At 33.5% G+C, this 72,089-nt stretch overlaps 4 protein-coding genes and 1 long non-coding RNA gene across 6 annotated transcripts; 3 read left to right on the top strand and 2 right to left on the bottom strand.

Moving 5' to 3' along the window:
- The first annotated feature begins 17,714 nt into the window (after positions 1 to 17,714).
- On the top strand, positions 17,715 to 24,949 carry LOC129882790 (peptidyl-prolyl cis-trans isomerase CYP63). Its single transcript, XM_055957235.1, has 14 exons — positions 17,715 to 17,875; positions 19,550 to 19,642; positions 19,791 to 19,845; positions 21,286 to 21,374; positions 21,945 to 21,969; positions 22,078 to 22,116; positions 22,194 to 22,311; positions 22,456 to 22,616; positions 22,735 to 23,068; positions 23,159 to 23,268; positions 23,352 to 23,532; positions 23,646 to 24,005; positions 24,088 to 24,168; positions 24,366 to 24,949. The coding sequence occupies exons 2-14, from the start codon at positions 19,565 to 19,567 to the stop codon at positions 24,718 to 24,720; spliced, it is 1,986 nt and encodes a 661-aa protein (XP_055813210.1). The 5' UTR covers positions 17,715 to 17,875; positions 19,550 to 19,564; the 3' UTR covers positions 24,721 to 24,949.
- A 12,191-nt stretch (positions 24,950 to 37,140) lies between these two features.
- LOC129881735 (uncharacterized) lies at positions 37,141 to 41,380 on the top strand. 2 transcript variants are annotated; one of them, XR_008765685.1, is made up of 4 exons: positions 37,141 to 37,371; positions 38,671 to 38,810; positions 40,105 to 40,177; positions 41,359 to 41,380. It is a non-coding gene; the product is annotated as an uncharacterized LOC129881735 (long non-coding RNA). The 2 variants fall into 2 exon arrangements; XR_008765684.1 differs by lacking the exon at positions 41,359 to 41,380 and adding an exon at positions 40,949 to 41,343.
- Positions 41,381 to 42,938: 1,558 nt separating this feature from the next.
- Positions 42,939 to 45,959, bottom strand: LOC129882789 (2-methyl-6-phytyl-1,4-hydroquinone methyltransferase, chloroplastic-like). The gene is made up of 3 exons (XM_055957233.1): positions 45,138 to 45,959; positions 44,074 to 44,380; positions 42,939 to 43,305 (listed from the first exon to the last, which is right to left on the bottom strand). Exons 1-3 carry the CDS (start codon positions 45,692 to 45,694, stop codon positions 43,150 to 43,152), a joined length of 1,020 nt encoding a protein of 339 aa, XP_055813208.1. The 5' UTR covers positions 45,695 to 45,959; the 3' UTR covers positions 42,939 to 43,149.
- A 3,226-nt stretch (positions 45,960 to 49,185) lies between these two features.
- LOC129883645 (ammonium transporter 2 member 5-like) lies at positions 49,186 to 59,421 on the top strand. Its single transcript, XM_055958264.1, has 4 exons — positions 49,186 to 49,309; positions 50,085 to 50,560; positions 50,999 to 51,284; positions 58,880 to 59,421. Exons 1-4 carry the CDS (start codon positions 49,186 to 49,188, stop codon positions 59,419 to 59,421), a joined length of 1,428 nt encoding a protein of 475 aa, XP_055814239.1.
- Positions 59,422 to 60,019: 598 nt separating this feature from the next.
- LOC129881734 (beta-carotene isomerase D27, chloroplastic) lies at positions 60,020 to 66,566 on the bottom strand. The gene is made up of 7 exons (XM_055955843.1): positions 66,332 to 66,566; positions 65,761 to 65,900; positions 63,233 to 63,325; positions 61,840 to 61,901; positions 61,490 to 61,596; positions 60,409 to 60,501; positions 60,020 to 60,259 (listed from the first exon to the last, which is right to left on the bottom strand). Exons 1-7 carry the CDS (start codon positions 66,528 to 66,530, stop codon positions 60,186 to 60,188), a joined length of 768 nt encoding a protein of 255 aa, XP_055811818.1. The 5' UTR covers positions 66,531 to 66,566; the 3' UTR covers positions 60,020 to 60,185.
- Positions 66,567 to 72,089: the final 5,523 nt, after the last annotated feature.

Here is a 72,089-nt window from a genome sequence, read left to right as displayed (position 1 = left end):
TAGTACCTGTATAAGCCCCTTTGTAAGGATATTATGTAAAGAGTGAAGTTTTTCTAATAATATCAAATGAGATAAATGTTTATCTCACTCCTCTATCTCTTTGTGTCTATGATATTATCAAGGGCATGTTTTATCTTTATAACAAATAAGCTAGGATGCTGAAAATGAAATTAAAATTGAAATTGTTAAGAAAGATTGAGATATATGAAGGAAAAAAAAACATTTAAGTTTAAAAGGAGAATGTTCAAAACAGTAAACTTAAATGTTTGAGTGTCTAGATTCATGTCTTTTAGTTATCCTAGGTGCATGGTCTTTTGTATTATATATCTAGGTAATTTTTATTATATCAATGTGGTTAGATTAAGGGTATGTCTTTAGAACCTCCGCTTGTCACATCGAATTTAGAAATTCAGTCTTTTCATTAAAAAAAAAAAGATTTTAGCAATTCTCATCCATCGTATATTCAATTCATGAACAGAGAATTCATAAATAGACATGCTTGACACAAATTCTCTTGACTTGACATATGAACCATAAATTATTCTAATAAGACAATCCAATTAATCATTTTAGACTTTGTTGCTGTTTCATTGAATTCTGTCCATAGTGAAAATTTTAATGCATCAGACTGCGTCATTTCTATCGGCTCCGGCTAACTTCTACTTCGCTATCGATCACCCAGGAGACAATTGCTATTGCTTCTGATCATATCACCAATTGCATGCCCATTATTATTTAATTTGACTACACAGTGCACGTCCCTATCTGCTGGCATAATTTATTTGTCATTCTTCGAGGTTGAATACCAAAAGAGAAAAAGAAAGGTTGAAGTAATGAAGGAAAAAAGACAAGAAGATTTTTTTTAAAAAAAGTAAAGCATTTGCTACTATCACCTTTTTCTGCACGAATTCTTTGACGTGTAATTTTATTTACTCATAAGAACTAACAACTATATAGTGAAAACTTGGTAAAAAGGGATTCTATTGTGTCAGATGAGGCCAGTGAAACTATGAAGCATTAGACTCTATTTGGATTAATTTATTTTAGATATTTTTAAGTTAAAATAATATTTAAGTATTTTTATAGTATTTGAGTAAGATAAAAAAAAAATTAAGTATTTGTTGTTAAGTCAAAATTAAAGTTATAAATTAGGATTTCTAACTTATGATTTATGCTTTTAACACATAAATTATAAGTCCATCCAAACAAACTTTGGATATATTTATGAGAATTTTGACTTAGAATTTTAAATGGTCCAATAATGGTTATAGTCTATTGATATTAGTAACCCTAATAAATCTCAAATCAAAATCAAATCAATACTAATGCTAACAAAAAAAACCAACTCAACACTAAGAACGACAATAATATTGAATATTTGTTCTTTAGTTTTACATTGGTTTAGACAATTAATCAATTCACTACTAAAATAACTATTAAAAGAGACCTAAAAAGAGACTTCATGAGGTCTCTTTTATACCTAGAAAGAGGCCTCAACGGTAGGTCACTACAACGTAGGTGGCTTTTCTATAGAGACCTCGTGAGGTCCCCAAATAAAGACCTCATGAGGTCGTCAGTTTATTTTTCGGATTTTTCAAAAAGAGACCTCCGTGAGGTCGCTAATTTACTACTATTTATTTTTATTTTATTCTTAATAAAAGAGACCTCATGAGGTTACTATTGTTTATTTTTTTTATTTTTACACAATGAGATTTCATGAGGTCCCTATAATTTATTGTCACGACTCAATTCATCGGATCGTGCAGACACCTACTCTAACACCTACATAGGAGAATCCTCAACCCCCACTCGGTTATAACATGCGAAAAATAAACAAATCATGAATTAGCACCCTACCTTCCATTGCGTTTCAAGCTAACACTTATCTAATCATAACCTAGCTCTTCTATCACATAGAGGAGTTTGTGAAATACAGGTCACCACTAACTCTGTTTAGCTAGTCTACCACTTTTTCTCCAACACCCTGGCTCTTGAATATTCAGTAAACTACTTGTAAGACTGCATACATAAAAATGGTTTGGAGCTTCTTTATACTACATCCGTATTGGCCCGCTATAGCGGTCCCTAACCCGTTATAGCGACTTACATGGAATTAGAAATTCGACAATTATTCCTCGGATCCCCATTATCACACTCAACAATAGGACACAACATAATCAAACTCTAAGTCACCAAAATCCAACTTAATCAACTACTCTCCGCATGATCACACACAATTTCATACTTGATTATTTGAAGTACGAACAAATAGGCATAACATTGTAAAACAAATAATACACAATCACATCAGGAATATAGCATTATTCGGACTTTCGGTAACTTTAATCAATTTACACAATGAGCATGATTAATCACAATTTCCACAATCAATCTGGTTCTCTCATAGAATCCACACCCAAACTGTTAACAAACATGTACCGATATGGTACTCGATTCAACATAAATTTACACATCACAATTATAATCAAAATGAATAGGCACACACAGTTGCACAACCAAGTAATGCATTAATAGCATAGAATTTAATCACACGATGTCATTTCAATCATGTTCTTCCTTTTCCCCTAATCGTATAGTATACATGCAATACTAGTGAAGTAGTTATCAAACACATTTAACACAATCACAACCACAATGCAACAACCGCACTTGAATACACAAGTAATCAATAGGTTCATTGGATGAGATTATTAACATGAAGTTATACACATTCAACAATTATTCCTTGAGTATGTGTTACATAAGTAATTCATATGGACAGTCACATAAACACACACACATATACATATCCCTATGATTGCACATAGCCATAGACCACTATTGGACCCCCTTAAAGACACACTTTTGTTCTTAGGAATTACCAACTATTTCAGAAGGATTTATTCAAATTATCGATCAAGAACTAATCACCTACTCCTAGCCATCGAGAATTCATACCTACATAACCCATTCCTACTCTAGGAAACAATAACAATACATATATCTATCTAAACTATGTGCCTAGAGGTTAATGGTTTGAGGGCATGGACATATTATGAATTCCTTTATGTTCTTTCAGACTACAGTTCAATTTTCAGATTATTTTGTGAGCTAAAGCTTTTTGTAGTACAAATCAATGTTAGTAGAGGCTTGTTGTCATACTTAGTATGATTTACGCATTATTAGTTGTTATGCTCAGATTTTTCATTTGTTGAGATTGTCATTTTGAGACTTATTTTCTGTTTTTTGAATTACTTGGTTATGTTTCTTATTTTAGTATTATGCTTATGTCAAGTGGCTTGTTTAGGGTCTTTCGAGATCCTATTTTCCATGTCATATCTAGAAAAAAGTTTTGGCCATGACAGTAATATATTGTGTTTAGGTCAACTCCTTAAAAAAATATATGCATTTTTGGATTAGAGATTCAAGCAACAACTTAATTGTTAAAGTGCATATTGAAAAGAATAGATTGTTCATTTTGAATCTTAAGACCGTTGATGCAAAGTGTTTGAAGGCTAATGAGCAAGATAACTCATGGTGTTGGCTGATACGCTCAAACTTACACTCCAATTAAGAAGTATAAAGTGGTCTCTGTCAAATATAGAATTCAACTAGGTTGAGGCCGAATCCATAGAAAATGCAGAGAAAATAAGTCTACTAGCACTTAAATTCACTTGTAGTCACTATTTCCCAAAAGTAAGAATGTATAAAGTAAATTTGGGGTTTCAATTGTTTAATAAGTAACAATTATCAATATTCACAGCAATAGAGTGAAATAGACTTAAGGTTTAGCTAGGATTACGTTCCCCATGACTTGTAACTCAGTAGTCATCTCGTACTAGTAATATCATTTCAATGCATTGCATGCAAAATCTAGCAAGTTATGTACATTTAAACACCTTTCAGTCCTATTATATGAATTTTATTCTTTATCTTCCGATCTTCGAATGTGTATCTAACTAACTCTTACTTTTAATCTAAGAAAACTATCCCCTCATGAGCTCAAGTTCTTATATGAAGTTTTGTAGCTTCGAATCTCTGTTGTAGTTTTATTTTCCTAAACACTATCCCCTTCCCGAGAAAATAATGAATACAGGCAAATTTTAACGCGTGCACTCATTAAAAGGAAAACAAGATGAACAAAACTACAATGTATGCTAAACAATGAAAGAAAATCACCTATACATTTGCTTACTTCGTTATTCTGTCATGGTTCCCACAACCTTAGTTATGGGGTTTAGCTACTCATATTCATAAGTATGAATCAAGAATCGATGTAGAATTCATAAAACAAGACTTGCGTTTATATAATAATAAATCTTGAATCACAAGAACGAAGAATGAATCAAGAATGAGTGAAATGTTATATTGAACGTTTGATTTTTGAAAGTACCCAAAATTATGTTTCTCACAATGTTCACAACACTCAAAAATCAGTAAAATTAACTCTCATAAATCACGTAACTCATCTAAAATAAAATCAAAATGAGGTATTTATAGATTACAAAATCAAATCCTAAATCAACTAGAAAAATTTAAGTCGGCACATGTTTACGCCAGTCTTCACGGGGCCGTATTGATGTTCATCCCCCGTGGTCATGCTCTGTGGTGCCTGACTTAGCTCCACAACTATGTGGGACTCTGCTCCTTCACGAGCATTCTTCATGCTCTGTTGTCCTCTTCACGCCCCGTGATGGGGTCCATAGTTTTTTACTTGGACCTTTTCAAACCATTTTCAACATGCTTTTCACGACCCACTACCATAATTCGTGGTGAACTCCATGATCCGTCAAGGGTCCCATGGAGTTTTACTTGGACAAAAAGTAGCTCACATCTTTTCAGCAGCATATCAATTAACGGCCAGCTTTCATGGGTCGTATAAGGCTTCACGGTATGTGGGGGCACTCATGGTCCTCGACTGCAACAACTTCTCAGCAAAACTCAACAATAAGCCCAAAACTCATGCGCGACTAAATTTTCCTACAAAATGAATAAAATGCAATTCATATTTATAAACACTCATTTGAAACCCACACTAATTCACCATTTTTAGCGTCGAAAGTGTCGTAAATATGCGATACATCATTGGCACATACTAGTTGGGCACTTGAATTTTGAAGCGCTAAAATCAATGAAAGATAAGAACATGGTTGATGGGATTCCGTCAATCAATCATCCAAATCAATTGTGTGAAGTCTGTCTTCTTGAAAAATATGCAAGGAGGAATTTTTCTAAAGAGGCCACGTCAACAGCAACCAAGCTACTCCAGCTTGTACACATTGATGGTGTGGTCCAATCGATCCACTTTCTTTTGGTAAATATAAATACTTTTTGCTCTTTGTTGATGATTTCAGTAGAAAGACTTGAGTGTATTTCGTGAATCAAAAATTTAAAAAAATATTATTTCTTTTAAAGATTTCAAAGCACTTGTAGAAAAAGAAAGTGACTACGAAATAAACGCATTAAGGTCCGACAGAGGAGGCAAATTCACTTCAAAAATATTTAATAACTTTTGTCAATATCATGGAATTCGTCGTTCTCTAACTATACCTTACTTGCCCCAACAAAATAGAGTTGCAGAAAGAAAGAATAGAACAATTCTTAATATGGTTAGATGTATGTTGAAAGCTAAAAGTATGCCAAACTTTTTTATGGACCGAGGTTGTTTCTTATGCAGTTTATTTGAGAAACAGGTCTCCAATAAGAAATGTGACAGATCCAACGCCTCAAAAAGCATGGTGCCGAAAAAATCCAAGTGTCAACCACTTGAGAATCTTTGAGAGCATAGCCTACGCTCATGTTCCACATCAAGGGAGAGCTAAACTTGATGATTGAAGTGTCAAGTATGTGTTTGTTGGCTATGATGCGAGTTCAAAAGGCTATAATTTAGACAACCCAAATAATAATAAGGTAGTGAGTCATGATATTGAATTTGATGAAGAAGCAACATGAAATTGGGAGGCTCAGAAAGAAATTAAAGAAGATATGGTTTGTTTCCATACTTTAGAGATGAAGAAGAATAGGAGAACACGACACCTGCACAGGATGAAACCCAACCTTCTTCATCAGCAAATATTGCATCTCCGTCTACTCAAGAGAGTTCAAGTGAAAGACCACATAAGATGAGGAGCATCCAAGAACTCTATGATAACACTAAAGAAATTACTAATTTTGATTTTTTGTGTTATCTCTTTGCTGATAGTGAACCAATGAATTTTGAATGAAGCTATTACGAATAAAAGTGGATACAATCCATGGAGAAGGAAATCTAATCAATAAAGATGAACAACACTTGGGAGTTAACAACTCTTTCCAAGAATCATCAAGCAAGTGGAGTCAAATAGGTGTACAAGGCAAAGAAAAATACTCACGGAGAGATATAAGGCAAGACTTATGGGTAAAGTCTACAAGCAAAAGCATGACATCGACTGTGAGGAAGTCTATGCACCTATTGCCCGCATGAAGATGATCCATCTGCTGATCTTTTTAGCAGCACAAATAAAGTAAAAAATCCATCAATTAAATGTCAAATCGACATTCTTAGATGGATATCTTGAAGAGGAAGTCTATGTTGAACAACCACTAAGATTTGTGGTAAAAAAATTATGAAGATAAGTTGTTGAGGTTGAAGAGAGTCTTATATGGGTTAAATCAAGCTCCACGGGCATGGAATAGTCGCATTGACAAATACTTTCAAGACAATGAATTTGCTCGTTGTATCTATGAATATGCTATATATTTACATTAAAGTTCATACTAATAGAGATGTTTTGCTTGTGTCTTTATGTTGATGATCTTATTCTGACGGGTAACAATTCAGTTTTGTTTGAAATTTTCAAAAAAGTTATATCTCTTGAGCTCGAGAAGATAGATATATGACTCATGTCATATTACTTAGGCCTAGAAGTGAAGCAAATGGAGAAAGGCATCTCCGTATCTCAAGAAAGCTCTAAAAAAGCGATTTTTAAAAAGTTCAACATGTTCGATTGCAATCCTGTGAACACCCCAATGAAAAGTGGGAAAAATTATCAAAGATTGATGATGGAGAAAAGGTGGACTCCACTATGTTCAAAAGTCTTATGGAAAGTTTGAGGTACTTGACATGTACAAGATCAAATATACTCTTGCAGTTGGAGTAATAAATCGCTTCATGAAAGCTCTTACATCCACTTACTTGAAGGTCATTAGAAGAATTCTTCGTCTCGACTTGTGAAGCTGAGGACGTGGCAGCAACGTCATATATGTGTCATGCTATTTGGTTAAGGAGATTATTGAAGGAACTCAATTAGCCGCAAGTTGAAACCACAATGATTTGTGTTGATAACAAATTTGTGCAAGCACTTGTCAAGAATCCAATGTATCATGACCGAAGCAAGCACATAGACACAAGTTATCACTTCATCATAGAAAACATTGCCAAGAAAGAGGTAGAGCTTAAGTATGTGAAATCTCACGATCAAGTCACGGATATCTTTACAAAGCCTCTCAAGTTTGAAGATTTTCAGAGATTGAGATCAAGCCTTGGAATAAAGAAGAAAAATTAAAATTAAGGAAGATATTTGTGGGATCCATCCAAATATTTGAAGTCTTCATTTGCTGCAACAAGCCAACAACAAAGGTCCTCAATTGCTGCAGTCTTGTAACAATGTTAAAAAGGACTTATATTTGTTTACGTACAACTTTGAATTTTGGTTTCTCATTGATGTTATTAATGACATCAAAAGAAATATTTTTTTATTCTATAAAAGGAACTCATTAGCTTATTTGTTGAACACGTCAAATAGAAAAAGCAATAGAGAGTAGTAAGAGTTATCCACAAGTTATTTTTTAGTTTGTGAAAAAAATAGAGTGGGAGTAATATTAGTGAGTTGTGTGAAATAAAATAGTGTTGTTTTTTTGAAAAAAGTAGTCATCTTTTAACACTACCAAGTTGTCATCACTATTATTATATCATATTTATCACGTTATAATATTTGGCGTCATTGTTACTCTCTTGTTATTGCTACTTATTTAGTATGGATATGATCCTAGATGAGATTATTATTTTCCCAGCAAATGTTCCTCCGTTAGCATTCTCCTCGGATATAGCTTTTAGTTTCTCATATTTTTTTCCTCTTCTTCACTTTTGGTTCCTCAACGTGCCTATCTTCTTGTTAATTAGTTGATGCTATAAATTTTTGCACCCTAAGTGATGCCCTTTCTACACCAGACAATATTTTGTGCTTGACCCCTACTGCAATTGTGATGTGATCATGTAAGAATTTTATATTTTTAGCTGATCCGTAAGTTCAAAATTTTGCGGTAAACGTACCTATCATTTTGGATTGGGAATTATGTTGAACTCCCATGTTTAATTGAACATTCTTTGAGCTAATGGTCGCCTGTTTGATTTTAAGCAATTTGAGAAATCAAGAATTGATATTTTCATATTTAGATATAGTGTATCAATAAGTTTATTATTTAATGTGTTAAGTCAGTATTACCCACGGTAACAAAATTTGAACGTCTTTTAGGCTGTGAAGTTGTCCTTATATATAAGAAGCGGGAAACAATCTGTGCAAAATGATAGTGTTAATATCATTAGAATAATGATGCCCCTAAATCCTGTATGAAATAATAGAAAGTAAATTTGCATAATGATTTGTCAGCCCAAGTTATGGGTTGTAATACATAAAGAACCCATAATAATTTCTCATGTTCACACTATAAGATTGACATCTCTACGTATACAATTATCTGCTCTAAATAATAATTTCATTTTCTATGGCCGATAACACCAATGACTTCTAATATTGTATTACATCTTCTTTGGTTGTCTTGTTCATTGCAATCTTCTCAGTTTAACTCTTTTTGGTGTGGTTTGTTTTTTTGGTCTTAATCCTTTAAACGAGTATGGGTTCTTTCGTAGTCATTTTGTTCGTTTACAACGGGGAAACAAGTAGTAGAAATGTTCAATTGCTTGCTCGCGAACATAAAGGTTATCACTCGAGATGGTTTTGGGTGTGGCTAGTGTTGGGTTTAATAGATAGTTTGAATGGGAAAATGAGGGGAAAAGAAGTGGAGAGAAAAATAATTTGTTCTCTCTTGCTTTATGAAATAAGCTTTGGTCCACATAGGCGGTGGAAAGGAAAAGCTTTCTATTTAAAAATAGAAGCACTCCTTCATGTTGCTAAAGGGTCAAGAAGAGGGTCTCCCCTCGCGCCGTCGTCGTCATCGCTTGCTTGGCTTCGGCTACGGCTACGGCTTCGGTCAATTGATTGATAATCTTTTTGGACCAAATTTCCTTTAAATTTTAATTAATTAATATTATTTATTTATTTATTTAATTAAGTAAAAAAAATCCCGACCCGTGACCCGCAAACCATTTCTTTTCCGAATTAATTTAAAAATATTTTCCTCTATTTTTCCAATGATTTTTTTGAAAGGTTGCAACCTTATCCGAAAAGTTGCAAACCTTTTCTCAACAGACAAACATTTTCCCAACAGGTGCCTTTTCTTAAAAGATGCAAACAGTCTATATATATCTGTTAATCCTCAGAATGTTCCATACGAAATTTCTGAAATAACATCTTCTTATTCTTCTTTCTGCACTTCCTAAAACTCGTGTGATATACAGCCTTCGAGTGGTTCGCAGTCACCAGAATTTGCAGTACCTCTCTTTTGGTGAGTAAATCATTCTATCCTGGGAGGAAAAATTCCAAAAATCTCAGGAACGTTGAGGGGAATAATTTCCTTAAGGACACACTGTGCATTCAGTGGGCTCGATTTTGTTCTTACATTAATTTTTCAGATTCTGTATTTTATTACTTTCAGTAGTTATTGTTACTGTTTTAATATTTACAATACAGTTTACTAACATTCTTAAGGAAATTATTGTTATTTTTGTTTTTCTAATTAAACTGTATTCTGTTTTTGGAGACTAAAACCTGTGTGGTTTTCTACTCCGTATGAAACAAATATTCTGACTTGAAGAGTATAAAAACTTTGTTGGAATGTTAAAGTTCATACTTGTACAATGATTTGAAGAGTATAAAAACCTCATCGTTGTTTTTGTAAAATGTTTGATATTCTGAAATATTAAGACAGTTTGTCTATTTTGACAGTGAAAAGAAATGACAAGTGATACTGCTACTACTTCTACGACTGTTGCTACAACAAGCCACACTTCTGTACCACCGGCAGAAAAATCAGAAATTTTTTTTGGAGCCAACTTCAAAGGGATGGCAGCAAAGGGTGTTCTTTTGGCTTACCACTCTTGGTATGCAGAAGTTCACCAACGAAGACCCTCCTGTGCCCGCTGTTGCTATGCCGGCCAATGAAAAATTTATGACTACTGAGGCATGGACACAGATGGATTTTCTATGCAAGGGCTACATCCTAAGTGCTTTGGATGATGATTTATACAATGTTTACAGTGCTGTGAAAACTTCTAAAGAATTGTGGGATGCACTTGAGAAGAAGTACAAGACTGAAGACGCATGCTTGAAAAAATTTATGATTGCTAAGTTCCTAGACTATAAAATGATAGATAGCAGAACTGTTGGAACCCAAGTTCAAGAACTACAACTTATTTTTCATGACCTTATTACTGAAGGTATGATAGTTAATGAAGCATTTCAAGTGGCTGCGATGATAGAAAAGTTGCCTCCTTCGTGGAGAGATTTCAAAAATTATCTAAAGCACAAGCGCAAGGAAATGAAGTTGGAAGATCTTGTGATTCGTCTCAAGATTAAGGAAGATAACAAAACAGCAGAAAAGAAATCGCGTGGAAATTCAACGATTATGGGAGCGAACATCATTGAAGATGCTGCTCCAAAGAATAAGAAAAGGAAGCAACCTTTTGGAAAGAATCAGGAGCAGAATAAGAAAAAGTTCAAGGGCAATTGTTATAATTGTGGAAAAGTTGGCCACAAAGCTTCAGATTGTCGTCTTCCGAAAAAGGACAAGAGAAAGGGACAAGCCAATATGGTGGAAAATAAAGAATGTATGGATGATTTGTGTGCAATGTTATCAGAATGCAACCTAGTAAGTAATCCCAAAGAATGGTGGCTTGATTTGGGAGCTACTTCGCATGTGTATACAGTCCGAGAAACCTTCTCTACTTATTCCCCTGCAGCACCTGATGCGACGATCTATATGGGAAATTCTGCAACTACTAAGGTTGAAGGATATGGGAGAGTATTTCTGAAAATGACATCCGGCAAGATGGTGACGCTGAACAAAGTTTATCATATTCCAGAAATGCGAAAGAATTTGGTATCTGTCGATCGTCTTATTAAGAATGGATTCGAGTGTGTTCTAGTTTCAGACAAAGTAGTTGTCAGTAAGAATGAAATGTATCTAGAAAAAGGCTACCTCACTGAGGGTCTTTTCAAACTAAATGTAATGGTTGTTGATGATAATAAAGTTCAAACTTCTTCTTATTTACTTGAGTCAAATAATTTATGGCATTCACGTTTAGGACATGTCAATCATAAAACCTTGCGAAAATTGATTAATTTAAATATATTGCCTAACTTTGATTGCAATAAATTAAAATGTCAAGTATGTGTTGAATCTAATTATGCTAAGCATCCTTATAAATCTATTGAAAGGAATTCTAGTCCCTTAGAATTGATTCACACAGACATTTGTGATATGAAGTCTACACCAACTCGTGGTGGAAAGAAGTATTTTATAACTTTTATTAACGATTGCACTCGATATTATTATGTGTATTTGCTTAATAGTAAGGATGAAGCAATTGACGCATTTAAGCAATACAAAACCGAAGTAGAAAATTAATTGAATAAAAAGATAAAAATGATTAGAAATGATAGGGGTGGAGAATACAAATCTCCTTTTGAAGAGATATGTTTAGAATATGGAATTATTCATCAAACTACTGCCCCTTACACATCACAATCAAATGGAATTGCGGAAAGAAAAAATCGAACATTAAAAGAAATGATGAATGCTTTATTAATAAGTTCCAACTTACCGCAGAACTTGTAGGGTGAAGCTATCCTTACAGCTAATCGAATACTCAACAAAGTGCCCCACAGCAAAACACAATCTATTCCATATGAACTATGGAAAGGAAGAAAACCCAACTTGAAATATTTCAAAGTGTGGGGGTGTTTAGCAAAGGTTCAAGTTTCTTTGCCCAAAAGGGTAAAAATTGGACCAAAGACCGTGGATTGTGTTTTTATTGGCTATGCCACAAACAACAAAGCTTGTCAATTTTTGGTTCACAAATCGGACAATCCTGAAATTCATGTTAATACGGTAATTGAATTATAATAATATTGAATTCTTTAAAAATATTTATCCGTATAAAACTAAATGCGAGTCCTCAAGTGAAAGATCTAAACGACCGCGAGAAGAACCAAAGGAAAGTAAACCAACCAAAGAGGATCCAATGCGTAGCAAACATCAAAGGATATCTACTTCCTTTAGACCAGATTTTGTGACATTCTTGCTTGAAAATGAGCCTCAAATATTTAAAGCTGCAATGTCTTCTTCTGATTTAGCATTTTGAAAAGAGACAATCAATAGTGAAATTCAATCAATTTTGAATAACCATACATGAGAATTGGTTGATCTTCCTCTTGGAAATAAACCTTTAGGATCAAAATGGATTTTTAAAAGGAAAATGAAAGCTGATGGCACTATTGATAAATATAAGGCAAGACTTGTGGTCAAAGGTTATAGACAAAAAGAAGGCCTTGATTACTTTGACACATACTCTCCGGTAATAAAGATAACATCTATTCGGGTGTTAGTGGCACTTGCAGCTGTATATGGTCTTGAAATCCATCAAATGGATGTTAAGACGGCTTTCTTAAATGGAGAATTGGAGGAAGAAATTTACATGGAACAACCTGAGGGTTTTGTAGTTCCAGGTAAAAAAAAAAGTGTGCAAACTTGTTAAGTAACTTTATGGACTTAAACAAGCACTTAAACAATGACATGCGAAATTTGACCAAATAATGTTGGCAAATAGATTTAAGATTAATGAGTGTGACAAATGTGTTTACATTAAAAATACTCAAAATCATGAAGTCATTGTTTGTTTATATGTTGATGACATGTTGATAATGAGTAAAGACATTGGCGATATAAATGCTACGAAGCGTATGCTTGCTAGCAAATTTGACATGAAAGACTTAGAGGTTGCTGACTTGATCTTAGGAATTAGGATCCATAAAATTCCATAAGGTCTAGCACTATCACAGTCATATTATATTGAAAACATACTTGATAAGTTCAAGTATTTAAATTTTAATGTTGCAAAAACTCCAATTGATGTAAGTTTTGCACTTCAAAAGAATGAAGGTAAAAGTGACTCACAATTGGACTATACACGAGTTTTGGGAAGTTTGATGTATATTATGAATTGTACACGACTAGATATAGCATGTGCTATTAGCAAGTTGAGTCGATTCATGAATAATCCCAATCAAACTCATTGGATGGCAATGAAACGAGTCTTGGGGTATTTGAAACACACCCAAAACTATGCTTTGCATTATAATAAATATCCCACAGTAATTGAGGGATATAGTGATGTAAACTGGATCACTGGATCATCTGAAGTTAAATCCACAAGTGGATATGTTTTCACCGTTGGTGGAGGAGCAGTGTCTTGGAAATCATCAAAACAGATATGCATCGCCCGCTCTACAATTGAGTCTGAATTTATAATTTTAGACAAGGTTGGTGAAGAAGCTGAATGACTCTAAAATTTTTTGGAAGATATTCCATTTTGGCCCAAACCTTTGGCACCCATATGTATACATTGTGATAGCTAAGCGGCAATAGGGAGGACAGAAAACATTATGTATAACGGAAAATCGCATCACATTCGACGTGACACAATACTGTTAGACAACTACTCTCTAGTGGTGTTATCACTATTGACTATGTAAAGTCAAGAGATAACGTATCGAATCCACTAACAAAAGGCCTATCTAGAGAGGCTGTTGAAAGATCATCGAGGGGAATGGGGTTAAGGCCTAGGACAAGTCATCATGGCGGTAACTCTACCTAGTAGACTGGAGATACCAAGAATTAGGTTCAAAGAGATCAAACAAAGTTATGATTGACGATTTAACATTGTCAAATAACTCAACCCATTCTCGTGATGATGACAATGTTCAGAAATAAAGGATAAAACCTTAAGGCTTTTTAATGAGTTAATAAAGCATTAAAAGTTTTTTAATGATTATCTAAGTCTGGCAGAAAATGACTAGATAGTGTGTCTATAGGACTACACATTTAGAAATCACCTATGTGAATGTGAAGTATAAGCCGCTTCAAGGGGAATGACAGTAAAAACCCATTTTTTATGCATTCATGAAATTAGGCGGTGTTCATGGCTGAAACGAACACAATCGTGAGAACCATAGATGGTTGATGATTAATTGTGTGACTTATGTTGTCTAGTTATACAACAAAGTTCGACGGTTCAAAGATATCACATCTACCGAATGATCGAGTATATCCTATATAAGTTCACTATGGAAAGTTCAAAGGGAAACTTACTTATCCAGATGCAATTAATCTTCTCTTGTATATCACACATTTATCCGTGCATTCCTTTATTTTGTAGACATTCCCCATTCATGCTGGGGATTGTTGGGTTTAATAGATAGTTTGAATGAGAAATTGAGGGGAAAAGAAGTGGAGGAAAAAATGATCTGTTCTCTCTTGCTTTATGAAATAAGTTTTGGTCCCACATAGGTGGTGGAAAAGAAAAGTCTTCTACTTAAAAATAGAAGCACTCCTTCATGTTGCTAAAGGGTCAAGAAGAGGGTCTCCCCTCGCGCCGTCATCGTCGTCGCTTGCTCGGCTTAGCTTCGGCTTCGGCTACGGCTACGGCTACGGCTACGGCTACGGCTACGTCTTCGGCTTCGGCTTCGGTTTTGAATTTGAATTTGGATTTGGATTTGGATTTGGATTTGGATTTGGTCAATTGATATAATTGATTGATAATCTTTTTGGACCAAATTTCCTTTAAATTTTAATTAATTAATATTATTTATTTAATTAATTAAGTAAAAAAAATCCTGACCCGTGACCCGCAATCCGTTTCTTTTTCGGATTAATTTAAAAATATTTCCCTCCATTTTTCCAATTATTTTTTTGAAAGGTTGCAACCTTATCCGAAAAGTTGCAAACTTTTTCTCAACAGACAAACCTTTTCCTTTTTCTCAACAGACAAACCTTTTCCCAACAGTTGCCTTTTTTTAAAAGGTGCAAACAGTCTATATATATCTGTTAATCTTCAGAATGTTCCATACGAAATTTCTGAAATAACATCTTCTTATTCTTCTTTCTGCACTTCCTAAAACTCGTGTGATATACAGCCTTCGAGTGGTTCGCAGTCACCAGAATTTGCAGTACCTCTATTTTGGTGAGTAAATCGTTCTATCCTGGGAGAAAAAATTTCAAAAACCTCAGGTACGTTGAGGAGAATAATTTCCTTAAGGACACACTGTGCATTCAGTGGGCTCGATTTTGTTCTTACATTAATTTTTCAGATTCTGTATTTTATTACTTTCAGTAGTTATTGTTACTGTTTTAATATTTACAATACAATTTACTAACAGCTAGGGGATCACTGAGATTAGTTGAAACGTATGTCAAATTTGCGCCCATCGAGCAATGTCTATCATACTCGTAATCAGGATTACTTTGGAGTATTTCTTTCAAAGCTTTGAACTTAGGGATGCAAATATATTTCTTGCCTTATAGTTTTGAGAGTTATTTTAGTCATTTGTTGCAGTGTCATAGTGTTTTTAAGGTGGGTTTGATAAACTGTCGCCAGATGCATTACTTGGCCTGATGCGCTGTATTAGTTTGTCCCATTTTTTTTCATCGCTTCTTAGTAATTAAAATGGAATTAAATGATTATTTGGAAGATTTTTTTGTAATACCACATATGTCTCGCGTTTGTTATTTCATTGTTTCTAACAGTAGCTCGGTCTTGAAGAAAGATGCTTTAGTGATATGAGATACGTGTATCAGCGTCAAGTAATAATTGTAACATATAAATTCAGGCCAACCAATGATCGAATTGTTTTAAAATCATCGTTATCCTGTCAATTTGAGTGCCTAACATTTTATATGAGTTGTATTGAATTTTATACATATGATCGAATTGTTTTAAAATCATCGTTATCCTGTCAATTTGAGTGCCTAACATTTTATATGAGTTGTATTGAATTTTATACATATGATCGAGTTGTTTTAAAATCATCGTTATCCTGTCAATTTGAGTGCCTAACATTTTATATGAGTTGTATTGAATTTTATACATATGATCGAATTGTTTTAAAATCATCGTTATCCTGTCAATTTGAGTGCCTAACATTTTTTATGGGTTGTATTGAATTTTATACATATAATCAAATTTGTATACATAGTGTCAACCCACTCTTACCCATTGATTTTAGAACTAAAAAGACATAAGATTTTGTAGAAGCAATTACTCAACACTAAAAAAAAAAAAATGCCAGAAATAAAAAATAAAAAAATCACCGGTGTAATGAATTTTTAATTAGAGAGTTGTTTTAAAAATGAAGAAAAACCGTAAATTCTAAAAAAGGGAGTAAAGAGAGAAGAAAGAGATACACACAAATTAATAAAAAAAATTAAAGAGAGAGGATAAAGAGAAATGGATATACACACAATATAAATTAAAATGTCTGAGGTTTTAGAATGTCAAGATCAACTTCAAAGGTTTTTATCTAATTTTTTATTGACAAAATCAAACTTTAAACATGTTTGAAGTTTGAATTGTAGACATATATAAGCTTTAGCAAATCAAACTTTAAACGATATGTTAAAGGAAGCGGCTAAACTTGCAAAACTAATAAAAACAATAAATAGAGGTTGTACTTCCTCCAAGATTGAGCTTGAGTGTACAATACATTGACAATTGAAACTAAACAATTATAGGCAACATTAAACTAGCACCTTCCCCCTATACGGTGAAGAAGCGAATCTCAGCTAGAATATTAAATTTATAGAAAAAAGATAAGCGTAACACGTATTGTTACTTTTAAATATTATTAGGTGTGACTCTTTTTTCAAACGGAAACTTACGTAAATATATAATATTAAGAAAATATTTATTATTTATAGTAATAAAAAAATAATTTCGCTGAATACTTATAATACATTTATAATACAGTTTTAATACATATTGCAGAGAACTATTTATAAAATATATATAATACAAGTTTTATAGATGGATAATACATTTATCACATATTTTATTAGACTTATAATATATTATGTTAGTTTCTTACTACACAAACATAATATATATTTTAAAACACTTATAATACATTTATATTGTATGCATAATTCACTTTTAATACAAGTGTAGATTTATCATAATATTGCTATATATTGCTATATATGGTAATAAATAAAAAATATCGCTAAAATCAGTAATTAATTTTTAAAAATCACTCAATCAAGTAATTTTTCTTTTTTCAAAACACGTGTTGGTCATGATAAAATTCTGTGTTTTCTGAGCTAAAATATTCTACTTTAAGAAAAAATTAACTCATGATAACGTAAATAATACTTTAATATCATTAGCAAAAAATTGTTCTTGCAAGTTATTGATAATTTTTTCAAATATTACCAATATTTAAAAAAATTAACCATTTTAAACCTAATTTCCCATATATTTTTTCTTTTGGACGATGCCAATTAGAGTAATTTTGTGTGTGGTAAGAAGAACGTTTACTAAAGACAAGTGAAAACACCCACACCCACACCCTTGCTGTCATCACTTCCATCGCGCCTCCAAGAATACAAATGGAGGCTTCTCTTTGTTAAGCTAATAATTCACAGCTTTGGACGTCAAATTGCAGTTGTTAGTTCTGTAACACACTTTTTAAGTTCTTGATTTCTTGTTTTGTTTCTTGCTATTGTTTTTTTTTTCTGCAATTGTTACTCTTTGATGAAATCTTGCTTTTATGTTCACACCCATCTGCAAATTTATGGGTTTTACAGTGAAAATATATGAAGCATGCCGATGTGAGTTATGGGCTCCTGCGAATTATTACTAGGGTTTAAGAGTTTGCCCTTTTCCTTAAAGATTTAAAAAGAATCTTTCTTTTGCCCACTTAATTATGGGGGTTTTACAATGTTCTTGTTGATCTGCGTTTTTTGCTGCTGCGAATTTATTGGGGTTTTGCCCTTTTCTCCAAAAATAAAATGTAGATTAATTTTTCTTCAGTATTCTGTGCATGGTAGTTTCCAGATTGGTTTGGTTGTAGTGCTTTAGTTTTAGGGTGTGTTTGGTATGAAGGAAAATGTTTGAGTTTTGGGCTAGAATTATCCCTTATCTAAGGTTCATTTTTTAGTCTTTCAAATATAACTTGAACATTTTTAATCCGGAACTTTGCTAAAGTGAAGCACTTTTGGTCTCTCTAACATAACAATGTTAAAAACTAACGGTACAAACAATTTTTCTAACGGTACGAATTTCAATTGACAGTGCTATCGCTTTCTTGATTGATGCACATTTTATTTCTTTTTGTCTTCTTCATTTCTTAGGATTGATATAGTAGAGTAGTGTATATTTATAGTAGAGTAGTAAATATACTAAAGAGAAACGAAATCAACTTATAGTGAAAATTTACTTTATTTTTTAGTTTAATAAAAACCCAGATGATGTTTCTTGCTAAAATCTTACCATAATTGGGTATTTCACTATCATGAGATCTAATAATCATTGCTGGAAAAGAAAAGATCAACTTCTTCACTTGAGTTCTCTTATTGTTGCAGCCAAACAAAGCTTTTAATAGAGAGATTAGGGCTTTTTTTACTGAGGTGTTTCTTCGCGTGTAAAGTTGGGAGAAAGAAGAATGAGTTTGTCCGATGGGTTTTGTATTTTACTAGTCTTGTAGGTATCATATGAGTTTAGCACCGTTATTTTTAAACGGGTTCTGTTAGGAAGATCAAAAGTGCTCCACTTTAGGAAGTTAAAGGATTAAATATGCTCAGAGTTATATTTATGGGACCAAAATGAACCTACTCCCATAGATAAAAGGGATGTGCGTGAACATTAGAAAATCGGAAAACATTTCCCTATAACAAACTTCTTTTGTGGGTTAATTTGGGTTATGTGTAAATTGACTGATAATTGCATTTACTCCCAACTCAATCTGCTCAAGTTTGGACGAGTTGGGCAGGATACACTTAATAGGGGCTAAAATTGACAGCCCTATGGAATACGATGCTCCACTTGCATCCCCTTCATAGTCTTACTTTGGTAGCTTCAAATGGTGGTAGGTAGAATCTCATTCGAGATTTGGGTAGCCGTTGACACTTCTGCTCCAATCTTCTGTCAATGCATGCAAAATATTTCACATGTTCCTGTGGCTTCCCTGTCATCCTCTACCACCTCCCTCTGTGATATTTATGACTAAGAATTCCATATTTGTGAGGATAGTTATATTATTTGCTCTACAATCTAAATCTTTTATGAATTTCTAATGTTCAGAATATACTCTAACTTGAAATGATATTTCAACATCATTAGGGCCTGAGGTGCAGGATGAGTAAGAAGAAAAACCCTCTTGTATTCTTAGATGTGTCAATTGATGGAAATCCTGCAGAAAAAATTGTTATTGAGGTAATATATGACTAAATCTTACCAACCTTTATGGATCTTTCCTCATTTTGGAAATTTTTCCTTTTTCTTCCATATGAAATCATTTCTTGAAATTGTTTTTGATATGTCCTATGTTCCAATTAGCATTTTTTTTCTTGGAAATGTGCAGCTCTTTGCAGATATTGTCCCAAGGACTGCAGAAAATTTCCGGTCGCTTTGCACAGGTATATTGCTTGAAACTTTATTTACTTTGTGCTAAATGGGTACTTAGTTTGAGCCTTGAGGCTCCTGTAACCCCTCCTCCCAAAATAAGAAAAAAGGTAAGGAAAAACTTCTTTAGTTCTATCTTTGTCATACTTCTAGTCTGGATAGGAATTAAGCCAAGGTTCTAAATGTGTGTTAATTAGTGGAATAAGTTGTGTATCGAGGAAAATCCTCTGTAGGTCAGTGAATACCATCATTATGCTGCTCTGGAATAATGAGACTCCATTGTTTTATGGAATCCCGTAGCCTTAACAAAAATCATGACTTCCCTGCCATAATGTAGGCCTAGTAACACCAGTCAAAATACTGCTCCCAAGAATTGGAGACTGTCTAGTGCTTTGTGAAGTCCCGTTCTAGTCAATCAAAGTATTATTTATGGATTCAACATTTGAACTAGATTTACCTGCCTTTTCACCCAAGAGAATTTCCCCATGATACCGACTTTTATGCAGACTTAAGGATCCATTCGACAATCCTTTTGTTAATATATGTGAACACATAATAGCTATAGTCCAACCATTTCCCGAATTTCAAGGGTGGGATATGTATTTTTTGAATTAAGTTATTTCATTGTCCCTTTTTCCCCTTATGGATAGATAAAACTGTGCTGATTGAGTAATGTAATGTTACTTGGGGTCAAGGGAATGTGTTGATTGATGAGTAACTTAGAGCTGGAAGTTTATTTGTGCGGCTGCTTTTTAGAGTGTCTCCCACTGGTTAACGGAATGTGTTATTGACTCTGGCTTGAATCCTCAATCATGAGCTTATGTTTGGGATTGAGTTAGCCCCAGTGTTTATTTCTTTTAAGTTTTAACATGGCATCAGTGTTAGACCCATCCATGTAGCTTGTTTTCTAGTGGTGGATCCCACATGCTATGTTCCATATGGCAGTTATCCAAGTAGGAAAATACAAGTACAGAGAGACCTGGCTCTGATATTATGAGAAAATTAGACCATGGGCCTAGCTCAACCTCTCTAATTGTTCAAGTCTGGGCGTGTGGGTGCGTCGGTATCTCACATTGATCAAGGGAATACATTGTTGTCTCCTTATATGGTCTTAAATAAACCTCACGTAACTGAGTTAGTTATTGGGGTTGAGTTAGATGCAATGGTCATTTTCTTAACACTGCTAGTTTTATTATATTTTGCAATGAGGGAAAAGGCTGGTTTAAAAATTTGAGTATTTTCCTTTTCTTGTGTGCACAGAGTCATTAAGAAATCTGATATTCCTGCATAACAATGGATCATTGTGCATGAGTCTTTTGATTATTCTCATTGTTTACATTTTCTACATTAATATTGTTTTACTTTTATTGGCTTTCATTGCCTGCACGATTTCACAAGCATACTTGGTTGATCTTATGCATGTTGTGATTTCAATGATACGTTATGTTATGAAGGTGAGAAGGGAGTTGGAGTATCTACTGGGAAACCTCTGCACTACAAAGGATGCTTATTTCACCGTGTAATTAAAGGGTTTATGGCACAAGTATGTTCTCTCTCTTTGATATTTGTGTTCTTTGTCCTTTGGTGTAGGAATTGATGTACCTTTATATTTATTTTACCTAAGCTTGGGTCTCATAGGAAGAACAATTGCATCTTCCAGCTTGATATGTGATAATTCCGGAATGTGGTTTCAGGGTTCACAAGTTCTCTTTTTCCTGCATCGGCAAAATTATAATCTTAAATCATACAGCCCCATCTTACTGGCCCTTCAATATCATGAGTAAATTCTTTTGTGAGCTTCTCTCCTAGTGTATGGGATTAAGAAGGGGTTGCTTTACAGATTTTATGGATCTCTTGTGAAGCAGTGTAGATCTATATCTGTTGTACTTGTCATTTATTTCAAATGAGAAATTAATTGTGCAGGGATGAATAGTAGCTGATTAACGTCATGAGCTGTTTGAGCTTGGTTTGATGACTATTATTGTCATTTAAGAATAACTAGTTTTGCCGTTTTGTTTCTTCCGCAATCTACATAGGGCTTCTAGATTTTCCCCCTTTGTCAATATATTGAGGAATTATCATCAGTCCCATGACCTCTTTCTGTATTCTACAGGGTGGTGATTTCTCCAAAGGGAATGGTATGCTTTTTCTCCTTCTGGGCCCTGAACTGTCAATTGGTGCAGAGGATCTTTAACTATCAACTTCTTGCCCAGACAAGTAAGGCACGAACTTTTAATGTTTTGCAGGCACTGGTGGAGAGAGTATATATGGAGGGAAATTTCCAGGTAGATTTAATATATATGTTTTCAGTGTTGGATAAGTTTATTATGATTGATGCTGATGGTCATCTTATTTCCATTAGATGAAAACTTTAAAGTTGCCCACACTGAGGCTGGTCTTCTCTCGATGGCAAATAGTGGTCCTAATACAAATGGATCCCAGTTCTTCATTATATTTAAGAGAACTCCCCATCTCGACGGGTATTCTTCTGATTTATGAGTGCACATTAGTTTCAACAATGTTTTCTCCTTCACTCAGAACCTCTACTAGGAGAAGAAATAACTTTGGTTAACAGTTCATCAATACCTAATTCTTATCATGAAGCATCTGCATTTCTGCTGCAGGAAGCATGTTGTTTTTGGAAAAGTTGTAAAGGGAATGGAATTTGTGAGGAGAGTTGAACAGCTGGGAACAGACAATGGGAAGCCATCCGGGCTTGTGAAAATTGTGGATTGTGGCGAAATGTCTGAGAAGAAAAGTAATGATACAACCAAAGCAGAAAAAGGTGATTTTCTGTAAGACTAAAGATGTTCCTACTCTGCTGCAGTGTTACTGCCTCATCTATGAGAGATTGTTGTGTGGTCTTGTTCTGTTGTTCATTCACATATTTGTCTTGCTTCCAGGGAAAAATAAAAAGTTTGAGAGAGCTCTTTCCTCTGATGATGATTCAGACAGTCAAGTAAAGGGGAAACGCAAATCATCCACCAATAGAAAGAAAAAGAAAAAGAGGAGATACTCTTCATCTGATTCTTACAGTTCTGAGACAGATACTGATTCCTCTTCAGACTCTGACTCAGATTCTAAGTTGGACTCCTATTCTTCTAGTTCTTCAGGTGATGGAAGGCGTAAGAAGAGGAAGAGGTCGACTAAGAAAGAAAGCAATCGGCATGGGAAGAAAAAAGACGGAAAGAAGACGAGGAGAAGAGTTCATCGAAATAAAAGATCGAGACGCAAGTGGTATCATTTACTGTTGACCCTTATCTGTGTTATTAAAAGCTGTACTTGATTGCTGGTTCAGCAGATTTATTTTGTTTTCATTGTATTCAGGAGCTCTGAGAGTTCTAGTGACACAGACAGTCGGAGTATGAGCAGCAGCAGTAGCAGCAGTGATAGCTCCGATGATGACAATGGCAGGCCCAGTAATTCTGCACAAAAAGGTAAGTTTTAATTTATTCATGGAGATGCGAAAACATGAATTATAAGAAGATTTACCAATTTATTCGTTGATCTTATGTTACAGGTTTGGGGAAGAAATCATCAAACCCTGTCAAAAGACAAGCTGTTTTGAAGCAGCAACAGAATCTTGAAGAGGGTGAAATATCTAAGAACGGTAAGCTTCCAAATAATGGTCACGGTGGAGATGTAAAAACTGACAGGACTCTCGCCCCAAATCAACAATCTGATAATTCGAGCAGATCCAGGTTCCTTCCTTAGCTTTACTGAATGCTTTATGATGTGGTACTTGTTTATGTGGCTGCTCATATTAGTTACATATCTTCACCATGTGGATTCTTTCTCTTTGCATGATAAACAGGAGCGCAACACCAAGTCCTAAGGGGAAGCAAAGACCCAGCCGCAGGAGCAGTCAAAGTATGAGCCCAGAAAAAGTACCTGCTAGACTTGGTCAAAATGGTGGAAGTCTTCAAATTGAATCAAAGGAGAGAAGTCTTTCAAAGAGTCCTTCACCAAAAGCTACTCAGCCATCTCGTTCTAGTCCTGGCAGGGATTTATCCGAAAACCGTTCTCCAGATGGAACTTCAAAACGAGTCCGAAAAGGACGTGGCTTCACTGATCGTTATTCATTTGCAAGACGCTATCGCACCCCATCTCCTGAGCGTTCATCTTACAGGCCTTATTACCAGGGTGGGAGAAATTTTCAGGGGAATCGTGATAGGTAAAATCGAGTTGGAAAGTAAAAATGTCTGTGAGAGGGGCAAGTCTGTTATGCACGCTAAAATACATTGTTATCTTTTTAGGTACTCAAGCTATAGAAGCTATTCTGGTCGCTCTCCACAGGGACGGTACAGACAGTCACCAAGAGGCAGAAGTCCCCCCAGGTTTTCCTCCTGAGTCCCTGTCTATAGTCTCTTTGTTCTGAATGTCTCTTCATACGTCCAAAGTTTCAGTGCTTCAATTTATTCTGTATATGATATCTCTGGAGTTTGGTCGACTCTTTTGTTTCTTTTAGGATTATTAGCATGTAAAAAGTGACTTCACATCCCTTAACCCCCTTTTCGTTTTCTTTGTTCAATAGATACCATCGCAGGAGTCGAAGTAGGAGTGTTTCTCACAGCCCTAGGCGTGAGAGTCGTCGAAGTAGGAGCCCTTCACGCAGTCCTTCCCCTAGAGAAAAGCGGCAGACAATCAGTGACAGATTGAAGTCTCGTCTTGGGCCTCGCGTGGATGATCAGCGTTCTCTTCCCACTAGGAGGTCAGCCTCAAGATCTAGAAGCCGCGACTCTACGACTCCTCGATCTCCTGCTGCTGCTACAAGGAAGCACAGTAGGAAAGTAGGATCTGCATCACCTAATAGTTCGAGATCAACCTCCCCAGCTCGACAGAGGGGTCTAGTCTCATATGAGGATATCAGTCCCACCGGGACAAACTAATCTGTTTACCCTTCAAGCTCACATATGAGTAAAATTTGCAAAATGCTTATGGCCTAGGTTTAAACTTTGTTTTACCAGTTGTTGCTGCTTGCCAACTCAATTTTATCATTTTGTGTTTCAGTAAACTAGCAGTTTGAAATTGATTATTTTGCGTTTGGAAAATGGTTATAATTACCCTTGGTACTATAAAAAATAAGTTATATTTATCATTTGTTATACCTTTTCACCATCCAGTGCCTTGCCATCATACAATTAGCCACATTTACAATGGCCTACCCTTTTCCTATTATATACCCACCATACCCACAAAAAAAAAACCTTTTTGTATGAAACTCCCCCTTCAGTCCCCATTAAAACATAACCAAAAACAACAGAAGAGAAGTGTTATTTTCTCAAGAGTATTTCTAACCCCTTTCAAAACAATACCAAATCGATTTGAGCTAGAAATTTTAGGTTGGATTGCAGGCCCAATTCAAAGCTTGAAGTTTTGTCTTCGTCTAATTTTACTACTCAAATCTTGTTCAATCAGTAATGACAACTCAAATTTGAGCTCAACAACCAAAAAGCAAAAACAGATACAAATGAATCCAAGTCCTTTTGTTTCAACTTCAGTGGCAAAAAATGGTTTCAAAACAGTTATAGAGTCAAGTTTCTGACACAATATTTGATATCATTCTTCTACTCTTCTCAATAGTTCAGATATCGATTTGCAAAGAAGATAACCAAAATGAACTTCAACTAACTTGTTACCTAAAATCTTCTATTTATTTCAGATATCGATTTGGCGCTGGGTTCGTATATTAAGTTCCATAAATTCCAATCATTTCTATTGATCAGTAGATCATGTCATTTGATGACCCTTGAACTTAGCTATTTGATGCAAGAGCTAGCCAAAAAGGATAATAATGTGATTATAGTGGCGTATTCAGAATTTCGAGAGAGTGGGTGTGTTGTTACTAAAAGGTGAATCTAAAATATATGAGGAAGATAGAGTGTACACAACTTTAGCTCTATTTTGTGGAGATAGAGAGATTGTTTTTAAATATGTTATAAATAGCGATTTTGTAAGAAAAATTGAGGTAGAAAAATTTAAAAGGAAGAAACATAAACCTTCCATCAGATACATATCGATCAACATAGTCAGTAGAGAAGGGGAGATCCTCAACATCAGCCTCAATTATCTTGCATTCCTTCAAAGGCTCTTTTACTTTAGCCTTATCTAATTGATTTTTTCTATCAATTGTTGAATCAAACTATAAGAGATAAAAGACCATTATTTTTATCCAAAATCTACCATGTCAAATCATTAAGAATATAATATTAGATGTGGAAGAGTACCTGAAATACAAAAATGTCATCGTGATTTTCCTTCTTGTGGTTATTGGTAGGAGTGTTCATGGTTTGATTTGGGTCGGTTATTGATTAAAACCATAATCAAATCAATTTAATCGGTTTTTAAATGTCTAAAACCATAACCAAATCAAGTAAAATAATAACCATCGGTTTGGTTATTGTCGGTTTGGTTCGGTTTTCGGTTTAAGACTAGCCGGAACAATTCAAATATTCTCTCTCTACATTCTTCAAATTTCTTATGAAACTCTTTTTTTCTCACGGTCCACAAGGGCGAATTTTGCTACATATTGAAGGAAAGACATGCTGATGGCAAATCAGGTGGATCAAACTTGCAACGCAGTTTAGATTTAAAAGAACAAGTCAAACAGAGGTTTCAAAATACAAACAACTTTGTCCATTAAAATGAAAAAATTACATATTTAAACTAAACTAACTAGAGAATCCATAATATAATCAAAAGTACTTTGACCATCTTAAATTAATAATTAAAAAGTATAAAATATCTTTAATTATTTATGAAAAGCTAATATTATACATGTAAATAATTATAAATTTTATGTATATAATTATCGGTTTGGTTCGGTTATTTATTCGGTTATTTTTTACTATAATCATAACCAAACCAAATATTATTGATTTTTCAAATTTAAAACCAAACCAAACCAAATGTCGGGTTTTTTTTATTCGATTTGATTAAATTTTCGGTTTGATTTTGATTTTAACCAAAACTGTGAACAACCCTAGTTATTGGTCTGCCAAACCAAACCAAGACATGAGTTTCTCTCTTTCTAATGATGGAATATCAGAATGAAAATCCTTCGTCTGATTTGGGGATCATAACCTTATATATATATATATATATATATATATATATATATATATATATCACAAGTTTTGTATTTCTAATTTAGTTCATCATTAGAGAAGGGTCTAAAATGCCACTCAACTATTTGAATTAATATAAAACTATTCTTTGTCCACCTTTCGATCCTTATTTCTAACGGCCCACACTTATAAGGTGGATGAAGGATAATATTGTATCAATCTCATAGTTTAAGGACATTTTAGGTCTTCTCCGTTAAAATAATTTGAAATTACTTAATATATGATTCTATAGTAAATTAAAATTTTTAAAAAAGTTAGTGCTTTACTCTCTACACTCACCTCCCCCTCCCCCCCCCCCCCCAACACTTCTTCTCTCTTCCACTTTTTCTCTTCTTGGATTTTCTCCATCATTTAATAAGGTGGATGAAGGATAATATTGTATCAATCTCATAGTTTAAGGACATTTTAGGTCTTCTCCGTTAAAATAATTTGAAATTACTTAATATATGATTCTATAGTAAATTAAATTTTTTAAAAAAGTTAGTGCTTTACTCTCTACACTCACCTCCCCCCCCCCCCCCAACACTTCTTCTCTCTTCCACTTTTTCTCTTCTTGGATTTTCTCCATCATTTAATAAGGTGGATGAAGGATAATATTGTATCAATCTCATAGTTTAAGGACATTTTAGGTCTTCTCCGTTAAAATAATTTGAAATTACTTAATATATGATTCTATAGTAAATTAAAATTTTTAAAAAAGTTAGTGTTTTACTCTCTACACTCACCTCCCCCTCCCCCCCAACACTTCTTCTCTCTTCCACTTTTTCTCTTCTTGGATTTTCTCCATCATTTAATTATTATTTTTTCAATTTATGACAAAACAATGGAGAAAAAAAAGAAAATAACGACGACATTCATATAGAAATAATTATTTGAATAAAAGATGATTTAATTAAGCTACTATGTACGTATACTGCATTTTTTTGTGTGTACCAAAATTCAAAATAAAAGAATAAAAATAACCTTTTCTCTATCCCTATCCCTACTCGACCATGATAATAATACAAATTAAAAGAATATGAACATGTAAGTTCATTTCAAGTTTGAGTCCCTAATATCATGATTAAGAACCAGAGATTAAAAAAAGAATAAAAAGAGAGAATGACCAAAATAATTGGATAATTGATAGAAAATTTACTATTAGTTAAAAAAAAATAGATGGACAATCAGACGGGGAGAGTATGGATTTTAGTTGGATCCCCAGTTATGAGTTGGGTTATAATAAATTGGAGGTTGGCTTAAAATAGGTCAATATAAAGATATCATGAAATTACTAATTTTTGAATATTATTTTCAAGCGTATCGGGTAAAAATATGAATCATATATGATGTTTATTATTTATTTGAGAAGGGTTTAAATTTGGATCAATCAGATTGGACAACTCAATAAATAAATATTTAATAATTTTATTTAAGGGGGTTGTTAAAAATAAGCGCAAATATGAGTCAAAGAGTTAATATCGAGGATATTTTTGAGTCAAAAAGTTGATATTAGAGACATTTGAGGGCAGAAAGGTGAATGTAGGATAGTTTTATACCAATTTAAATAGTTAAGGGGTATTTACACTCTTCTCCAAACTAGAAATTATAACTGAATATTATCTACGGATAAGATCTCATATTTTAAAAGGTATCTTTTAGACCATTAACTTTAAACCTTAGAAGGTCACTAGGAATTTGGATCAACCTTTTAATGATAGGAACAAACATAATATATGTGCAAGTCCATAAAAAATTCTAACAAAAAAACTTTTATTGTATATTAAAATTTAGTATATTTCGTTATATCAAAGCCAATCTAATTAATTACGTTTCTAGAATTTCTAAGTTCTAATTTATTAATTAAATTATGAAAATAGTTCAATATAATTTTACTTTTTGTAAAAAAAAATTGAAATCTATTATAATAAAAATAATTTATCTTCTTTTTTTAAAAAAACCAAAATCGTGTGAAATCTCGCGATTTAATGTATGGCCGGCTTAATATAGTATATTATTAACATGATAAAATCTAATATATATATATATATATATATATCCAAGTCATTTTTCGTCAAAACTATGTTGCCAATCAAATTTCTAATTAATTAATTAAATTATGAAAATAGTTCAAATTCATGACATAAAGAATTAATAATTGATTACTTTACCATTTTTATTATTTGAAATCATTATTAGTTATATATATATATATATATATATATATATATATATATAATAAAGCCAAATGTAGACAAGGTAATGTGGCACCTCTCTAATGTGACATATTTATTTATTTTCTCCTTTTTTTGAATTTATTCCTACATTCTTTTCATTAATCAATTTGTTTAATGTAATTAAAATAAATTCTATTATTTACTACATCTAATTATATCTTATTAGTTACAAGAAAAAACCTTCATCTATTCACATTCTCTACTTAATTAGCATGTCTTTTCAACTCCCTTCTACTAACTTTTATGGATTAATCAATCTATAAATATCAATCGTATATGGAGTTGTTAGATATTCATTTTCATTATCTCCTTCTTGTTTTTTATTATTATATCTTTTTTCCCTTTTTTTTTTCTTCATCCCCCCTTAAATCATGTGTTTAATCATCAGAAGAGAGGTCATAGAAAAGGTGATGTGAAAATATGGTCATTACTTTGATGAAGATAAAAGATATTCTTCAACATTTCTTTTTGTGTCACAATAGATAAATACAAGTTCATCAAGATTAAGAACAAAGTTTGATGACGGTATATGAGTCATCAAAAAGAGATTGTCACATTAGTACAGTACAAATTCATCAAGATGGAAAAAGAAGTTTAATGGTCTTGGAAGATTCATCAACAAAGATGGTTAGATTAGTTTGGTAAAATAGAAATTTGAATGATTTATAAATATATATAAATATATCTTTTGTTGTTTATTTTAGTATTTTCAATTAATTACTCCAAGTACAAAATATATACCCTCCAAGACAAGACTCTATTAGGAAGTTTTACATTTTGTGTTCAAGGCAACAAAAGATGGTGTTCAAGTGATTATTTTATTGCTAGCATAAAACTTATTAGTGTTTCGTTATATAAATATTATTTATGCATATTAATTATAGTCCATAGCATGATGATGCAGTTCTTTGATAAAAAAATCATCATCTCTCTTCTTTTTTTTAAACTCTTTTTACTATTTTTCTTCTTTTTGTTCAATTCACTCTAATTTGGATGATGTGGTATATCACTAAGCCCCATAATTGTTCTTTCTTTTAAAGCAATTCTTTTGATTTTTTCTTTTACTTATTAAGAACTCAATTTTTACAATTAAATGTCCAAATTTTGAGTAATTTTTTCTTCAAGTATTAGAATAAATAAATCTAACATCTCATGACATAACATTAAAAAAATGACAATCGATTAAAAAAATTGTGGTCAGGAATTAAATTTATATTTTTTTCCTATACAAAAAATAAATAAATTATTTTTTAAAAATAATCTACTGCCTAAATGACTTAATTTTTCTTTATTATTTAAGAAAAACTACTTCATTGGAGCTTTTAATTGTGGAAATCAAATTTTTGATAAGAAAATAAAAATCAAGAGAATTCGAGTCAATTGAATAAAAAGAAGTAAACTAATATTTTTTTTTAAAAAAAAGAACGAATCTTCTTATGACTAACATGAAAAAAATGTATCGATCAATAAAAAAAAAATCGATCAGGCAAAAAAAATAGAAGTGTGACACTTCTTTATGATCAAGAAATATAATTATCTTCGTCTTCTTTTTTCTATTTTTGTCTTCTATTCTCTCTTTTTTTCTCATTTGTGTAGATATTAAAAATTATTTTTTTAACTCTCTTAATTATCTCTTAACTATTTCTTTATTATGTTAAATGTGCTACATTTAACTCTGTTAATAGCACTTATAACAGAAAAATAGTTAGAATATGCTAATAAATTCAATATTATGTTTATTTTCTTTGTCATTTTTTTAGTTAAAGGTTAATTAACTAAATTGTTGTCTTTCCCCATTATTCTTTATTTATTGGATACTTTAACACATACCTATCGTTTCAAATATTTTCACTTTTTCTACAATTGTTTTTTATAAAAATATATATTAATTTGATGATGTAATACCTCTCTAATGCCATTATTGTTATTTTTTGATGATTTTTTTCTAATCTTTTTTTCTTATATTTTCCTCCAAATATTTGCTGAAAATTTTAAATAGCTCTATCAATAATTTTATTATTATCCACATTCATTGCTCAATTAAAAGAGAAAGAAGAAGGTGAGGTGACGCATTTCAAAATCTATTTGCATTCGAATATAGAATTTTTAAAAAATAAAATTTACATGTTTAATAACTACATACAAAATATTATATACAACAAAAAAATTGAAGTATTAATTATACGAGAAATTAAAATATAATATTTATAACATAAGGATTAAATTTCAAAATTATGTAGAAGATTGAATCTAAACGAGATAATGTTTTGTAGTTTTTTGTAGTATATTTACAATTAAAAGTCTCAAGAAATTGTTAAAAATATTTGATTATGTTAAAACTATATATTTGTGAAGAACATTAGTCAAATGTTTTTACAAAATTTATTTTAAAGAAAATTTAAATTCATGAATTTAATAATCGCGCGAAGCACGGATTTATTTATTAGTATATATATAAAAGAGAATCCTAAAGCAAGTGACGTGGTGCTCTCAGACAGTTTCTTAATATTTTTGCAAGAAAAAAAATTAAAAAAACAGAAAACTAAAGGATGCTGGATGCATACGGAAAAAAGAAACCTACCGACATAAAAGAAAGGTCAAATCCATCGGTGGCCCCTTAAAGTTGACACTAACTTTCACTTAGACACCTAAATCAGGAGATGTTCATTTTAGACACCTTATGTAAGGGTAGAATGTGTCATCTTGGCACTTTTTAAATAATCTGAAGTTGGAGTCAAGAGCGTGTATTACAATTTCGTCCACATAGATTAGTTGACCAATTATATCATGCCAACACTGTCTTCTTTACACATCATATAGCTTTAAGATTAAATGGTCAAAAGTTGATCTTCAACACCATTTTCTCTCCATTGTCTCTTCAGTTTAAAGGTGAAATCCATCTTCAAGTTCACCGATCAAAACCTAGGTAAGAATATGAAAGTTCAATCTTTCTTGATTTTCATTCAATTCTTAGTTAGTACTAACAGTTATGTTAGTTTATGTTGCCAATTTCCAGGTTTAAAGGTTGAAATCAAGTGTTTAGAGATTGCATTTTTGTTGGGCGTTTTGACATTTCTATCAACTACTTCTTGTGTTTGCATATTTCATCCTTGAAAAAGAAGGTGTATGTTCTGGTTGTGTCCACTCTCCTTTAGCATTTTGTAACTAAGTTTTTTTTTGGAAATTGCACTGATAAAGTAAGGGGCTTTTTGGGTATTTTCTTGTGTTGGGTCTTCTTTTTGAGATATGGACGACTATATATTGACATGTTTTCATCATGGGAGTCATGTTATCGCAGACCCTAACCCTACTTACAAAGCTGAAATAGATGTATTTTCCGCTGCCATTGATAAAGATCATTTTAGCCTTGTCAAGTTTCTTTCATACACTGAAGACCTAGGGTATACAAATGTGAAGGATTTTTACTGTCAAAATGAAATTGACAATGAATTTGTCCAAGTTACTTCTGATATTCAGTTGTTAGACTATGTGAAAAACTAAATAGATGGTGATGACTTTCATGTTTATGTGGTCCATGAAATTGATGAATTAGAGGAATTGCCAAAAGAAATCTTAATCCTAAGAGAAAAAAGAAAGTACCTGAAGAAATACCAGTAGGTGAAGCTGGTATTGATAGAGGCTTTGAAGATATTGGAAGAAATAAGAAGGATAGATATGTTGGCAGATTAGAAGGAGATAAAGAGTATATTGATAGCTCAGACTGTGATAGTGATAATAGCACAAATGTGGTAGATGTAGAAGCTGTTAGGGGTGTTGATCAACCAGAAAGAAGGAAGAGTAAAAATGTCAGGTATGATGCTGAATGTGAAGTTGCTATTTTTGAACTTGGAATAATTTTTGAAAATGCTAAACAATTTAGAAAGGCTTTGACAAATTATGCAGTAGAAAATAATTATCAGATTAAGTTAAGGCCTAATGAAATTCATAGAGTGAGGCTAAATGTAAATTCAAAGAAAAAGGCAAATGGTTGTGTTATGGTGCAATTAGGGGTGTTCATGGTTCGGTTTGAGTCGGTTATTGATTAAAACTATAATCAAACCAATTTAATCGGTTATTAAATGTCTAAAACCATAACCAAACCAAGTAAAATAATAACCACGGGTTTGGTTATTGTCGGTTTGGTTCGGTTATTCGGTTTATAACTAGCCGAAATAATTCAAATATTCTCTCTCTACATTCTTCAAATTCTTACGAAGCTCTTTTTTCCTCACGGCCCACAAAGGTTCGAAACAGAAAAGGAAAGAACTTAAACTTTCGAAACAAAAAAAGAAAATGACTTAAAATCAATTTAAAATTTGAAAAACACTTTACAAACCTTCTCAAAATTTGACAATCTTGTAATTGGGGTTGAGAAGTTGAGGTTGCTCTTGAGCCTTTACTATTAGTCTGTGACTTTGTGAGAAACCAACGTGAGAGGAACAAAAATGTAAAAGAAAAACAGATACTAGGGTTTTAAAGTTTTAACTTTTACCTTATGTTGCTGCCTGCTGCTTAAGTGCTTAGTGCTTATTAGAAATTTAAGATTTAGAATTGAGAATTTAGAATTGGGCTTGAGAGTTGGGCTAATGGGCTTGGATTGTTGGACTTGGACTGCTGTTTAGTGTTTATTAGAATTTATAATTGGGCTTGAGAGTTGGGCTTGGATTGTTGGGCCTTAAAAATAAGTAGATTAATATTAAATTAATAATTAAAAGGTATAAAATATCTTTAATTATTTATGAAAAACTAATATTATATATATAAATAATTATAAATTTTATGTGTATAATTATCGGTTTGGTTCGGTTATTTATTCAGTTATTTTTTCCTATAAACATAACCAAACCAAATATTATCGGTTATTCAAATTTAAAATCAAACCAAACCAAACCAAATGTCGGTTTTTTTATTTGGTTTGGTTAAATTTTCGATTTGGTTTTGGTTTTAACCAAAACTGTGAACAACCCTAACTACTACCAAATGATGAAGTTAGAAGGTGTGCTAGACATATTTGGTCTAATTAGAATCAAAACTGGGAGAGGAAAGGAGAAAACAATGTTGGAGATGTTCAAAGAAAAGTTTTGAAGTGAAGGTCAAGGATGAGCTTCATAAAATGAGCAAACTTGGTAAGGATATTTGTGCTGATTTATTGTATTATCCAAAAATGTCATGGGTTAGGGCATTCTTTCAAAAGCTTTTCAAATGTGATGTAGTTGAAAATAACATGTGTGAGACCTTTAACTCATGGATCATATCATGTAGACACAAATCTATAATAACCATGTTGGAGGAAATTAGGAGAAAGATAATGACAAGAATTGTGGACATGATTAAGTTTGCCAACACCTGAATATCTGATATTGCACCTATGTGTAGACTTATCTTAAAGGAGAATAAGGACAAGTCTAGGATATGCAAGGTGCTTTAGAATGCTGATGTTGGGTTTGATATTGGAGAAGGGGAGTACATGCATATAGTTAACTTGGTTGATAGAGTTTGTAGTTGTAGAACTTGGCAACTGAGAGGCATTCCATGCCAACATGCTATTGCTGCTTTGTGCCACAAAGAACAGGAGCCTGAACCTCTTGTAGAGCATTGGTATAAGAAGGATACCTTCTTAAAAGCTTATAGTCATTTCATCCAACCAATTTCAAATATGAAGATGTGGCATGAAACTAACAATCCAAAAATTGAACCTCCTGAACCTAAACCAATGCCTGACAGACCTGCAAGATATAGAAGAAAGGGCAAAGATGAACCAAGAAAGAAGTATGGAAAAATATCCAAACAAGGGGTGAAATAGACTTGTTCCATGTTTAAACAACAAGGTCATAACAAAAGATATTGCAATGTAACATAATTTATACTTGCTTGTGTCTTTTTTAATCACATGTTGAATTTTTAGAGAACATATATTTTGTTCTTAAATATTCAGATTGCTGGTCAAAGTTCAGAAGAAGCTACCCATAATTCACAATTTACTGGTCAAAGCTCACAAGAAAGTAGCCAACCTGAACCAAATAACTTCATCCAACCTGAATCAAAAAACTTCAGCCAACCTGAACCAACAACATTCATCCAACCTGCATCAACAACATTAAGCAAGCATGCTTCTTCAACAACAGTTTGTGCTGACACAAGTAGAGTTAAGAGGGTGAATGATACAAGCTCAAGCCAATCACCATCATATGTGGATACAAGTATTCCTTTTACAAGAGGAATAACAAGTCAACTACCTCGGAGGAGTTGCAACTGGAGAAGATTATGCAAGAGGGGGGGACAAAGAAGCCATCATATAGTGGATCAAGTAATGTTGGATTTGGCATATTCACAAGTGCAAGTGGAACCCAAATACTCAATGTATGTTGTTTTCTCCTTTGGTTACATACTAATCTTCACAAGTGCAACTTACATACTAATTTTGGTTTCTCTTTTTCTGTAAAAACAGCCAGGGACTTCAAGTCAAAGAATTCTACCAACAGGTTCAAATTTTAAGGATGCAAGTTCAATAGGCATAGACCTTGATTTTAACCCTAAAGGCTTGAGATAGAAAAATAGAGATGCTGTCACTACCTCCCAGTTACAGCAAATGGTAAACAAAAAGAAAAAGTAACAGCAGCAGCACCTTTGAACACTTTTTTCTATGTAACGTAATAAACACTTTTGAGGATTGTAACCTTGTTAAACCAATCAACTGATTGTGGTATTTAACATAATGCTAACTTTGAGTTCATTGTGGATTATGTTTTTGAGTTACATTGTGATATTGTTAAATATTTTTGGTATTAAATTGTTATGTCACATAATACAATTATCGCCTTGTTTCTCAAATATCTTGTAGAATACCATTGATGAGGGCAATGAAAAGCTACCACAATATCCAACAATTTGTAGGATTTTAAACTTTTAATAAGTGAAATATGTATTCACTTCAACAAGATGTGAATTGTGAATTGTATACAACAATAACATCAAAATACATACAAATGTGGCCTAGCTAGAAATTTACAGCAACAACAACAACATGAAGATTCAGTTCATCCAAAACATAGACAAATTTAAAGCAACAACAACATCAAAATAATACTACACCACCACCTATACCTAATGATAAACCACCACCTATACCTGAACAACACAACACATTTTAACAATTAGGCTTCAATCTCCATATTCCAAACATTACCAACCCAGTAGCGATCACACCAACAATAAATATATTTCTTGCTCGATTTATTTTTTCATCAAAAGTCTTGACTTTCTTCAACAAACCTCAGATCACCTTATTTGCTTGAGGAGGGTGTCGATCTTTATACCAATAAAAAAAATCATAGCCACCTATTTTCTACAAAATCAATCAGAAAAAAATAATTTAAAGCCCACAATTAACAGAAAATACTTATTCCCCTTTTGTTGTACTTACCGGAAATAAATGGAGCTTTAAGATTCACATTGAATAAAAATTGCAATATATGAGTAAAAATATTAACATAAAGAATTACTTTATTTTTGAAAGTTTACAAGTAAAAAATCTACGACCTCGACTTAGTTGGGTCCAAGAAGTCTTTAATAGTACTTCATTACCACATTTACAATATCGACATTCATCCAAAGAGGCCATGGAAGAGTTGGAGAAGCTCGACATGGAAGTGTAGGAGAAGAGTGACATGAAAGAGAGAAAAACAAAGAAGAAAAGAGAAAATTGATTTTTGCCTTTTTCTTTTTCCAAATCAGAGAAAGAAGCTAAGAAATTAGGGCAAAATTGAAGAAGAAAGGGCATAAATATATAGATATGAGAGATATAACCGTTATAGGCCAAGTATGATGACACATCAGATTAGAAATCAGCTTCTACGCGCCTCAAATAGGTAAAAAACACGCGAGTTGCCAGTTGTGTAAAAAATACCAAGATGACACATTCGACCCTTACATAAATGTCTAAAATGAACATCTCCTGATTTAAACGCAACCTATCCTATTAAAACGTTCCTTCCTTTCCCCGCCACTCCTCTAACCGGAAGTTACACCTAAACATCACAATTCACTCAAACAATTTTCATCGGCAACACACAATGTATTCACCCATTGCTTCTTCTTCTTGTTTTCTAGGGCGTGCTACTTACTTTGAAGGCCTCTGGTCACTTTTTAAATTGAAATAAACGTACCCAAAATCATTGTGCCTCAAGCCTCGGCGAAGGTAAGATTTCGATCCCAAATTTTAATGATTTCGAAGTATAAATATTTTCGCAAACTTGATAAATTCAACTCCGGCATGGTATACTAAATCAGATCAATTGCTCTGTATTTTTCAATTGTGGTTTTCTTCTTTATGGTTTTCTAATTACTTTGAATGTTGTCGGTGACTTTAGAATCCGAAAATAGAGTTACCTAGAATCATATTCACAATCAGGAAAAGTATGCAAATCCTCATTTTTCGACCACTTATTTCCCGTTTATCACTTTCTTGCCTCTATAATGGATATTCTTTTTTTCCCTATGTAGTAAATAAGTCACGTATTAGCAGTACATATATTCCTAAATAGTAAATCTTCATGCCCAAAATTTCTAAGTACTATAATTTTGTAGTTATACATTCAAGCATCAGTACATATACGTCCTAAACAATAAATCTTTATGACCAAAAATTCTAATTAGTACAAAAGATTTTGAAGTACCTACTAATTCTGCATAATTGATAACTAAGATTTAAAGGAGGTTTTGAATGTGTACTGTAGCCAAATGCCCTTTAAATCGTGTAGTCTTAAATATATCAGGTGGAAAGTTTGAATTAAAGGGTTACTAATTAAGTTGCATTCTTTAATGATGGCAGTCCATGTACCGTAAGATTTTTCCAAGACTTTGAATGACTAAAATGATTATCTTGCTACCGATGAAAGTTTCAAGCAACATGACATATAACACTTCAATGACTTGCTATGATGCATATGCCCAATAAATTCATGTTTTTAATGAGATCTTGCTTTGTACTTCAGCATGTTGCTCTACGCAGATTATACAAGGATGACCATCAATTCTCTTATTCTTCTTGCGCTTTGTCTTTTTTTTTTTGGTTGAGTTAATTCAAATATTTCTTTCTTTATTATGATTCAATGTTCTGTTAGCATATGGTGCCTGAGACAATGGGTTTAGAACATTTTAAAAGTTACAAATCAATTGAATATATAGTACTATTGTTAATTGAGGACCGGGGATAGATCTGTTATCTAGAATCTAAAGATCAGTAACATTTTTGGAATTAGTTTTACTCTCATGAATTCTTGAGTTGTTCGAATAGTGAGTTCATTTAAACCCAATACTTTTCATGCAAATTATAAATATCTTAAATGTTGAACCAATTAAATCGTGAATCCACCTTTGTATAGGTAGATTTGTATGACATTCTGGCTGATATAGACTCTTTACTTCGCTTAAGTTATTTATTTATCATTTATAGTCGTGTCATTAGATTTTGATGGTCTGATGGATGTTTGATCAGGAACAAGAAAGGACAATGGAATGAATTGCTTGGTTACTGCAAGTATAGAGGCACCAAAAAAATGGAGGCTATACATTTCTCCTTTGCCTTCCCCAGCTATAGTGAAAACCAGTGCTCATCTACACAAAATCTCTCAACAGGTTGGGACTATATTTACTTAATATACGTCATCTCTATTAAATACAATTTTTTTCAAAATGATGATATAATAATACAAAGTCAATTTTTATGCTTAATCAATTTAGTCACTTGAAATAAGGCCTACTGTTTTTATCAAATGAATTCGCGTGTATGTAGTAGATTTATAATATATTTCTGTTACTACGGACACAAGTAAAGCTCAGTCTACTTAGAGAGACATATGCGCGGTGATGTGACACCTCTTAACAACTATAATGTCACCTCTTTCAAGTATTCCCAAACGTCGTATGCCTCCTCCTCTTATTCCTTCAGTGGTTTATTTTTATCCTGTTCTACTCTTCTTTCTTTACACCACATCACTTTTTGACACCTATGATGAAATGATTTGCTCACAACTAGAACTTCTTTCTGAAAAATTTACTTTTAAGGATGTTGCTACCAGTAAACATGCAATTTTGAGATTCTAAAAGGAAAAATCGAGGAGGAGGTCAATATCTTTGTGTTCAATGAACAATTTATTGTTGCTCCTCTAATTGTTTAAAGGTATATTTCTTGTGTGTTTTATGTTAAAACTACAAAATTTGTAGTGTGTCACTTCTTTGTGATATTCTGAATTTATGAATTCAATCAGCTAAACTCCATCAAACTCCTCAATCAATATTAACAAGATGTCCTGAAGTAAGAGAAGAAGAAAAAGTGTGATGTTGACAAATACATGAACGCCTCAAATCTTGTAGTGTTAAAATATGTCGATTCCTCAAACAAAAAGTCTAATGTTAGTTAATAGATGAGACGAAAATGTGATTCATGTTTTGGTGTAAGTGAATTGCTATCGTACATGAAATGAAAAAGATAATAACATATATATTTATACGGGTAAATAACATCCCGATTAAGGAAATATGGAAGAAGGATATGGGTACCACTGAATGAGTATTTCAGGAAAGACAATACTAGGTTTGTTCTGTCACCTCTGCTGTCTATATAAATATTTCATTCAATTATAACTTGCTGCAGCATTATTAACAGACAAACCTTTTGTGATGGGTTTAATAAGTTGCATCACATTATAGTCCTTTAACAGTCATGTTAATTGGTTGAACAGGTCCTGCCCGATTCTATTGTTGGTATATTCAATATTCATATCAGACATACTTGTCTGACATGACTCCTGGCCAAACTTAATTATCAATGAAAGAAATCATGAGCGTGGGCTCTTAAAATACTATAGGACAATTTACACTTTTGTTCTTTTTTTTGACCTTATCCAAATTTCTCTGCCTATATATGCAGGTTGATGCTTGTATTGTTAGGATAATGGGGACCAGAGAGTGCAAATTTTTTGATATCTGAACTCTTTCAGCAGGTAATCAAATTGAGTAGATATTAATACTTGTATGGTAGAATGGATATGGTGCCCTGTTGATTCAGATCAAGCTATTACTTGCATATTCATTCCTCTGGATTTAGACATATAGAGTTTACTTCTTCTAAATGCGACACCATAACATTTGAGCCATTATAATTAAAGAAGCTTCAATACAACAAAGTATTAAGAAACCTTGATGACTATACGTCTTCTCACAAGAATCTTTTGATCGTCACATTGACTATAACTGTTTATCAAAATTTGCCCAAACGGGCTTCAACTTCCTTGAGTCCCTTTATCCAACGTTGGATTTCATGCCAGTTAATAGGAAAGTGCTACTTGGCTCTCTTGTCCAATATTAATGGTGCCCATAGTTATGAGTTTAAAGTCTAGCAACATTTAGTTCTTGATTAATCTTGTGCCAGTGTAATTTGTATTCTTTGTATAATGGAATTAAACTATTTAGACATTGATTTTTTATTTTGGATATAATGAATAAATTCCATGGAGGAAAATACTTAAGGATTTGAATAATTATGGCAATGATATTTGTTCGTTGCCCTTTTGTCCAGGGCTTAGTTTGGCTCGCCTTTCTTTCGCCTTAGGTTCTAACTTGATCAAACCTTTTCTCAGTAAGTTCCCGGTTGAATTGAACTGATTTCGGTCAGAGGAGACTAAGCTCAATGTCTATTTTGTTATATATATATATATTTTCAAATTGCCAACAGTAAGTTTTGGCTGTGATTTCTAATCATATATTGAAATCAGGTGAATCTGTATCGTTTGTGAATTAAGCTGATGATAATCAACAACATTGTCGTGCTACAAGACCCTTAATATGAGTATCGAAGAAGTGGTCACACTTTCAAATGCAATGAGAACAAAAATGCTGGCCATGTTGTTGATGTTATAGAGCGATCTTCATCCTCGTAGGCTGATGTTACCATTTTATTGTTTGTACATTTGAATATAAAACAATTTGACACAAGAATCACATAGCAATTCAAGAAGACCTCTTTTCTACTTTCTCTAGAAGGGAGCACCATCAACAATCAAATAGCATATTTTGGTTTCAGAGCACAGAGCCTATGTTTCCTTCTTTTTAGTTTCTTGTCCTTATTGTATTTATTATAATGAATCACTACATTTGGTATTTGTGACGATGGATTTTTTCTCAGTTTTGGTAGAATACAAACAAGTTGATGAGCAAAGATTTCAATAAAGTGACGGTTCATTCCAGGAGTTTTATTTCTGTGATATAATTTGCATTTTGTGCTATACCAATTTCTCGACTTGAACTTTTGCTTACTATGGGATAATGAACACAATAATTGATTTGAGTTTACGATACAATCATTTGTTTTCACATCTTCAAATTACCTGATATTTCAATAGTAATTATTCTATAACAACAACAAAAAATACATAAATAAAATACATATAAATAAATTGATTGCTTAACTATTTACAATAACTTTTCTCATATAGAATAGAAGCACTTAATTATAGTACTTCAACATGTATAGTAAGTAAAATCATATGAAAAGATAAAAGAGATATGAGATAATCATAACGGATAAGTCCGATGAAAGTCAAGTGGTTGATATTATTTTTTTTGGATTAGAACTATCAAAGGTGTTCCTTCCAATACATGTCAAAGTTTTCGACTTGAATAACGTATCCCTTCATTTGCTCCAACTTTGAAAGAAAAAAATGGATGCAGTCTCATTTATCACTCAGACTTTTCGACTTGAATAACGTATCCCTTCATTTGCTCCAACTATGAAAGAAAAAAATGGATGCCAATCTCATTTATCACTCAGACTTTAAATAGCATGTAAGAAAGAATTTATGAAGAGGATATGAGTATAGTATCAAATCCATATATAAATCTTGTACAAAAGAAGTTTGATTATTGTCACTCGAGTCGACGTAAGTCTTTTTCTGCAAGAAAAGTCAAAAAGTAATGCCTCTTTTTGAAAAGTAAAAAGCAAGAAAAAATTGGCAGCAAAGAAAAACGCGTACCCTTTTGACAATTAACGTGTAGAAAAACGCGTTCCTCTTTTGACAGAAACGCAACGCGTAAAAACTTTACGCGTTTTCGTTTTCTATAAATAGAGGGTCTCGTGCCCTCATTTGATTCATCCAGAAAAAGAGAGAGTAAGAATACAAAAAGAGTTATACACCAAGATAAATATTATAGTCTTAAGTGTCCTCTTTAGTAATTGTTCCTCTTACAAGAGAGAAGTGTTAATTGTTGTTTTCTCCTTGTATTTGAGAGCAGTGTACTCTCATATTATCATAGTAAGATCCTTCTACCCCGTGGTTTTTCCCCTCTATCTGTTAGAGGGATTTCCACGAAAAATTCTGGTGTCCAATTTATTTCCATTATTTATTATCATATCAAACTTAATTGTGGTACTTCCTCCCCCAACATTTTCTATGGTCCTTATTGAACTAGAGATTTTGACAACCAAGAGAATCGACAAAAAAAGATGGATCGGATACTGAAAGTTGTTATAAAATCCTGATTTTTTTAGGCAAGGCTTTAGTCTGTATTTGACCAACTCCTCAAATTGCTTGATGCGACATATTCATACACAAGCGAAGCAAACTCTCAATTTGATCAGAAGTCTACAAAGGTCCTCACATTGTCTACAAGCGAAGCAAACTCTCAATTTGATCAGAAGTCTACAAAGGTCCTCACATTGTCTGTTAGCGAACTCTCAATTTGGAGGGGGTTAACATGCTCACCAGGTTCAGACTATAAAGCTGAAATTAAGTCATCTGAAAAGACTCCAGTCTACATTTGGAAAATTATATCAACTTCAGTCGATACCAAGCTATTAAAATGGATTTATTTGCGGAAAATTCTAGGTTGTAATACAATTGAAACGCACAACTGCACTAACTAGAACCAGGTGCAACAGGAGAAGGATCAGCCAGTAACTAGTAAGTTGCTTGGTCTCTCACAGAGGTTTGCCTTCAGGAACAACCTGGTCTTTAACCCACATGTAAATAGGAACCAAAACATAGTATGTTGCTGCCATTGCCCCCAGAAGGAACCGCAACATAAAGACGAATGGATTTATAGGTTTTGTCACATCCTCTGCCTTTGGGCCAAGCTGCAATTATGCATACAACAAGGTAAATATACGAACTTGTAAACTCTTTTTACCAACTATAGAAAGAAAAAGAGGCGAAGAACATGCTTTGGAATCCAGTGAGATAAGAGGAGATGCAGGAAAAGCCTAACATCATAACATCCATTCAAAGTTCACTCCGACGCAACCAATTAGAACTTGTAAACGGTGATCATATAGCTATTTGTTTAAGCAATGGTATCACGATGTTAGCTTGATCATCATCAGAGGCGTAACTAGAATTTTGAGTTTATAGGTTCTGGATTTTATAAAAGACAACAGCTTACTGGGTTCTAGATAAATTATTTATACATGTTTAGTGAATTTTTAAACCCAAATACAGGGTCTGGGCCAAAGCGACCACTGGGTTGTGTTGAACCCATAGACAGGCTTGTAGCTCTGCACCTATCATCATCCCTTCTCTAAACCTATATTCCATCAAAATTCTTTCTTCAACAGACTATTGTTAATTGCTAAGAAGTTAAAGGTTCCTTCTAACATTTTACAGCGATGTAATGTGCTTGAGCGAATTTGGTTCCTTCATATATCATGGGGAAAAACAATGATGAGCTTTATCAAGATGTTACAGACTGCTCACATGAACAATTACCCCCCTCCCCAATAGATGAAACAAGACAAAAAATACAATGTTAAGTGTTAATGAAACCATCAGATCAGAAAAATTAAATTATGTACTCCTAAATAAGTACTTTTGTTTTAGGGCATTGGTGGAGGTACATAAAAAATTACCTGCAATGGTGAATCGCCTGGTGTAGACTTTACACCAGTCACAGAACATCCCATGATAAGCCCATGCCTGCGAACCCCACGATACCATTTTGGGCCAATCTTCTTCAGTTGGACGTCCTTGAATCCTGCCTTCTCAAACCACTCTAAGTATTCTTCCTCCTTAGGGAAGAGCATCCACACATCAGCAAAGAAACGAGACAACCAAAAGGTAGGGTGCACAGGACCGATTAGGCACGCCTTTCCTCCAGGTTTCAGAACTCTGTATGCCTCTCTGATTCCACGTTGTGGGTCCGGCCAGTATTCAATACTGAGAGGAAAAGGCGATCAAGGAACTTTATTAGGATGAATTCCAGAAAATCTTTGCAGCTTTTTCAATTGAAGAATGAAAATATCAAACTCAAATCAATGCACCTATCTACCGCCAAAAATATGTACTTATTAGTTCTGCGTGGAGTATCCATGACTTGTAACAGCCTTACATATTGTCAATGGATTTTTCTCATATCCTTTCACATGCATAGAGCTTTCCAACAGTTCACATAACAGATATACCATCCAAAACAGGTCAAGAAGGGGCAGGGAAGGAAAAACCGTGTTTGAAAATGATCATTACTCCTTCAAAAATCATCTAAGAATCCATCTTGTTCAACCATTTGGTAAATTAACATACAAGTGTTGAACTTGAGTCCAAATATGTATCAAAATCAGTGATACTCGCCAAGACTAATGCTACTGCTAACACCATTCTATTAGATAAAGTTAGCTGTAACATCCAAAACCCCAAAGACAATCTACAACTCCCTCCGTTTCAATTTGTTTTTCTTACTTTCTTTATAAGTCAGTTTCAGAAAGAATGCTTCTTCCCTTTCTTGGCAACTCTTTAATTTCAACTTTCTTCGTGGCATGTTTAAAACCACAATATTAAAAGGCATTTTGGTACATTCTACGTATCTTTACTTTTAGACAACAATATACAAAAATCTTGTCAAAACCAGATAAACAAATTGAAACTATAAGCAACTCGAACAAGCAACTAGAAAAATGAAAGAGAGAGCAACATAAACCTTCCAGCAGATACATATCGATCAGCATAGTCAGTTGAGAATGGAAGATCCTCAGCATCACCCTCAATTATCTTGCATTCCTTCAACGGCTCCTTTTCCTTAGCCTTAGCCAGTTGATGAGGAGATTGGTCAAGAATTGTAACATTCTTGGCATCCACATGCTCAACTATACCCAATGTGGTGAAACCAGTGCCACCACCAACATCCACCACAGTCAAATTCCTGTCATTAAGGTCAGCTGGTTCAAGTGCATCCTCCCTCATATCTTCAGTCCAATGACCAGGATTAATCACATGATCATACACAATAGATAAGAACCTATAAAACCAAAAAGCTTCTTGTTTGTGTTGTATGAATCTTGGCTGTGAAACTGGCCTAGATGTTGAAATACTGCAAATTGGAGCTAGGGTTTTGATTTTACAACTGGTTCTTGATAAACCCAACTTGGGAAATTGATTCCCATTGAAATCTGAACCAACAAAACCTAACCCATTTGGGGAAACTCTCCTACAAAGACTGAAACATTGAGTTCCAGAGATGAGTATTGAATTTGCCATTACTACAAATCAAGAAAACAAAGTCGTCAAAATCGAAGCTTTAATGGCTACAAAACTGATTTTTTTTCTATTGAAAACCCTAAATTAAGTCATAAATCCAAAATCCAGTAAAGTTTGCTGAGATTTAGAGTGAAATTTGTGGGCTTTCGTGACAGTGACACACTCTTTGCCTATTGGAAAAACTAGTATTCAAACAAAATGGAACTGGCCAACGACAATAGTGTGCTGACAGTGGCTGGTTGGGTGCGGGGGAGGCAAAAATAAGAAATCGTTTTTTTTCTTTAACTTGTCTAGTAAATAAATAAATAAATAATATGTTTTACTATTTTCTTTTAATATTGAGCTTATCATTAGGATATTAAATTTTGGAATTTCAAGCTTGGAAACAGCCTCTGGCAGAAATGCAAGGCAAGGCTGCGTACAATAGACCCTTGTGGTCAGGCCCTTCCCCGGACCCCGCGCATAGCGGGAGCTTTAGTGCACCGGGCTGCTCTTTTTTTTACTATTTATTATTAGTATTATTTAAAATTGATATAAATTTAATACCGACAATTTAGTTTTATCTAATTTCAAAATTTAGAATTATAATTTTAAAATAACTTTGTTTTGAATCTAAATTTGTCATTTATATGGCTCCAAGGTTAACAAGTGATGAATCTTTGGACGTGCTCTTTGGAACTATGACTAAATTTAAATTGACAAATTGTGCACGGTAAGGTCCATTTAAGGTGGCACTAGCAATAGAATTTTTTTTATGTTCAAAACTTAAATTTGAAACTTTTAATTAATGATATAGCAGTATCATCGTTGCACCTCAACCCAAATATTTTGTATCTACTGTTCAATAAGGCTAGCTATCAAAAACACTAAATTAAAAAATACACTCATCAAGTCTAGTAAGTAACGCCTAAATTGAGCAATGTGGAGTAGACAGCAACGACTAACCTTAATTTGTAAGTATTATACAATTCCACTTCTTCTTTTTCTTTTCTTTTTTGGTTATAAAGGTTAGATATATATAATATTAATAGGAGTTTAATACAAAAGTGATGGGGAGTTCCCCACTTCTTGGTCTGTTATACGACCATTACAACTGAAAACTTTTCTAGTAAACGTAGTTTTCGAACTATCTAAAGCTAGGTAGTCCGCCATGGAAGATGGTGGGGCTTCAAACAAAATTACATCAAAATTCCTCTCTTCAGGTTTTTCCATAACTAGTTTGTCTGCAGCCTTGTTTTCCTTTCTGTAGATGTGTTCAATTGCTGGTTCCTCAGGGACTTGCATAAGATATCTGCACTCTAAAATGATGTTAGTAAATGGCATGTGGTTGTATACAATTCCACTTCTACACACTTTTGAGTTCGAGCACTAAGGGCACCTATGGTTAGATGAATAAGGGGAGATAATTTTGAGATTAATTTCATAGTATTTTTTATTTTTATATTATTTTTAATTTTTTTTATTTGGTTATAAAGTTTGGAATGATTTATTTAAAATTAATATTTAGTATTGGAATAAGTTATTTTTATCTATGAATGAAATAATAATTCTGAGATAATTTATTCAAAAATAAATTAATTAAGATGATAAAAATGTGTTTCTTAGACTATTTTTATATATATAAATTTTCCTAGGTCGTCTGGCCTTAGCGGAATTACAACACAAGGATAAACACGAGTTTATCCTTCAAGAAAAGAGAGGAGGTAAAGCTAGAAAAATAGGCATTCCATCCCTCGCAAGTTTCTCAAACTAATGAGTAATACTTTAAGTATGAAATTCACATTTTCAATAGTTTAGGTATAAAACTTTTAAAAAATAGATAGTTTACGTGTGTTTTTAACACTTTACTCTAATAAATTAGAAATTTAAGTTACAATTTATGATTTATTTTTATTATTTTGATTTTAAAATAGAAATTTGTCTTTTTCTTTTGTATTACGACCACATAATAGTGTGTTGTTACACGATACAGAATATTATACAATATTATATACTTATCGTACATAAATATATAAACTTAAATAAATGTGTATAAGAGATGTTTATACATTTTTTTTACATTGGTATACAGCTTATACATAAATTATATAATATTATTAAAGGCATCTTATCAGGTAAATATAACATCTGTTCATTTTGCTCTTTAATTTGTCCGTAAATCACATACTGAATCATGTCTCATTCAACTGACGTTATGCTATGAATTCTTTTGAAGTCCTTGAAAGCACTTTTTTATCTTATTCAAATAGTAAAACACCTAAAATAAATCAATACAAAGAGATTATAAGACAAATTAATTAGAATTTATATTTGTAATCAGAGGCGGATCCATATGTTCACGTGAAGGTGCATGTGCATCTTAGGGGTGTACATGGATCGGGTTGGTTCAGATTTTTTACAAACCAAACCAAATCATTTGTGTCGGGTTATTAAATCTATAAACCAAACCAAATCAATAAAAATCGGATTTTTCGATATCAATTTTTCTCGGGTTTTTTCGGATTTTTCGGATTTTTTTGGGTTTTTCAGGTTTTTTCGGGTTTCTTGGATTTTTCATAGTATCTAATAAAAAGCACAGAGTAGTGCTTCTTAAAAAGAGTTCTAGTACAAAATATCAACATAAAAGATGGAGGCAGAACACTGTTTGAAGTTTTAACTTTATAATATAACTTTATAAGATGGATTTTTTTGTATATTATTTAGATGGGCTTCTCAAGTCCAAATCTAAATGTAAGGAAAAAAACAAAAATTATGAAAAATTTTAAAAAAATATTTATAAATTACATTTTAATAAATATTTTTATGTATAACATAATATAAAAGTAGTATATCTATAATCGGGTCGGTTTGGGTTCGGTTTGACTTTTTTTAGTTAAAACCAAACCAACTCTATAATGGTCGGGTTTTTTTTCCAAACACCAAACCAAGTCAAACCAAACCACTAATCGGGTTTTTTTCCGGTTTGATTCAGTTTATCGGTTTGGTGCGGTTTATCGGTTTGCCCTGTACAGCCCTAGTGCATCTGTTAACTTCGGATATGACATATATTTTATTATTCTCTTTAAGATACAATAACCAATTGTGTGCACATCTGAGGGTACTGGGTATTTAGGATATTAGTTTTATATTTCTATGTTTAATAAAATTATCACACGAATCAATATTGGGTAACATGAAATTCTGGGTTAACCTCTATAATGCAAATTAAGTATTACTAGTAGGAGAAATAAGTCATAAAATTGCATCTCAGTTAGCTAAGAATTTCCTTAATTCAATTAGGAAGTATCGATCTATGTGAATCTGCTGCGTCCATTCACATTAATTTATTCCTGTCACAATTTACCTTTTTTAACTTTAGCGCTTGAATTCTCCGCCTGAAAAATTATGAACCACCAAGATTCATATAATGTATGTTATTAATCACGTCCACAACTTATATTCTGTAATTGCAAGCACCCTTCTTCATTTATCAACTAAAGCAGTAATTAACAATGGCATACTTGTACTTGCCTAGAAATCATCAACCAGATGATTCAAATCCCCCATGGATGAACAAAGCTGACAATGCTTGGCAATTGACTACAGCCACCCTTGTTGGTCTTCAAAGTGTTCCAGGTATATAATCATTCCGACCTGACATAACATTTTCATGCTACTCAAATATCACCCTCAGCCAAAAAGAAAAATATCTTCATGCGTTTGGCTCATGAAAAACAATCAGGCTACCTAACGCGTGTTGAGACACTTGAATTGTTCAGATATCATGTTGAATTGTGCGACCATCTTATTTAAAAGCTTTAACTTATATAGAGAGAGTCAAGGGTGGAGCTAGCCGGTTGATTTTATTTGTTTAGTTTTGATTTGACAAGAAATTTAAGAAAGTAAAAAAAAAATTTTGAATCTTATGGTCTAAAATTAAAGATATATGAAATATGCTAAAATACCCTTTACTATGGGTTTGGACGAATCCAGTAACTTTTGCTTAGATGGAAATTCATTGAATGTGTATAAATATTTAATTGTGAATCCAATAACTAAGAGCCTATTTGGAAAATCTTTTTTTAAGTTGCTTATAAGCTGAAAACTGTTTATTATAAGCTAAAAAAAAGTCTAGGTAACCCAACTAATTTTTTTGGCTTATAAGCTGTTTTAGATAAAGTAAGTCAAACAAACTCAATTATTTTTGGAGTTTATTTTAAACACAAAATAACTTTGAGTTGAACAGTCAAACACTCAAAAAAAAGCTGAAAACGGTTTATAAGCTAATCCAAACGGGCTCTAAGAGGAAGAATGGGTTCAAAAGCAAATTCAGAACTCATAAACTTCAAATTCTGGCTCCACCTCTAAAGCACACGTTCGATTACTTAATCATATTATGTCTTTATGCCAGGTCTTGTCATCCTTTATGGTAGCATCGTCAAGAAGAAATGGGCTCTCAACTCTGCTTTGATGGCCCTTTACGCTTTTGCAGCAGTCCTTGTTTGTTGGGTTGGCTGGGGATACCAATTAGCCTTTGGTGACACATTAGCTCCATTTCTTGGAAAACCGAATATTGATGCATTGGAACAAAAGTTCCTAATGAATGAAGCATTTGTTGGCAAGTTTCCAAATGCTTCAATGGTCTATTTTCAGTTTGTGTTCGCGGCGATCACTTTGATTTTAATAGCTGGTGCCCTGCTAGGGAGGATGAATTTCATCGCGTGGATGTTGTTTGTTCCACTTTGGCTTACTTTTTCATATACAGTAGGTGCATTTAGTATATGGTGCCCTCAAGGGTGGTTGTTCAGGATGGGAGTTATTGACTATTCGGGAGGTTTTGTTATTCACCTCTCTTCTGGTGTTGCTGGTTTCACTGCTGCTTATTGGGTATGTATTACCTATTACTCTTATGAAAGGGTTAATTTCACGGATAGTAATTCAAGTTTCAATTTATTGCACTAATGTTGTTGAGTTGAAGAATGCTAAATTTGCTCCTGGAAAACACAAAGTAGCTTGACATACTTGAAAAATTGTCATGTAATTATAGTCAGGTCAGCAACTCACCTTAGACGAGAGATGGTACCACGTTGATTATATGTAAGACGAGTTGCTAAGATGGCTAACCTTACATGGTAATTGTATACATGTGGCAGCCTACTTGTATCTTTTCGCAACAGAATTAGCATTTTCCAACGTTTTTTATTTTCTATGATATATATGTGTAGATGAGTTATTTTTCTTACAAAAAATATTTTTATGACTTTAATGCAACATCAATTTCTAGATACTATGAGATTCTAAAAGGATGAAGAAAAATGGATGTAGGTTGGACCAAGGGCACCTAGAGACAGGGAGAGATTTCCACCAAATAACATATTGTTAATGTTGGCTGGTGCTGGCATTCTATGGATGGGATGGACAGGATTCAACGGCGGTGATCCATATGTAGCTAGCCTTGATGCATCCTTAGCCGTCCTTAACACTCATGTTTGTGCTGCTACGAGCTTGCTAACTTGGCTAATGTTAGACATTCTGTTCTATGAAAAGCCTTCTGTCATTGGTGCTACACAAGGAATGATCACTGGCTTAGTTTGCATTACTCCTGCAGCAGGTAACTAAAATAAGGCTGTAAGATATGTAGCATGTACCAAGTGCTGGCTTTTCTTGCAGTAGAACCTCAAGTCTCTCCTATAAGAGGGTTGAATTCAGATTTTAAACGCAGCGATTGCACATCTTATTATAACATAGAGTAGTTATTTTTTAAGTTCTCAACTTTTTTTCAGTATACCTATATATAGTCCTAGCTTGAGAGAGCGGATGCACATGCATTCAACTGTTTATATTCTGGAGGCATCATTCATGATACATAACAAACACTCAAACTTGGCCAAGTAATCACTTCAACTTTGAGTATGCATATCTAGACCATTGGTCTCCACTATGTCAGTCGAACACTTCAACTTACAAAATGACCATCTAGACACCTCCAAAATTTATGTGTCAGGCAAGCATTGGGTGTTCCAAGACATAGTGGAAACGAGTTCGAGTGTTTAGTTGCTAGTTGAAATCAAAGTTGAGGTGTGTGGATGTGCACTCTAAAAGTTAGAGTGCTTACTTGCAAGTTGAGGCCAAGTTTGAGTTTCTGTTTATGTATTATGCCTATTCTGGATCTGCTTCCAGTAATATTTGATGCATGATATCTATAACAGAACACTAATGTTCAGACCTATAACCTTGGATAATGAGAAATTATATTATTTAGTAGGCAACATATGGTGGTAAATCTAGAATTTAAAAAAAAACAGTATATATTTTAGGAAAAAGGTTCAAGTATGCCATCGAACTTTGAGAAAAGACTCATTTATGTTATCCGTTAAAAGTTTGACTCATTTATACCATTATATTTTAACTTTGATTTTGCAAAACCACCTAAACAACTTTTAACACTTTTCTATTGGAGTTTTGAATCAAATGTATTTTTTTACTTATTCTTCTCCAAGAACACATTAAGAACCCCAAAAATTCAAATTTTTAATTTCTGTAATTTTTCACGAAATCACCTTAAATTTCAATAGTAGCATCCCTTCAAGCTAGATATCAAAACTCAATATTTTTTAAGCTTGAATTCAACCTAATGCAAAAGATACACTTAAAAATTTCTTCAAAGTTTTAAAACTTTAAACTCTTTTAATAGTGGAATTTTCGCCACAATTCCAAATTACTTAAAATTTTGAACGTAATGTTATGGCCCGCCACTTGATCTTGAAGAAGGTAGAAGAATCTAGAGTCTTGGAGAGGTTAGTGGAAGACTCTAGATCTTTATAGAAACTTGTAGAGAAGTCTTGAAAGACTTAGAATTCTCTAGAGTGTGTAGAGATTCTAGAGAGGGACTTCTTTGTAAATATGAAGGGACTTGTATAACAATTTTTATTTACACTTGAGCCCCTTAGGAGTAGTATAAATAGAGGGGGCATTCATTTGTAGCAAACCATCAAGCAATCAAGCATTCTTCCAAAGCAATATAAAAGCTTTCTTCATAAAAGCTCTCTTGTCTTTCTTGCAATCTAGCATTCCCTTAGCGATCTAGTCTTAAAGGCTTACTTGAGCTTACAAGATCGTGAAAGATTCGTGAGTAAGTTGTCAAGTGCCGCACGGAGGTCTTAGTTGAAGTCTAAGTCCGTGACAACGTGGTATCAGAGCAAGGTTCGACTAAGGGATATGGCAAGTGAGGGAGACATCAACGCCACTACCGCCACCAACGTCAAGCAAGATGTTGGAAGGAAGCACCGCAAGGGAAAGAAAAACTCTAAGAGAAATGAGGAGGTGCCACTTGAGCCTACACGAAGCGAGGCCCTAACATCCTACTCACCCTCGGCCACTGAAGTGAGTGACGATGAGCGAGGCGAGGAGCCCGTAGACGTCACGCCCGGCATGGAGTGGAATTCCAGGGTGGATGCTGCTCGGCAAGCTGTGGAGATATTAGGCAAGCGCTTAAACAAGGTCGACAGCAAGTTCAAGTCTCTAGAGGAGTTCACCCTTGAGGAGAACGATAACATCCGGAAGGAGTTGGAGGTGCGCAAGGCTGCCGAGTACGAGGTGAAGGAGGTGATCACTTTCTTGGAGTGTCGGCTCATGGACGCGCTAAGCACGATGGAGACCATAAAGGCCGAGATAGCAGCACTCAAAGGAGACATATATGCAGGGAGATGCATAACGTCCAGTGCGGACCGGGAGGCCAAGATTGAGGCTCCCAAGCCACCAATGTTCAAAGGTGCCCGTGATGCACAAGAGGTGGAGAACTTCCTTTGGCACTTGGAGAATTACTTCAAGTGTAACAAAGTGAAGAGCGATGAGACGAGGATCAACACGGCCGTGCTATACCTCTCGAAGATGGCCATGTTATGGTGGAAGCGCAAGGAGTCCGAGATCGGTAAGGGTCTATGCACCATCAACACCTGGGAGCAGTTCCGGGACAAGTTCAAGAAGGCCTTATTCCCCAACAATGTCATCTATGAGGCCAAATGCAGGTTCCGGGAGCTGAAGCATACGGGTAGCATACGAGCCTATGTGAAAGAGTTCACTACCCTTACGCTTCAAATACCCAATCTTACAGATGAAGATATGCTCTTCCACTTCATAGATGGGCTGCAGAGTTGGGCCAAGACGGAGTTGGAGCGTCGTCAAGTCAGCACTATCGATGAGGCCATCACCCACGCCGAAACCTTGACGGACTTTAAGCATGACAGGCATAACAAGGGCAAGGGCAAAGAAACAAAGAGTAGTCATGCCAAAGGTGGGGGAGATCGTGGCAGAGGCAAAGAACAACATCCTCCACCCAGGAGCCATGATTCCAACAAGTCCGACGGTAGGAGGTTCGGGCGATAGGGCTATGCCGAGAGAAAGGAGTAGACCACAAAGGGCAGTGACTGCTACATATGTGGAGGTCCTCACGGCTATTCTAGGTGTCCGGAGATGAAGAACCTTGGTGCTATACTGCGGGAGCGAAAAGACAAAGAAGTGGACCAAAGGCAGGGTTCGGACACGACTCAGCTAGGCATGATCGGGCTATGTGGAGCCATCGCGAAGCAAGCTGAGAAGGCGGGGGATTATTCTGCCCAATATGTTGACATATCCATCAACGGACGACCAGCTCGTGCCATGGTGGATTTTGGAGCAGAAGCTAACATCATGACCAAGACGGCGACAGCAAGGTTGGGGCTAAGTTATGGGTCAAGCAACACCCGCTTGAAGACGGTCAATGCACCATTGACTCCCGTGTGCGAAGTCTCTCATGGAGTGGACATCATGTTGGGCAAGTGGCAAGGTAAGACAAGCTTCACTGTCGCCCTCTTAGATATCTTTGATATCATCCTTGGACAGGAGTTCTTCCAACGGTACCACACGATGATCGATCCCTACCTCCAACAACTCTTGGTGATGGAGCAAGAGGGACCTTGCATGGTACCTCTAGTCAAGATGCCAAAGAAGGAAGGACAAGCCCACCTGTCGGCCATGCAGCTTGTGAAGGGCCTAAAGAAGGGGGAGCCGACGTTCGTAGCCACCATTGTGAGCTTGGATGAAGGCAATGGTGCTAAGGAGACATTACCACCTTGCATAAAGAAGGTGCTTGAAGAAAACAAAGACGTGATGCCCGAAGAGTTGCCAAGACACCTACCTCCAAGGCGCGAGGTAGACCACAGGATCGAGCTGGAGCCAGGAGCAAGGCCGACCGCATACCCACCATACCGCATGGCTCCGCCCGAGTTAGAAAAGCTGAGGAAGCAGTTGAAGGAGCTCCTCGAGGCTGGTCATATCCGTCCATCCAAGGCACCTTATGGCGCGCCGGTATTGTTTCAAAAGAAGAAGGATGGCTCGTTGCGCCTATGCATAGACTATCGGGCGCTCAATAAGGTGACCGTGAAGAACAAGTATCCTATCCCGCTCATTGCCGACTTGTTTGATAGACTTGGGCAGGCCAAGTACTTCACCAAGGTGGATTTAAAGAAGGGATACTACCAGGTACGCATAGCAGAGGGAGATGAACCGAAGACCACATGTGTAACGAGGTACGGAGCTTACGAGTGGTTGGTGATGCCTTTCGGCCTAACCAACGCACCCGCCACCTTTTGCACACTAATGAACAAGATCTTCCACCCCTACCTAGATCAGTTTGTAGTAGTCTACTTGGATGACATAGTCATCTATAGCAACACCTTGGAGGAGCACGTGGAACATCTAAAGAAAGTGTTCCAAGTCTTGCGCGAGAACGAGCTCTTCATCAAGCGGGAGAAGTACGAGTTTGCCCAATATGAAGTGCACTTCTTGGGACATGTTATCAGCCAGGGAGAGCTACGGATGGACGAAGCAAAAGTTCGGGCCATCAAAGAGTGGGAGGCGCCCACAAAGGTAACCGAACTTAGATCTTTTCTTGGACTTGCTAACTATTACCGCAGGTTCATAAGCGCCTACTCCGCTAAAGCCGCTCCACTTACTGAGCTATTGAAGAAGAATAAGTCGTGGGTTTGGAGCGAGGAGTGCAAGGAGGCCTTTGAAGACCTCAAGGCTGCCGTGACAGAAGAGCCGGTCCTAGCATTGCCTGACTTCTCCAAGACATTCGAAGTGCATACAGACGCCTCTGACTATGACATTGGAGGAGTATTGATGCAAGAGAGGCACCCTATCGCCTTCGAGAGCCGCAAGCTGAACGAGACAGAACGGCAGTACACCATGCAGGAGAAGGAGATGACAGCCATCATCCATTGCCTACGCACGTGGAGACACTACTTACTTAGCTCCAAGTTCTTAGTCAAGACCGACAACGTGGCCACTAGCTACTTCCAATCACAAAAGAAACTCACCCCGAAGCAAGCTAGGTGGCAAGATTTCTTGGCCGAATTTGACTACGAGCTGGAGTACAAGCCGGGCAAAGGCAATGTTGTGGCCGATGCTCTTAGCAGGAAGTTCGAACTAGCAGCCATCACCACAGCACATTGTGACATCCAGGATGCAATCAAGGATGGTATGCAGCATGATCCAGAGGCAAAACGACTTATGGAGTTAGCCGCTCAAGGCAAGACAAGGTGCTTCTGGGTAGAAGATGGACTTCTGCTTACCGCCGGACGAAGGGTCTATGTGCCGAAATTCGAAACTATCAGGCGATGGATCATGAAGGAAAGCCATGACACTTTGTGGGCCGGACATCCAGGGCAACGTCGCACGAGGGCATTGATTGAGGCGATTTACTACTGGCCACACATGCGGGACGATATTGAATGCTATGTGCAGACTTGTCTTGTATGCCAACAAGACAAAGTAGAGCAGCGTCAACCAGGAGGACTCTTGGAGCCCCTGCTTGTAGCGGAGCGTCCATGGGAGAGCGTGACCATGGACTTCATCACATGCTTACCGAAGTCCGATGGGTACGGGACGATTATGGTAGTGGTGGATAGGTTTTCCAAGTATGCCAGCTTCATGCCCGCCACGGCAGGTTGCACTGCTAAGGAGGCTGCCAGGCTATTCTTCAAGAATGTGGTGAAGTATTGGGGATTGCCAATACATATCATTAGCGACAGAGACCCACGCTTCACCGGGAACTTTTGGAGAGAATTGTTCGAAATTCTTGGCACGAAATTATATTTCTCCACTAGTTTTCACCCGCTGACAGACGGCCAGACGGAGCGAGTCAATGCCTTACTGGAGTGCTACTTGAGGCACTTTGTGAGCTCCCATCAGAAAGATTGGGCGAGACTACTGGACGTAGCCCAATTCTCTTACAACCTACAGCGGAGTAAGGCCACAGGGCGAACACCATTCGAGCTAGCCACAGGCCAATAGCCACAAACTCCACATTCACTACCGGCCGCGTTCGAGGGCAAGAGTTTGGGGGCCTATCACATGGCCAAGGGCTTTGAGGAGCAGCTCGACACTGCCAAGTCTTATTTGGACAAGGCAGCGAAGAAGATGAAGAAGTTTGCCGACCGCAAGCGTCGTCCCACGGATTACCAAGTTGGAGACATGGTCTTGGTCAAGTTCAACCCCAGGCAATTCAAGGCGTTGCGAGGCATGCATCAAAACTTGGTGCGAAAGTACGAGGGCCCGTTCAGGATCGTTGCCAGGGTTGGCAAGATCTCTTACAGGTTGGAGCTACCACCGCATCTTAAGGTTCATCCAGTCTTCCATGCCAGCGTCCTCAAGCCATACCATGAGGACAAGGATGATCCTAGCCGAGGAGAATCAAGTCGGGCGCCACTCACAATTACTGCCTCCCATGATCGAGACATCGAGGCCATTATGGACTACCAAGCCAAGCGAAAACAGGGACAACAGGCCACTGCTATGTTCTTAGTCCATTGGAAGGGACAATCTCCGGAGGAGGCCACCTGGGAGAGATATGAAGACCTGTGGCAGTTCAGAGACAAAATCCGGGAGTTCTTGCAGCAGCAGTGCGCCGCGGCCGTCGCCACATCAGGTGGGGGAGAGTGTTATGACCCGCCACTTGATCTTGAAGAAGGTAGAAGAATCTAGAGTCTTGGAGAGGTTAGTGGAAGACTCTAGATCCTTATAGAAACTTGTAGAGAAGTCTTGAAAGACTTAGAATTCTCTAGAGTGTGTAGAGATTCTAGAGAGGGACTTCTTTGTAAATATGGAGGGACTTGTATAGCAATTTTTATTTACACTTGAGCCCCTTAGGAGTAGTATAAATAGAGGGGGCATTCATTTGTAGCAAACCATCAAGCAATCAAGCATTCTTCCAAAGCAATATAAAAGCCTTTTTCATAAAAGCTCTCTTGTCTTTCTTGCAATCTAGCATTCCCTTAGCGATCTAGTCTTAAAGGCTTACTTGAGCTTACAAGATCGTGAAAGATTCGTGAGTAAGTTGTCAAGTGCCGCACGGAGGTCTTAGTTGAAGTCTAAGTCCATGACAGTAATCTCAAAAAATACTATTTTAAAGTTTCACTATGTCTATGTTCAAAATTTCAAGTGATTTGGAATTGTGGAGAAAATTCTACCATTAAAAGAGGTTAAAGTTTTAAAACTTTGAAGAAATTTTAAGTGTGTCTTGTTGGGTTAGGTTGAATTCGAGCTTAAAAGATGTTGAGTTTTGATATCTAACTCGGAGGGATGTTAGTATTGAAATTTGAGGTGATTTCGTGAAAAATTGAAGTTGGAAATTTGGATTTTTGGTGTTTTTCATGTGTTCTTGGTGTTCTTGAAGAAGAAGCAAAAAAGTACATTTTATTCAAAACTCCAATAGAAAAGTGTTAAAAGTTGTTTAGGTGGTTTTGCAAAATCAGAGTTAAAAAATAATGGCATAGATGAGCATTTTCTCAAACGGCAATGATATAGATGAGCCAAAATTTTAATGGATGGCATAAATGAGATTTTTCTCAAAGTTCGATGACATATTTGAGTTTTTTCCCTATATTTTATATTAAAAAGAATCAAAAGTTTTCTATATTCATATTTATAGTCCTAAGATTGATATAGTAAATGCATGTTTACTCATTGCTTGCAATTCTTGATGTTTATACGGTGATAAATGAATTAAAGAATTCTAACAAGACAATTCAAACATCATTCATACATGATTAAAATTATGTTTTACTTTATATATATTAGATGTTGAACCATTTTTGGCCTTTTTGTGTGTTTACTTTTTATATTTGAACCACCTTAATGAAAATTTGACTCCACCACTGCAAACAGGGGTGGTGCAAGGTTGGGCAGCAGTACTAATGGGGTTAATGTCCGGATGCATTCCATGGTTCAGTATGATGTTTCTTCACAAGAAAATGTGGTTACTAAAACAAGTAGACGATACCATGGCAGTGTTCCATACACACGCGGTAGCAGGAACCTTAGGCGCGATTCTGGCAGGTGTATTGGCAAATCCAAGACTCAGTCGCATCTTCTACATGGTTGATGATTGGCCAAAGTATATAGGCCTTGCTTATGGCATTCAAAGTGGGAGGAGCTATGCAGGGCTCAGGCAATTATGGGTACAATTGATAGGTATTGGATTTGTTTTCGTTTGGAATATCGTTAGCACTAGTTTGATTTGCTTAGTTATTAGGATGGTGGTTCCTTTGAGGATGACAGAGGAAGAGGTCAGTGAGGGAGATAACGCGGTACACGGAGAGGAGGCCTATGCATTGTGGGGTGATGGGGAGAAATTTGACAACTCAAAGCTCCAGTTAGTTCATCAAATTGAAGAACCTCAGTTGTCCAAAAGTGGCTATGGGCTTTGATTGGACTGAATCTGGTGCTGCTGTTGTTACAACATGTTAAAATATTTGTCAAGTTAAATAATTCTCAAGCCTTTTCCTCTTGGAAGGTGTCTTAGCAAAAGTATATCTTATATTTTTTGGACTGCTTTCCTCTTGAAAAATGTCATCCTGGACAGTTTTTTACTTTAATCACACATTTAACTTATAAATTGAAGGTCTTATGTGCTTAGCCAAATAACACAAGGATCAAAATCGGAATAAGGCAATAACTCAAGTATTTTGAAAAATTCAGTTTGCTAAAACAACTAATATTTGTGACCAGCTCACAACATTTGTATCTAAAGCAACATATGAATTAGTAACTCTTAGGATGATTCAATTCTCACAAGTTTTCAACCAACACCAAACTTGAATTACTTTTTCTTATATGCTAATGTGAAGAAGAATAAGACAACAACTGCTGCATTCTCTAGTTATTCAACGAGCTTGGAACATCAATGTCCAGTGGAATAGGCATAATACATAAACAGAATTTCTCGTACGACTAATAGTTAATATATCTCAAGTTTAAACATATCATAGGAGATGTAGCTGTAATTTTCATATTTCTTCAAACAATATTTAGAAATTTATCTGTTAGCATTCTTATACATCAGATTTATGCAAATCAATTCCTGTGAATTTACACCTCTTTCAATTACCAATGCCTTAGACATATACTTATAATGTTAAGTATTTCATTTTCAAAATGATAATAAATTGAAATGATATATGAACACGAGTCATTATGAAATCTCCACATGATCTTTCTTCTTCATTTGGCTGTTGCAATCCGTTTGGTGTTTATTGCTTAATTTGCCTGCATGAATTTTATACAAGAACATATTCAGGCACAACATAATACAATATTATATATTGGGCTATGTGGCGTAATATTTTATTTTGGGTTGAATATTTTTGAAATTTCCCTAATAAAAAAATGCAAACTATGGTAGATGAAAAGGTTACATAGTTTGTAGCAAGGCTGCATAAATGCTGGATCTGTATCTGGTGGAGGAGGATCCTGACCAAATATCATTTCACAGCTCATATCATCAAAGTCTGCAAAACAGAGGTGTTAACATCATTTATATGTAGAATTTGACTCTTTTTCCTTGTACCATATGATTCGATGTGGAGAAAAGAAGTGCATGAACTATTATTTTTTCTAAAAATTGAAAAATAAATCACTTAGCATTATGAGAGACAAATTAATCCAAACTATAATGGACAGAGTATCAGGAAGCAGTATCATTCATTTATAATGGACAGTGGTGTCATGTATTCTTGTCGGCGTAAATACAATAATAACTATGTCTCAATCACAAATAAGTTAGGATCGATTGAATATTCAGTGTCATGTCGGTCTATGTAAGTCTGATCTATCTGAGCTTGCTCATATTGCTGATCCTAAGGTTAAATAATGTAGGAGAATTATGATAGGTTGACAGTCAATTATGATATTCTTATTCACGTTAAAATATAAATTGTGAAGGTGCTTTTTCAATAGCAGTATGATTGATCCTTTTCAAAATTGCACCTTCAGTGGCATCAAAGTGGGACCTCCCATTGAAGTGATTTATAAAATCCTCCAACTTCTAGTGCAGATATTATTACTTTTTCTATATGGTAAGGTACTAAGGTGGTTAAGAATTATTATTCTTAGAGGAGAGTATTCATCATTGTAAAATTTGTTTCTCACAATATTTTACAATCTCTCATCATTAGTTTTGATGATAGTTGTTGGGATAAAACGATCTAAGAATACTCTTAATATGGTGTGATACTTAGTACAGTCATTTCCAAAAATTGAAATTCCTATTGTAACCTCTAGTTCGCGTGTAGTCAACTGAGTCTGCAAGCTCGCACAGTTTTTTCTAAAAAGATCTCACATCATTAAGAGTATTCAACACCTTATAAACTTTATAAGTAGCTCATTTTGTTTTTCAACTACCAATATAAGACTTTGTTCACACAACGAGGCACAACTACACAAAGGAAATTTTTAGAGTACATTGTGTATTAGTATTAGGTATCAGTGTATACTTACTTGGCACCATGTTCACTGACATTCCTAATGTATCTTTGATGAAAACTTGAGAAGGTGTCTTGCATAAATTAGTGCACATTCCCACACAATTGGTTTCCTCCAAAAACCTACAAAATATTGTGAAAATGGAAAAGGTTTGGGAATTAATTAAAAATATATTTATTTTCCTTGACCATCATCATGACAATAGACAATCTCAAAGAAGCAAAATTCCACTAGAATTTGTTCTTTGAACTTTTAGTTGAGTTGTCAATCTTGTCCAAAATATGTGATAAGTGTTTGGACAATATTTGAATTGAAGTTTGAAGTTTTTCTTTCTTTGTTAATAAAGCTTCGTAAATTTAAAATACCTGCATTTTTTTATGTGGACCACATTGTTCTCTTTTCTGCCGTTAAACTCTGACTCTTTCACCTTGAAGCATAAGAATATTGTTAGAAATCTTGGTCACTGCCATTTGACTTGCACACATTAATAATGTGGCAAACATATGTTCACGTGTTAATGTGCTCTTTAACAGTCTTAGTCGTTTGGTAGGATGTATACGAATAATGTAGAATATGGTGTATTAGTTGTGTTTGTTTTATGCTGAGATCATATCTTATGCAGTGTTTAGTTTGGTGTATTAAAAATAACATGTATTTTATAATCTCAAAATAAATATTTATTTACAAAAGTGCCCTCGACAAATATGGTGGAAAGGATATAGAAAATGTTTTGAGGGATAATTGTGTCTTTAATCATGCTAATGCTGCACTAAAACTCTTTGCATTACTAATACCATGAGTTTCCATGTATATTAGTTATACATATCTTAATATCAAATAGAATGACAATTACTTAGTTATACATTGATTTTTGAAAAAGTGTATCAAACAAGATACTAATAATAGACAAAACTAATGTATTCATTATTTTTTTTTCCAATGCATTCTACCAATGGACACTGGATGTTTCATTTTTTAAATCTTACACCTTCATCTTTGTTCGTTGTTATGATCATGATTATCACTACTTTATACTCCCAAGTGTTATGTCATTGCATATGTAAAAATCAAGAATTTGTGACATGATACAATTCATTCCTTATTAGTAGGCGTATTAGTGCACTATAATTTCCTGTGGTCTGATGTCTATTATTATTTATTACTTTCTGTACTTTGAATGCTCTATCTTATCTGCCTTGCTTTCGTTACTTCCTATTCCTTATCGCTTTGAACTTCTTATTCTTATCTGACTTCCTTTTTGATTTTACTGAGCCGAGGGTCTTTCGGAAACAGCCGTCCTACCTTGATAGGAGTCAGGTCTGCGTACACTCTACCCTCCCCAGACCCCACGTTGTGGGACTGCACTGGGTCATTGTTGTTGTTGTTATACAATTTATGTGTGGACGATGCAAGCGTCAGAGGCCTTTGGGGCCGTTCGTATAATAGACATTCACCTATACCAACAATATCCCAGTAGTGGAGAAGGACAAGTGCAAAAATGTGTGTATTGGTTTATTCATTAAATTGGTGCAAATTTTTTTTAATCAAAGAACAAATTCTTGACAATCACGAGTAACTTTATATATAGAGAGAGAAAATTGAGATCGGTACTCCCTCTGGTCCATTTTAGTTATTGTGCTTATAATTAAAAATAATTATCATTTTAAAAAAATCAAAATGTTATTGATTATTATTTAGTTTTAACTTTTATCTTTACTCAAAAAATTATACCATATATGACTTATATGTAGAGCGTACCTCACAAGGTCCCACTAGCCAAGCGAAGAAGAATGTGGTGAAAATAGCGCAATACTCTCTCGCCCACTTAGATTCCGGTAGTAGCATTTTCACCTGTTAAAATATTAAAAGTAATCATATAAAGAAGTTAAAAAGAAATTTAATATCGATATTATATATCAATAAAAATTTTGTTTCATATTTATAGTATAATTTTCTAATTAAAGGGGTTTGGATGGATTTATTGAGCCTCTCTACCTCTGTCCAAACTCCATTTCAATAAGACATGAGAACTTATTTCCTTTATTACCTCTTTCTCAATTTTAAAAAAATAATCTAACTTAAAAGTTACATTTTATCCTTAATGATAAGTTTTTATAGTTTGCACAAATATTAAAAATATATTTAAAATAAGAGGTTTCAAAAAATTTATAACCATACAAATGTTATAGCATATCTAATATGATCACATATTGTTTTCAAGATTTTCTTTTTTTATTTAAAATTTTATGTTCAGATAATTCACATAAATTAAAACAAAGAAAAACTATAGCTTATGTGTTGAAAATATTTTCTTCTCGAGGTTTCGGACATTTTAGCATATGAGGAGCTAGAAACCCAGCCCTTTCTATTTTTGCGGTTTTGGGGTAGGGGCAAAGAGTTTAATATATATGATCTTATAAGTGAAATTTAAAGAGGATAAGTGTTGTATGCATATTTTATTTTTATTTTGTTAAGGATCACTTTATAAGTATAGTGTAATCTTTTTTTTTTATATATATATATTATCAAGTATTTAAAAGATGACTACGTAATACTATTTTCGTTTTTAAAAGAATGATTCAATTTGATTTGATACAAAATTTTAAAAATAAAAAAAACTTTTTAATTTATTGATCTTAAATTAAAATTATATCAAATATATCAAAATTAGGTCATTTGTTTTTAGTGCTTAATTAATGACTATCCAAAGCTTACAAACAATTTTCACGTTTTACTGCTGAATTATTTTAAAGCATCACCAACATGTCATCCCCAGTCATCAATACCAAGATTTGTATATTTTTTCTTCCGTTTATCTTTAGTTATCCACTATATTATTTTGAAATGTTTAATAATATTTATTCAATTTATAAAATTTTATTATGATATATCTATTTTATCTTTGTTATTAAATACTATTAATTTTTTAATATTTAAATAAATTATATTTAATAAAGATAATTTGATAAAATAAAATTATTCCTATTATTTATTATTTCTTAAAATTTGGGTCAAATTAATAATGAATAATTATTATTGGACAGTATAAGGTATAATAATTACTTAATTGTTGGATAGAAAATAACTTGCGTTATATGCTCTTTTGTCTTTATCGCTCTGCATAATAATTTAGTATGTTTAATCTTTAAATATAGACGGGCCATTAAGCAGTACTTGCCTTTTAATAATATGAAATGACGGTGGAGTCAAAAATTTCAATAAATGGTTCAATATATGAAAGAAAAAGCATACGAACAAATTATAGGTAGTTCAACATATATACTAGATATACATAAAAAATAATTTTAAAATAATTGACCCATCTCCTTATTGTTTGAAGAAACTCTCCACTTTAATTGATATTTTTTTTCACGAAAAGCATACATGAAATACTATATATAATCAATATAATTTTTCGTTAAAAAAACTTAGATAAACTCCCTCAACTCTACCTAGCTCCGCCCCTCACATGAATATAAAGGATGACAAAACCAAAGATATATATGAAGCTGTACTTTGAAACCAAACTTTTATCCTACTGCCTAAGTATTGACGTGCATGTTATGGTCCGCCTTATGAAGGCGGAAATTTTAATAAGGGAATTTAATATATTTGGATTTGTAATTTAAAACAATTTCTAAATTAATTTTACTATTATAAGGAGATTCTAAGTTCATAAAAATATAGGGGGAGGGGGGAGGGGATTTCTTTTTTACTTTATTTACGGAATATGATTTTTTTAATAGAATAAATAAGTTAAAAGTTAAAACTCTCCATGAACTATCATCAGTTTTGTGAGTTCTATATTTAAATTATTAAATGTTTTTATTATATTCATTCTTGTTACCACCTAGACTATAGCTCCTTTAGATTAAAAATGCCTCAGTTGAATATGTGACCAAATGTGTGGGATAATTTGTTAATAGGCACGTGGGAGATGAGAAAAATCATAAAAATGAGTTTTTTTGTAGTTCTAGAAAGTTTCGTGGACGTTCAATAGTTTAGCTATGAAACTCACAAAATAATAGTATAATGGCTCCTCATTCGTTCGTAGAAATTACATTCATAAAAATTTATGATTTAAAACATGTTAAAAAAAAGAAAAAGACAACGAAGTTATAAGCACGTACATATTTTTAAAAAATAAAATTTATATATACTAATATTATAATACACTATCAAATTAAATATTTTAACATGTTGTAGCAGGTGATCGAAGAGCTTGATTATGCAATGAAATGAGAAATTTGAAAGAAGAAAAAAAGAAGATATGAAATTGAACTTGCCAGGGAAAGAATAGGCTTAGGGAATGCTCTTTGAAGAGATTCAATAACAAGATTTACTTGATGTGTGGAATTAAAGTTCACATACACCACCCTTGCAGCCTCCACAAAGCCTTCATAGCCACTCTTCTTGTTTCTTAATCCTAAAATTAAGTGCTTAAAATTAATATAATATAAACAAATAAATAAGAGAAAGATTGAATTGGTGCCTTTTAATTAGAGTTGATTTCTCAAATATAACAGTCATTCAACTAATAGTCATTATCTCAGAAAGTCACATTTATTTATAGAAATAAGGACAAAGATGACTTTTTGAGATAATAACCATAAGTTGAGTGATTTATCACATGAGAATTCAACTCTTAAGAAATTAAAAAAGACTTTTAAATCTTGTGATTTTAGATTAAAGATATTTTGAATGTATTAAAATAATTTTTGATCTAATTATGGTCTTAAACATGTCAGGTGTAAAATTAGACATGTCAGGTGTAAAATTAGAAATAAACAAATTGGAGAAGAAAACAAACTAAAAATAAAAAAAGTCAAATAAATTAAAACGGGAATACATAAATACCTGTGGTAGCCTGTATACTTTGAGAGAGATGATTGATGGCAAGATGATCAAACAAATTATCTTTATAAACATGATAATTACTACCATGATGATTGTGAGGTGTCTTTGCTAATTTATTGTACACAGTATTCTTGATATTTATTTTTCTCATGGATACTTTTGAAAAGCTCTGGTAAGATAGAACAAGATTTGCCTCCATATGAGAGAGAGAATAATTATATATGAAAGGGGAGTAATAGCTTTGGATTAGTAGAAGAAATGATATATAGACTCTATAATAATTGTGGGCAGATTTATTTATATTATAATTAATTATGGGGGAGAAGTAATTAAGTAGTGTACATACTACATACATACAATTGTAGAAAACAAACAAAAGAGAATGTAAGAGTATATTAGGCAAAGTCTAAATCTTGATACCTCAAGTGATCAATTATATATATTGCACATACTAAATTAATATAGTTTAAGTTGATTACATCATGCAACTAAGTTACTTATATTTAATTAGTTTATAATTAGCCTAAATCTTAACTTATTTTTTCTTTAATTTGTTTGGAAAAAAAAAAGATAAAAGGAGAAGTTGGCAAGAAGATGCCCTTTGCAATTTTTTGCTTCGAGAGAGTGCTCTCTTCTTCTATTGCTTTTTTTTAAGTGGAAGACATCATATTCATATAATGATATAATAGAATCCACCTATTTTGTGTTTATCAACAAAATGAAAGGATTATTTTTCCGACCGGCAAAAAGAATGTAATTTGAATAGCACGTGTTCATATTGAATAGGTTGTTATTTTTTTATATAGTCATTAATATTATATCGAACAAGTTGTGAATATTTCAATAAGACATAATAACCTTGTTTACACTATATATCTTTTAGTGCTATAAATTCAAAGGACTAGTCTCAATTTTCAACGATCTAAGTTTTTAGAACTTTTGCATTAAAGCTTATTTCAAGTCGTGTGATTTATTTCTTTCGAAATGTCAATTCGTTGTTTAGTGGAATTCGAGGTATTGCTATTATGGTTAAAGCATTTTTTTTTTATCTTAAGAAGAATAATCTTATATCTTGGATACAATGAGAAAATTAAATTTGTTAAGGACACTCAGTGAATTTTGTGGGTTTTGAATTTAATTTAATTTTATATTAATATTTTCTATCCATCTTACTTTTTGTTTTTGGAGACTAAAATCATCCTAATTTTCTATTTTCTATTTTCAATTTGAAGATTAAAATCCTTAGATTTTCTACTCCAATGTAATTTGTTACTCTATTTGAAAATATAATTTTGTTGTTGTTTTAAATAAACTTGATTGAGAAACAGGAAGATAACAATCTCTAAATTAATGATTTTCGAAAAGAAATACTAATTACATGAAATAAATCTTCTATCTATCTATTAAAAGTGTGAAGGTCTTAATAATATTGTTTGAATTTTTTGTCATTCACTAAAAATATTTAATAATTTTATTTGAACTTTTTGTCATTCATTGAAAATATTTTCTTTAGATAAATGATAACGTCCACCGCAATGATAGCATACATAGGGATTGGCTGGAGAAATGACGGGATCGGGCACTGGCTCAGCAACAAGAATAGGCATCGACATAGCAACGAGAACATGCACCGATGAAAACAATTTCGACTAATGGAGCAGGCAGCCGGTCTCCATTTTTCTTCATGCTTCTTTTATTATTTTTCTTGTTTAGAGTGAAGAATAGGGGTGGAGAATAATTTATAACCAACGTTATTTGAGTTACGTAACCCATTTTGCTACCCCTCTCACCTTCATGCTCCCCTTTCAATACATCGTTTAAACATATATAAAAAAATGTATTAAATATGTGTATAACATAAACTAAATATTGATATAACACAAGATAATAAAAAAAAATGCCAAAAACAAATCACTTGAAAGATATTTTCAAATTCAAATTTTCAGACTGTCTCCAAATAGCAATTTTCATTATCCAATTCAATTGTGTGCCTATAAATTTTTTTTACGTACGTACGTTGCACGAATAACGAAAGTTTCTTTCTCCAATTCAATATAAAATATGAATAAAGAATTTAAACAAATCTACATCCAAGGTCTTCTTTACTGCAAGACAAGATGAAAGCCATTAAAAATAAAAAATTAGCTTGAAAAATTATAACATATATTTCGCACTAAATGATGAAAAAAGAAGAAGATAATAGTTGAGAATATATATAAAAGAGAATTATAATATAACAATATTACAAATAACAATGTGAAGCATAGTTTTTATAATATGAAGCCGTAATATTATAGCAATTTATAATATGAAGCTTCATATTATAAACAACAAGATAAAAGCTTAAAAGTGATTATTTTGTCCTAGAGAATCACGGAGAAAGTTAAAATAAACTAAAACCAAATCAATTTAATCGATTTTAAAATTATTAAAATCAAACAAAACCAAATAAAACATACATCCATGAGTTTGGTTGTTATCATTTCGGTTTGGTTCGGTTCGATTATTAACTATACACAAAAATAAAAGAAACGATTTATTCAAAAGAGAAAAAATAAATTGTCTTCGTGCCATTTTAGATCTTATAATTCTTATACTAAAATTGTAATTATGTTTAACTTTCTGCTTATATTGTTAGCTAATCAAATGTATTAAACAACTTAAACTTACTGAATAATGCATAAGCTAATGATATGATTGTACAAATAAAAGACGCATCATACCTTTCTATTTTAAATTAGTGTGCTGCATTTTTTTGCATAAAAAAGTGTTCATAAAATGTATATATAATTATAAAATATATGCATATAATTTGTCGGTTCGATTATTTCTTCAATTTTTTTGAACGAAATCAAAACCAAAATAAATATTATCGATTTTTAAAAATGTAAAATCAAACCAAACCAAATCAAATATCGATTTGATTTAATTTTTTTGTTTGGATCGATTTTTACCTAACCATGAACACCCCTAGTTAAAACTATATCCTCATAGAATTAGGATCCTAAAACTACCATCTTATCCTAAAACTACCGTCTTAGATTTATTGGAGCTATAAAACTACCGTTAATAAACTACCCATATACATATATCCTCATATAATTAGGCCTCCTAAAACTACCGTCTGAGGTTTATTAGAATAAATATTTTATCCTTATTTTAAAATATATAAATATAATAATTTTAAGAAATAGTGAAAAAACGATTTTGTTGTGGTCGTACCTGAAAGTGATCGCCATAATCGTGATCTTCACAAGGACGGACGATATAAGTGTATCTCATAAAATGTGGTTGATCGCTACGCACTCAGAGAAAATCATCCTTTAGCAGTTCTATGTGTGTTGAATGGTTGAACTATCATTAAGCTATTTCATGAATTTCTAGTAGTAGTTGATTTTAGTTGGTTTAATTTGGATTTCGCCTCTAATTTTTAGATAAATTAATACTTCTTTCGGTATAAAGTAGTAGCTTGAATCTTATGTGAGTATGAAAATCGATGGTTGGTTGGTTTAATCTGGATTTTGCCTATTGAATTTTTATCTTACTTTCTGCTTGTTATAATAATAACAATTTAGACTTGTATTTTTTGCTTTATATATTATTTGTTCTTAGTTTAGTAATCTTAAAAGACATAAAAGTTAATAACCTGTTAGCCATTTGTTTCTAATACATTACCTTGGATATTTTTTCAAAAACTTTATTTATTAATATGAAGATCTGAATTATTAGTTCAAAATTCTAAAATATTTTCGATAAAAGTGCCTGATCCGCAGCTGTGGAGACCGCCTTCCCTTGAAACACCTCCCATTTGTAAATAGTTTTTATAAAAAAAAATTATAAGTTTTGTGCTTTTTTCTTTTTTATGATCTTCAATATTATTTTAAGTGAAATTTAAATTACTGTCAAAAATTGTTGAGGGCCTAAACATTTTGGGGACTAAAAGCAAATCTTCACTGGCCTTATCTTCAAGTCACCCCTATCCGAAAACTATTAGGGGTCGTTTGGTGTGGTGGATAAAATAAAATAATTTTGGGATAAATTTTTAATAACCCTCGATAGCTTGTTTGGTTACAAAGTATAAATTAACTTATCCCAGGATTAATAATAATGATTGGGATAACTTATCTCTACTTGTAGGTGGAATACTAATCCCGAGATAAGTTATCCCAGGATAATAATATAAAATAACAAAAGTACCTCTTAAACCCTCTTTTATACATCACTTTTAATACCATTTATAACAACATTCACAATCTTCACTACTCGTTATTTTATGATTATACATTTTTTCATTAAAAAATTACACTATATAATTATATTTTTTATTTATGAATATATTATACATTGAATTTATTTAATTGATGCTTATGTTTATTTATATTTTGATTTCTTTTAAAATGTTCACTCCACTATTAAATTACATATTTTTAATTAAATAGTCTTGTAATCACTTAAAAATTTGTATCTTATATATCAATTAAAATAAAGATAATTTTAATATATTACAATATATGAGTGATATGTTCTTAAATGAAGTGACATCGACGATAAAATCTATTTTACTTTAACAAACTTAAAATGAAAGATTTATTTTTAATCTAAATAATATGGATGTTTTATATTTAAAAACACACGGCATAATTATGAAAATACACACAGAAAATTAATTAAGTTAAATAAGATGAAAAAAATATTTTTAAGAGTGAATAACTAAAGCTTGCAAAGAAAGTGTAAAAAATAAATGAAATGAGGGTATTTTTGGAAACAAACAACTTATTCTTAGAAATTATGTCATGCATATTATTTGAATACAACAAATCAAACAACCAATAAAAAATCACCTCAGCATAACTTATCTCATCATAACTAATCCAATCATAACTTGTATTCAAATCAAACGACCCCTTAGAGTACATTTCAGTACGCTTGTTCGACCTTTTAGCACTTTTTTGGATCAGCTTATAATTTTTGGCTTATAAACCAAAAGTTATAAATTAGGAATTCTAACTAATAGTTAAAGCCTAGAAGTACTTTTCATTTATACACTATCAAAAAAAAAATTAAATAAAGCATGAAGGTCCTAATAAATGTTGTTTGAACTTTTTGCGTTTCATTAAAATAATACGTTTTAGACAAAATCATTTTTTCACTATTTTTCTTTAATTATCAATATCATTATTTTAATAAAATTAAATATTGACTATAATAAAAAATAAATTGAGAAAATTTTCTTATTATGGTTAAATTTTTATACGGAAAAAAATCAAATAAAATAGAGTTGATAAAAAAATGTCAAAAAACTGCCAAAATAATGCACAAAAAAGATTTAAAAAACGTCAACAAACAAAATAGGTAAAAAAGGTCCCAAAAATAGGCAAAAAAAATTCAAAAAAAAAGGTCCAAAAATGTGCAAAAATTTCTACTAACACTTGAATTTCTAAATGTATGAGACACTTATAATTAAATTAACTTTACATTTTATAAAACAAATTCTACAATTCTATTTTTGTTATAAAGTAAATTAACTTAGCAAAATAAGGTGAGAATAAGAGAAAGAGAGTGGAGCAAAAGAATTGAGAAAGTTGTGTATGTGTGTTTGTATCTTTTTATCATTTCATTACAAAATGGTCAATTTATAGCCATAAGATAAGAAAATAAATGGGCAACTTGCAGTGAGCCCCACGTAAAGAAAAAAACAATTCAAGTGGACAACCACTTGCACCACTTGTTCTTTAACATTCTCCTTTGGATGTCCACG

Source organism: Solanum dulcamara, chromosome 3 (assembly GCF_947179165.1).
Source record: "Solanum dulcamara chromosome 3, daSolDulc1.2, whole genome shotgun sequence".
Lineage (NCBI taxonomy): Eukaryota > Viridiplantae > Streptophyta > Magnoliopsida > Solanales > Solanaceae > Solanum > Solanum dulcamara.
Note: the sequence above shows the minus strand (reverse complement) of the source record. Positions and strands in the feature narration are given on the sequence as shown.

What these genes read in the sequence shown, in the direction of transcription:
- LOC129882790 (XM_055957235.1), top strand. Translation starts at nt 19,565, where the DNA reads ATGAGTAAGAAGAAAAACCCTCTTGTATTCTTAGATGTGTCAATTGAT. An exon ending in AGAACTCCCCATCTCGACGG is followed by an intron (nt 22,312 to 22,455) that starts GTATTCTTCTGA and finishes TTTCTGCTGCAG; the next exon opens with GAAGCATGTTGTTTTTGGAA. An exon ending in CAGTAATTCTGCACAAAAAG is followed by an intron (nt 23,269 to 23,351) that starts GTAAGTTTTAAT and finishes CTTATGTTACAG; the next exon opens with GTTTGGGGAAGAAATCATCA.
- LOC129882789 (XM_055957233.1), bottom strand. Translation starts at nt 45,694, where the DNA reads ATGGCAAATTCAATACTCATCTCTGGAACTCAATGTTTCAGTCTTTGT. An exon ending in CGATATGTATCTGCTGGAAG is followed by an intron (nt 44,381 to 45,137) that starts GTTTATGTTGCT and finishes TTTTCCTCTCAG; the next exon opens with TATTGAATACTGGCCGGACC. An exon ending in CAGGCGATTCACCATTGCAG is followed by an intron (nt 43,306 to 44,073) that starts GTAATTTTTTAT and finishes GCATAATTGCAG; the next exon opens with CTTGGCCCAAAGGCAGAGGA.
- LOC129883645 (XM_055958264.1), top strand. Translation starts at nt 49,186, where the DNA reads ATGGCATACTTGTACTTGCCTAGAAATCATCAACCAGATGATTCAAAT. An exon ending in GTTTCACTGCTGCTTATTGG is followed by an intron (nt 50,561 to 50,998) that starts GTATGTATTACC and finishes AAATGGATGTAG; the next exon opens with GTTGGACCAAGGGCACCTAG. An exon ending in TTGCATTACTCCTGCAGCAG is followed by an intron (nt 51,285 to 58,879) that starts GTAACTAAAATA and finishes CACTGCAAACAG; the next exon opens with GGGTGGTGCAAGGTTGGGCA.
- LOC129881734 (XM_055955843.1), bottom strand. Translation starts at nt 66,530, where the DNA reads ATGGAGGCAAATCTTGTTCTATCTTACCAGAGCTTTTCAAAAGTATCC. An exon ending in CTAAGCCTATTCTTTCCCTG is followed by an intron (nt 63,326 to 65,760) that starts GCAAGTTCAATT and finishes ATATTTTAACAG; the next exon opens with GTGAAAATGCTACTACCGGA. An exon ending in GCAGCCTTGCTACAAACTAT is followed by an intron (nt 60,260 to 60,408) that starts GTAACCTTTTCA and finishes AAATTCATGCAG; the next exon opens with GCAAATTAAGCAATAAACAC.